At 46.3% G+C, this 72,089-nt stretch overlaps 1 pseudogene; it reads left to right on the top strand.

Moving 5' to 3' along the window:
- Nucleotides 1-13,600: 13,600 nt before the first annotated feature.
- Nucleotides 13,601-19,253, top strand: LOC144134130 (BPTI/Kunitz domain-containing protein-like; annotated as a pseudogene).
- The last annotated feature ends 52,836 nt before the right edge of the window (nucleotides 19,254-72,089 follow it).

The raw sequence follows: 72,089 nt of genomic DNA, 5'->3' as shown, positions 1-72,089 counted from the left end.
TCTTTATCTGCAATACTATATGTTTGTTCTCTTGAATGAACACCAGTGTCGCATAAAGTATGCATGTACCTGCTCATTGCTTGATTTGTGTTTGTTCTTGTGACATTGGGAGGCGCCGTACGTCTCTATAGAAGTGTTTAGTTGTTGATTTATTGCACGTGGCAGCAGGCGCCATCGGCGAACCACCTAGTGTGTCAGTCGGGTGTTTGGGCTTGGTTTCTCATTTCTTTTCTACACATGCGCATCACTGAAATTGAGCTCATCGCCACCGGAATTACTACTCGCCGGTAACAAAAGTCGTATCACTCTTCATGATGGCGGTTAATTTTGGTAGTTGTTTCTTCCTTCTACTACTTGATCAGTCCCATTTATCTGCTTCGGCGAATAAACCTCTCAACTTCGCCGGAAAAATAACTTAAAAACTGTTCTAATCAAATGATTTTATTACAGAAAGAAAAAAGGTGCAGTGAAAATCAAATGACGAGTGCACGCCTACCCAAAGCTCGCGGCTGTTCTAAAAATTCTCTCCAAGGGACAATCATTACGGCAATGCTTCCCCATTCCCAAAGGCCATGTTTTCCCGGTTTCAAGGAATACTTATGGCAGGGTGAGATGGGATGCCGAAGCGTCTGCACCTCGGTCTGCAGCGCTAACGAACAATTATGGCATGTACGCGTGGAAATTGCCAGAGGCGGCTCCGTGTCTGTTACAGAAAGGAGCGGTCAAACTCAGTGGCACAAGAAACGCTCAAGTGGCTTGCAGAAGACGTCTGGAGCCCCGAGCACTAAATTATCAACAAAACAAACTCTAAGAAGACACACGGTGCAACCCAACGACACAACAACAAAGTCAAAACAAGAAATGTATGAACCGATGCACACTTTACGCGAAGGCAGAGTTGATTTAAAGAAAAAAAATACAGTAAGATAGGCGCAGAACGCACGGGCCGCCTCGCGAAAGGTGCCCATTCCTCTCATTGAAACAACAAGAAAAGCTCTTCCAGTATAGCACGGCGCCTCGACAGCACGGCTTGGATAGGAACTGTACAAAACACGAGCAAGAAAAAAAAGCGTACAAGCATTTCCACATGACGAGCCTAGAGTAGGCAAGCTTGTTGAAATTTACAGTAAGGAGAATAAAGAAAATGTCACGCCATTTTTTCATATATTCATTGCGGTTAACGTTGCACCAACTGTATACACGAGGGGATTTATAAGAGTGGGTAAACGGCACTTGATTTATTTGCATGCGTGGTAATATCACCCGGAGAGACTCAGCAGTGTAGATGCGTGTGGTGCGCTCCCTACCGCTGTCGAACTGCACAACCATATGTACAGTTATGAGAAGACGTATGAGCCCCGTTAAAACGCCTCGTGTTGCAAATCTTGCCGATGTGCATGGGAGCGCCACCTGAAGATGCCCGCCTGCTGTCGTGACCGGCCGAGTGCGCCCGTCTACCTATGTTTCCTTTTTCACCAGCAGTCTTAGCTTGACGACAGATACAGCCAATTATATGCATTGTAGACATCTACACTGAAGCCTGTGGTTGTGATCTGTGAATTGTCTTTTCCAAATTTGCCGTGAATAGCGCAGGAGAGGACAAAATCAAACCATGTTCTTCTGTATTTGTGCTGATAATAACGAACTGTGAAACTCTTTGAGAACACCTTGTGAGATATCTTACCTCCCCTGTTTTTAGGTGCCGTAGGAGGAGGATAAGGTTAACTAGAAGTATATAGGAGAGCCCTTCGTCCTACAGTGGACCAGTTACCCTGAGGTTGCTGATTACGACGAGCAAGCTATTATATTACTACTAGAACGTGTTCCACGGTGCCTACAAAAAGAGCATTAGCCATCTTGTGGGGCATAGTGGTGTAGCATATGCAGTGCAGCCACATTTATTGCTGCTGATACCATTCCATGGTCGAAGGCAGTTTGCAGAAGCATCGAGGGGCTGAATATCATGGCCGCAGTTTAAGCCGTGCTCCTAACCTCTTCTGTTATGCTGGTGCTCGCAAATCTGCTTCATCATGCGAGCAGGAGCGGTTCATCTACAACCTCAAATCTTTTCGCAAAACTCCTGATATGTCTTAAGTATTTTGGGGTAATAATAGAGAGGTCTTGGTGAGCTTTGAAAGATACATAGATGCCTGAAAAAAGTTGTTTTGGCAAATTATCAAAAGTATTAGTCTTGGTTTCTTGCGAGTGGTGTATCCAGCAAAATGGGCGAGACAACGCATTTAAGAAACCTGCTACGCCTGATATCATGATGAACAAGCTGTGGCTTGCACGATGACAACAAATATGTTGCATTGATTACATGTTCCTAAGATTTGGTGGGAAAGAATTTTGAGCAATCTAGTATACTTTTTAAGCCTCTTTTATTGGCTTGTTGCATTTTCATAGCTTATCAAACAGACACCGATTAAAAAAAAAGTTTTCAAACTTTTTCCTTTTGGTTTCAGAAACCTTTACGTTGCCGCATAGGTGACTGAACAAGCACGATAAGTATGTTAATTATATCTTTTATTGCAATGCACTCCTTATCTCGGCTTAAGGTCATCTTTCCAAATTCGTAAGCATATTAAAAGCGGACATCCTTTTACACATTCCGTAATTTATATCAGTTTTTAAAATTCCTTTTTGCTTTATTGAGTGAACCGCTTTGCGTAATATCTTCTGAAGCCTCCAATATAAAAAATATTAATATACCTTATTTACTCGCATAGCGTACGCATTGTTTCATAAAAAATTGTGAGAAGGTAGGGTTGCATTAATCACGCGCAACAAAATATTACGGGAAACATTTAAGCTAGACTATCAGAGGGAAATACTCTGCTTTAATAAGTACATGCTCCATCCTGTACGACGTAGTTTCAAAATAAAGCAAAATACGGTCTTCAGTACTCTTACTGCGCTCGAGAGCATACATTATACTTTGGTATTAAATCATTGCGTGCTGTATAATCGCATAGCGGATCCTGGTGCTGTGTATAAAGCACACCTAGACAACTAGAGGTCAATTTAGTACAACGCCGATCATTCAGAGCGAAGACCAGCCCCAGCACGTTGCTATGGCTGCAATTTATGTTATCGCAGATCAAAGAGAAAAACATCTTGCTTCCTCCAGTTGTGTCTATTGGCCCTCATTCTTCGCACATTTTTGGCCATTCTTGCCGCACGTTGAGATATTGTAGTCACGACATTGGACAAACGGCTTTCTATATTTTTTGCGCTGCAGTTCTGGCTGTCACAAAAGGGCGCATGATAGCATGACTGTCATCAGAGGGTTTGATGTTTAGCATGGCAAATAAATACTTCTGCATTAACAGTGAGGTCTTAAGGTTAATATATCGTGCTCATGAACTTGGTCGTCGAAAATTTGCTTGGCAGAACAAAAAAACATGCTGAGGGGCCATCTATAGACGCAACATTGCATGCTGAATAAGCTAGAGGATAAAAACAAATGAAGTCAGTGCTCCGGAAGCACCTTTAGTCATTAAAGATTACAGCGATGAAGCATACTGATGCTGCTGGAAGATAGCTACAATTGCTTACTTAGAATAAACGCTTTTCTGTGCGAGCAATGAAACAAAAATGCCGTCAATGCAGACTCTGGTCGTTCTTTTTGCTAAAAAGGCATTTAAAATCTGGAATGAAAGACTCGCTGCAATAACAATATTCTCCTCAGACTTGCTTATACAATCCAAGGCTTTAGCAGCATATATTTGAGCCATGTGTTTATTTTGCAGCGTCATACAGTTGCAGTGACAAAATATTCACTCCTGCAAGAACCCATTCACGTACCATATTGAGAAAATATTTTTACGCTGGACAGAAGTATATAAGCACAGTGGCGCGACTGACACACGAAGGGTTTTGGTGACAGCGCAAGACCATGATCTGAAATCGTGAACAACACGCCTGTGACGCTACAACGGCTGCATCCTTTAAATTAACATTATAACCGCCGTCTATATATATGCTCTACAGCAGGACAGCTGGGAGCGTTTTGCTGCGCAGGAACAATAAACATTTGCCGCTAGTGTAATCAAAAGTGCGCCTCATCCCAGCACTTGCACCAAACGTTTTTGAGCCAGTGGAACGAAGAAAGTACACGAAGGGAAGGGGAAGCGGGTGGTGGGGGGGGGGGGGGGGGGGCGGGGCTCGTAGAATAGCGATGCGAAGCGTTCTGATATCACGTAATCATCTTAACGTAAACGGACCATGCGCTCGCGCTCAGTTCTGGGCCGTCAATCAACATAAACAGTTCGATCGACTACAGCTTCGACGGGGTACATGATAAGATACAGAGTGTGCGATACTGCCAAAAGCACGAACGAGCAGTGTGTCGTCGTGCACGCAAAGCAGATGAAGTCAAACACATGCCATTGTCAAAGAGAATGCGTTGTTATGAGAAAGGGCGCCCTGAGGCGCGAGTGAAACGACCAAGGAGCGCGAAAGGCACTCACGACAAAGGTCAATCTTAGGAACAATACCTCCTGGCTATAATACCTTCGATGATGGCGGAAAGAGGCTGAAGCTGAAGCCGGTACATTAAATTGTGTGTGAATCACAGCACAGAAAATATGCCGTGAAGCTGGAGGTCGCTCAAGGAATCATTGCAGAGGCATGGGGCGGGAACGCGAGCACTTCAAGAGAAAAACCGTCATGGCCGCCGTGGAGTTGGCCAGCCGCGCGAGGGCACCCGGCAGAGAGAAGGGCGACATGGGCCACTGAAGAATCCGCGGTGAAAATTCTTCGGAGAGAGTTGCTCGATGAAACCGCTTAGGGTAACTATGGTTTCCCGTATGTCGAAGTCTGGAGCAACAAAAGCGCGCAATGCCTGGCATACGCCGGTATGGACCACCTGCGCGTCAAGACGACATCCAACGGCCATAGTCCGCAACGCGCGCATTATACACCTTGTTGAACGAACAAACGCGAAAGTCGAGACCTGAGGAAGAACCATGGTTATGTCAACTTTGGAATACAGCATACAGTCTTCCAGAGGGAAAGGAAAAAATTAGCCCTGCTTTACTGGCTTATCGTCGCGAACATTAATTTTAACAGCGCATCTACCTGCCGTTCCGTAACCGCAAGAATAATCTCCATACACTTCTCTAAGCCAGCAGATCAATTGGCTGAGCGGTTATGTATTTTTGACACACTCCCTCCTTTTTCTGACCACTAAGGAATATTTTTTTCTCGAACGATATTGCTAGGATAATTTTTCGCAACTTTTTAAACACTCGTGATCAGCTTTTGTATTGCAAACAGCTTCGGTATCTCTTGCGGGGGCTTTTGGCTACGCCTGACGACGCCGTGCCAGTTCGCACGCCAACTCTAGCCGGCGCTCCCGACGTGAGGCTTCTTCTTCTGGAGAGCGCGCGACTTTGCTCATTTTGCAAACATTTGAGAAACCACCGCTAGGCGCATTCGCTTACATATGCGCACTATTCTGAACCATCTGTTGACCTCGTTAATGAAGGAACTCAGGGATCCCTTAACGAATAATGGCGTAATTGGACGCTGCCCTGCACATGGAAACACGCACACATCTCTTTTCCTAAACGCTACAATGCACCAGTCCCCCAAAAACCTTCGCTCGAGCTCCCTGACCAGTTGCCTGGGAAGCTATTTGAACATTTCATCCCTGATGATTCCTATTGAACAACCAATTCGGCTTTCCTCCCACTCTCTCAGCGCAAGTCATACTACTATCCATTAAAGGAGCCTTATTCTACAACACGAAGCACACGGCCACCTTATGTGGAATTGTCGCCATGGACATTCAAAAAAGCTTAACACAATATTAGCCGCGACCATATTTATTGCATCATGTCCACCACGTGCTGTGGGTCGCGCATATCGCACTACATGCAACCTTTGTTAACGCAACGAACAGCCCAGATCCAACTCGGCGCTAAATCATCACCTCCATTCTCCCTTCTCAATAGGGGCACTCCAAGAAGGGTCGTTCTTTCCCCTCCTATTTAATGTAGCCCTAGCCCCACTGGCGAAACAACTCACTAACATGCCTTCTAGACGCAGCAACATACGCCGACATCAACTTATGGACGACTGAAGGTGCCATAACAAAGCGGAAGACACTTTGTAATTGTCAATTAATATCATCATCTTGAGCCTGACCAACATGGGTCTTAAATGCTGCCTCTTAAAATCGAAACTCTACAATCAGACCTCTTCCCTGGTATCCACACACACACAACCAAACTTTGCAATTGGCAATTAATATCGTCGCTTCCAACCTTCCTAATATGAACCACATGTGTTCGCAGTTAAAATCCGAACTGCTCGTAATCACACCACATCCCCGCGATCCACACAAACGATAACCACATACAACTGGTCAATCGACTCAAGGTGCTTGATCTATATAACGGGACACACTGGATACAACTTTCACTCTACATCTCCTAGACAAGCAAACAAAACAAATGGAGGGCGTTATCCGTAGATTGGCCACACGCATCATAGTCTGTCGGAGAGGGGAACCCTTAATGTGACATACGCCCTCATCTCCAGCTGCTTTACTTATAACCTTCATTATCACTTGCTTACCAAACCTCAACAAGACAAAGCTGATGTTCTTACTAGAAAAGCGACGATCTGAGCGCTCCACGTACCACAATCTGTTGGCACAAAGCACTTACACGCAACGCGCATTTAGAATACAATTTCGGATTTCCTTTAAGTCCAATGAAGAAAACAGATACTTTGAATAACCCGCAAGAAACCGGCCAACACCTCCTGTGGCATCTCCACCTGGCCTCCACCACCTAGCCACGTTCTCCCGACTATCATATCATCCCACCTGACATCCAAGGCAAAGTGGGCATCAAGCCTCCACCCAGAAATATCAACCCTGAGCTATAGAGGGGCAGATGCCAGGCTCGAGCTGAATGTTGCACCAGTCACTACACAGGCAGACCCGACATCCTCTTCGTGGACGGGGATAAACACCTTCTACCAGGGTATTATACCACTTTCGCTGCCTACAAGGATGACACCATCGGCACCGCAGCCACGCTCCACACGAACAACCGTACGGTGTCTTAGGGTCTTGTCATCGCCTTGGCGCTAATACATGCTACACAAGATCCCAACACCACGGAAATCTGCAGCGACTCCCAAGCCGCGTGCAACCATTATCAGCACAGCATTATCGCATGAGGACACTCGTTTACTCAAGGGGTAAACCTCACGTGGGTTCCTAGGCATGCCTCGATTTCTGTAACCAGTGCTTTCATGCGCTGTATCGAAAACTATCATCCCTCCGTGTCTTGAAATACCGGATACCCAAACCAACGTAGGAATCCTCGTGTGCTCTGCTCACATATCATCATATGATCACTCTTTACAAAAACAACCGCTGCTCTTTCATACCACTTCACCGCACACTATATTGAAAATAGAGTGCGGTCTGGAGGCAACTGCAAACTGCTACATCACACCATACCTCCTTCTTCGCTATCACCCTACCTTTACCCTCCCGCTGCAATGAACATGTGGGGTGGCTAAAGTCAACTCATACAGAGCCTGTGGGAATGCCCCGTTTCATGATAGTTCGTCCCATACTCAAGCCATCCCCTCTTCATATGAGCGCTCTCTGCGAACTGCTCAACCAGCGGGCCAAACGTGACCTGGTGACGGAGCTACCCATGAGCATCAGGCCCGTGAGTCTTGGATAAGTAGTAGCCCACCTTTGAGGAACTTCTGTCCTTTTTGTAAATGAAGGTGCTTCTCCTCTTCCTCTTTCTTTACCCACGGTAGAAGCAGGAAGGAAGAACTGGACGCGTCCCCTCTGAAGAAGTAGTGTGCAACTGCGAGGCGCTCCAAAGAATATTCTTAGTGAGCAATTCTCTAGGGACTGTTTTCTTGTTTTCCAACAGGATATTTAAATAAGATGTTAAAGTTTAGCTTATTTTCGATCAAAGTTAAACAAACCTAACATCTATGCGTTAGGAACAGAATTCGCTATAAAGAACTACTACCTTCTCTGAGAGGTCACTAGACGTCGCTGTTCTGTACTCTACGCGATGCATTACAGCACTCCGTTGCAAACGCTATATGAACGCGTGCAATCTGTGGCCCACTGGCAACATGTTTGCTCTTTGGGGGCTTGACAAGTTGTTTAGTGCCGGGCACCGAGCGGTGCGCGCTAGAGACAGTGCCTATCTTCGGAGAGAAAAGTAAAAAAAGACTCCGGCTCGTCAGATAACTCACCGCACAGCAGTGAAATTACAGTTACGTTGCATATAGCCGTCTTCCGTACGTCAAAACCTGCTTGGAGCCTCCGCGTTGACGAAGATGGCAAAATGGCGTTCAAAAGAAAATTAAAGTGGAGCCGCTGCTGCAGCCCACGCAGTGGCGTCGGATTATAAAGGCACGTGACCTTAGGCAGCTACCGAGTTTAACGCAGGGATATAAAATTTCAGAGAGGTGGGGAGGAGGAGGTGTGTATGAGCACCAGCACAACATGCTTGGCTGTGCACACACTCCTGATCCACCTCCTTTCGTTTGCAGAGATCTTGAATGTGGCAAATATAGACCTTATGTTTTTCTGCACCAAAATCTCAAGCAAAATAGTACAAGCATATTTTCACATCCATAATCAACCATCGCGCCTTGTACTTACTCCAAGCGTCGCACAAAATATGGCTGATAATTACCAGTTGTTTTTATAAGTCTTAATCATCAATATCAGAGGAAATATTGCATTTTAAAATTTAAGCCTGATAGTCTTATGTTGTAAGGCAACAACTTATTTAAAAAATTGAAGGTGCTACGGCCTGAGGTATTTTGGTTCTGTGGGTATCCCTGAACCGAAGCAAAATTAGACATGTACGCTAATGATGCTTGTCTTTGGATTCATTTGCTACGTTTCAGAAATGCTGTCCAAAAAAACTTAACAATCTCATTACCATTCGCTCAAAACAAAAATGACATACCCTTGCATGTTTCCTGTAGAATTCGAATGTCAACTGATGATTGTATCATTTATCGCACTGTAGGGCGGTTTACTGGCACGTTGAAAGCGCCGGCAACGAAGACCCTAGCGCCAGTAACATAAGAACAAGAGAGGTGAGAGACCGGGAGACAAGCGGCAGCACTCCAGCACGTGCATCCGACGGGCGGCTCAAGCGCTTCGTCGCCGTTGGCGTCGGTGCTGGATCATCTTCTTCATTCCAACTGCCGCGGTGGCAAGAGGGAGCCATCCTGGCGGCTCACGGCGAGGAGACGACGAGGGAGCTGTATTAGGGCTTCATGCGGTTGACGTGACCGACTTCGCTGCCACGGCCGCGATGGGCCAAAGAAGGTGTCACCGGTCCGATTATTTAGTTTACAGGTGACGTACGCTCTAAGATGCGCTAAGGGCTCAGGTGCTTGGTCGGAAGTTTGGATGTAGCCGGAACACAGAGCCGGACCAATGAGCCAGTGAAGAAGTGAACAGCCGACATGTCTTGATCGGACTCATGTTTGCGGAGGCCTTGACGCTCTGCGGTGAAGAAGCAAGCCAACTGCTGAGACTGCTCAGCATGGCGGGTAATGACAAAAAGGCACCTCCGCCAAATGGAGGGCGGTTTATTGGCACGTTCAAAGCGCCGGCAACGAAGACCCTAGCGCCAGTAATCTAAGAACCAGCGTGGCGAGAGACCGGGACACAAGCGGCAGGTATCCAGTAAGAGCATTCGACGGGAGGCACAAGCACTTCGTCGTCGTTGGTGTCGGTGCTGAATCATTTGCTTCATTCAAGCACCATTAATAATTGTCATGATCAGCACGCTCCTCGGAAAGGAATCTACAGCATACCAAATTGGTACGATGATTAACTCATGTCCCTTATTCCCACCAAATGTAAACTCATATGACTCACATTTCGTCAAAATGGGTATATCTTGCGTGATTCCATTTCTAACGCACCTTTTGGGCTAAAACAATAAAAAAAGATCTAGAAGTACCCCTGTCGTCCAACTTTTCATGGCACCCTCATATCCCCAACATGATTTCAGCATCGAACGAAGCACTTGGTTCTCTTAACCGCGACCTCCGTCTTGCCCCGTCGCATACAAAATTGATCGCGTATAAATCACTTGTAAGACACAAATTGGAATATCCATCGTCTATCTGGAGCCCCCATCAAGCGTATCTACTGACTGCATTAGAAGGTGTTCAAAATCGTGCTGCCCGATTCTTTTATTCCGCATATTCCTGCGACATGGTTGATTTATTTTTCAAAGGAGTAGCTGGACTGCCACCCCTCTCTACGTCGCCGCATTAGAAGCCTCACCCTTTATCACAAGTTTTTCCAGTATGTGACACCCGCAGTACATTTATCTCTCCGCACTAGTCATCCATTTCAAGTCGTGCGCCCACCATCGCATAATACGTTTACAGCTTTTTTTTTCTTTTTTCGGCAGCTAAAGACTGGAACAGCCTACCCTATGACGTCGTCGCCATCGCTTCGTCGTCTGCTTTTAAGGATTGTTTAACTGACCACCTTGAATGCTAAATAATTATCGCCATATATTTTTCCTTTATAGCTTAAGCTACACTAGCTACAATGTCCAGCATTCGCCGCGAGCATGGGAGGCCGATAGTGCGCATGCGCAAAACCAGAGAGGAATAGCAGGTGCGTGGCGCATGATGTCAGACTTCGCCGCCACCGCCGCGCGAGGAGCCGCGCCGGCCCGACTACGCCGCCCGCGCCGCTAGTGAATGCGCATGCGCGTCAACTTGGGAAGGGCAACTGGTGCGCGGCGAATGACGTCAGAGCTCGGCCGCCGCCGCGTTTTCAGTCGTGTGGATAAACCGCGTACGTGCGGCTATGCGTATAAAAGCTGAGGTGATACAACTCGGAGGGGTGATTTCAATAGAGAGCATGGCTCTCTTTTAGTCGATAGATGAAGAGAAGTTTGCTCTTAATTTTGCTAGCGATCCTCGCATTCAGACTACACAGATAGGAACAACCATTGACCTTGTGTATCTGAGAGAAACCGGCCTGTCTAAATAGTGTGTAGGCAGCTTTGATACAACTGCGTGTTACTTTACCGATCATCATGATCGGGCAGCGTTAATTTCTGTCAAAATAACTGAATAAATCAACAGTGTGCTTCACCGAATTCTTCTTTAATGCTTAACATTATTGTCACAACATCAAGCTGGACAACATGCCTAACCAGGGGGGAACGGCAGCCCTCGCTACGTATATCTTGGCATAGCTGAGCTCAGCCACTCCCAATTTATTCAACTAATCGCCCCCTTTATGTAACGCCCCCTTTGAATGGGGGCGTGCAACAAATAAATCTGTAACATCTGTAAATCTGTAACAATAAACTGTAACATTCCTCTAACGTTCCGGTGATACCTTGGCCGGCTGAGGAATGCAACTTAAGAGAGAACTGCAATAGTGGTGTGTTCTGGATACATTGCGCAAAGATGGATGTTGAAGACGAGATGCAAAGCACAGATTTAGAGAGTGGAAGTAATACGCGTTCGATTCCGGCGACAGCATAGTGCTCTCGCGTAGTGGCCAGCGAAGCTCATCTGTTCTCGCCGCCGCGGGTTCGAATCGCAGTCGTGGCCATATTTAGTTAGACAATAGGTTATTTCGATATTGCAAGCCTCAAAAAGGGGAGCGCGTGTTGATTTTGAAGTACAACCGGTCTTGGACGCACAAAACAAATTTCTGGAGAACAAAGGGCTTTTCTTAAGCGCCTGTCTGAACCCGGCTCGAAGAGCGGGCACGAGCCGCCCGAAAACAATATGAAATGACAACGCGCCGTCTCTCAACGATATTTTGCAACATTTGAATACTGCAAAAGCTTTTTGTGATTCAGTATACTGATGCAGCAGCCATGCACGGCCTAAGTGAGTGAAACACGAGTTCGGATTCTCGAAGTGTTTTAACCAAGCCACCTCTCCTGCATTGGCTGCTTCAGCGGGATGTCCCGTGCTTCGAGTAGACCACAGTAAGTAAACGCAGAAGCTCCCCTGTGTCAGTTAACGGTACGTTAAAATCTGACTGCAGTTTCTGTGCCAGTTCTTGTGAACCCAGTAATGTCGAATTAATCTCCTGATAATCACTAGTAGAACTTCCACCGCGCAAGGCTGAAGGTAAGGCAGAAGAGGCGTCTTTGCTGTTTCCTGTCAGCAGGGTTGGCAAGAAACAGCAATGCGCGGTAAATTTTCTTGAACGATGGGACTCAAATCCTCACAGAACAAAATCTGACTAGAATACACCAATGCGACCCACATCATCGGCATACCATGGATGCCAACTCACTCATGTACAAAATATCCATAATTCAGGTAGATTTAATACAGAATGTCAAACCCAAATGATATAATTTTTTTCTTTTAAACTTCTACCTTTCTCAATGGCAGAAACCTCAATGGCCCCTTAGTAATGACTAGAAATATAACACTGTTTTTTCCTGCTATTCGTCACACTATTTAATCGAACTTCAATCGATATAGCCAGTCGCAAGGATATTGTCCCTCGTCAATAACTGTGTAAAAATTATGGCTCATGCTTGTATTTTCCAGCAGACTTGAATAGGCCATGTTGTTACAGGTTCTCCTTAAAGAACGCGTAGATTCATGGCATTTGAAACAAGATGTTCACAATTTATAAGCGAAAGGAACGATCCGTAGTATAGGCTGTTTTCACGCAGGGGAATGCGACAAAGCTTACTGTCACCTGGCACTAAAAATAAATAAAAATGTTATAATATTAGGTGCAGTTAGCAGCCAAAATATTTAGAAGCTTTGATGCGGTGGTATATATTTAGCAAATGCGCCATATTAGTATGCAAACCGCATTTAAAACTGCCTATTACGCTTTAGGAAAACCCACAGGCGTTGACAGAGAAAACTTAGTTTTGAAGCTAGGAACAGTATTTTACGCTGGCACTGAAAAAATTGTGCGTGTAGATAATCCGCTGCTTCAAAAATAGAGAAGTCAGGGTTCACTAGTGGGACGAGCTCCGAGAGCACGAACAGTGCTCGAGAAGTCAGGTGTTATTGACAGACTGCGTGTCATAATTAAAGCCACGGCTCATCGAAGAAGACTAAATTTAATGACCCGTATGCCCATTGCACCTGGCCTGTTAAGCGAGACTAATATTCCTATCGCTTACTCTTTTCCTGCATGGTCTTGAAACTTCGCGGACTGCAAATGAAATTTAGGGTTATAAAAAAACGAGCGTATAGTCGGTTATATATGAAGGATTTCAAGAATCTAGAGAGCAGCGGTGTGAGCAGCCGAAGGACGTTTTGTTCAGGGACCTTGCGTAGAAAGCGTGTATGGTGGTCATCTAAGCTGTGTTTTCTTTTCTTTCAGAGAAAATACATTTGCAATATGCCAATAAGAAGTGTACACTCTTTTTCTCTGATGCTTTTGGCATCCGTACTGATCTGCCATGGCGACCGTAAGTATATTTTGATACCTTTCCGCTTCTAACAAGTACAAGGCGAAACATGCATAAGTTTAGTGTAAATTAACAGAGATACAAACACACCACGGCTCTGTCAAATATCCGCCAAACGATTCAACGCAGTTTCGCTCAGCGGTATGCCTTCGGCTTTGGTGAGCAGGGATTTTGCTTTCAGCACTTCGTCCCAAACTTGAACGCCTTTAGTTATGACGCCTGTAGCAGGAACGGCGAGCTGTAGAAAATCAGAAAGATGGAGGGGAGAAAATGATATGCAGTTGAGCTCTGTGGAAAAGACTCAGGCCATCAAACAGCAAGCTTGCGCCTAGGAAACAAAACATGCTTAACAAAACATGCTCAGAACAGCTTGCAAGTACTAGAAACAATTTTTTTTCCCCTAATGTCTTTCCCTTCAAAACTCTGCGCGATGACCGCGGTAGCTTCTCTATGCGCCTTTTATCAAGTCTTTCCTGTCCTGATTACCACTTCCACGAAACCCAATGTATATTGGCGGCGCGACGTGACTAATAGATAGCTGAAATTCTCGGAGAAGAGGCGCACTTAAAGACTGCGCTAAAATTTTAGGACCACTAAGCCATGAACGCTGTAGGAAGAGCGACCATTTAAAAAGTTGTCATTGCTATCACTTCATTAAATCCTATGTAAAAATATGATAACCACAATGTTTCCTCGCTCGTATATTCCACGACTAAGCTATATCCTCGAAGGCTGCATGAAGGACTTGAATGCTTATTTATTTTCAGTGTATGTGATGTCTTACTATAAAATGCAATCCTCTGCGATTCGATGCACTAATGGTTTGAGCATCCGCAGTGTTTGAGCGCAGCTCATGCATGCGTTGGCAACCAACTGCGCCCGTTTACGCGCCACTTCTGCAATGACACTAGCGTAAGTTCTTTTTCCGCTGTATATTTCCCCAAGAAAGCAGTAGGAAAGATATAGCTTTAGCTGTCGCCTTCATTCCTCTTTCTAACACCGGCAGCTTTATTCACCGGTCGGTTAGCATAAGCGCTGAAGTTTTATTCATTATTGCCCCCGCACATATTCAACCCAACCCGGAAACAAAGTCATAGGCTACATGTTATCGAAAATAGCAACTTCTCTGCTATCAAACATCACCGGCAGATTGGTACTAGTGTTTTACATTACCCGCCTCGATGGCTCAGTGGTAAGGCCGCAAAGCTACTGATCCGGAGAACGAGGGTTCGAACCCGACCGCGGCGGCCAAGTTTCCGTAGAGGCGAAACGCAAATGCCCCCGTGTGCTGTGCGATTTCAGTGCGCGTTAAAGATTCCCAGCTGGTCGAACATATTTCGGGACCCCCAATATGGCTCCTCTTCCTTTCTTCTCTCCATCCCTCCTTTATCCCTTCCCGTGCGGCGGGGTTCAGGTCTCCGCCTAGATGTGAGAGAGATATTGCGCTATTTGCTTTCCTCTAAATCCGAGAGATAATTTGCTTTTTACCATTCTTATACATAAAAGAGGTTTCGGTAATTTAGCGGGCCAATTTGACACAATCTTCCCTGTACAAAAAAAATTAACACAGCGATCCTGCCAGCCTTCAACGCGAGTCTACAGCTAATACATAATGACAAGTTGACGTCCGATATTAGTGTAGTTGTTTCCTATATAAGGCTACTGAAATATGTAACCAACTCACTCGTTATGATGCCAAGTAGAGCAGTTTGATTGCTTAGAAATGTCGGGTGTTCGGAGCTTTTTTTTCCCTATTGTTTCGTGGAAAGAGAGAACTTCTTGGTCGCATCCGGACTAAACAAAAGGGTTAACATTCAAATGACTTTAGATCGCATAAGCTTTTTCACTGCCTTATGACTGCTTTCTCCAAAACAAGATGCTAGGATAATACGTCTCTGAACGGGAAATTATTTGGGTGTAGCATCGCAGTGCGCCAGCGCCGTTTATAGCGATCTCTATTAGCAGCACATTCTGGATAAAAGTTGCGTGGCTCGCTGTTCAGACAGTTGCAGCTCTGCCTCAGTGTGAGCAAGCTGTAGAAGCTACCAGAGGGTGGAAAGAGGCTCACCATCTGCGGTGCTCAGCTGCTGTCGACGCCACTGGCGCCTCCGGTGAGGAGAGCCACTACGGAGAATTACGGAAGACCTTTATGCCTTGCTGCGTAGTGTAAGAAATGCAGTGATATTTCTCCCTCTGTCTGTTCTAGCAGCACGTGGCATAAATATTAGCCGAATTGGTACAATTTGATAGGCCCGTGAGTGTTTTGTCTGTTCTTACAGCAACTTCCAGACCACGATAATTTGGGAGAGTTGTGCTCCTTGTGCGAATTTGTTTCAGTCCGCATTTCTTGATGGGCACTAAACCATCACTTACGCATGGACGACGCTTGGCAGAAGGAGCACCGTTTATACATCTTTATTAAACGCAGAGTGACGAAATACTTGACGCGGACACCATGCATCGATTCACGAATCTCCGCTGATGTTACCAACAAAACTCCGCGATCAGTAAAGCAAAATGCAGTCTCCGCGTTAGTGGTAACTTTCCCCTACCTCCAGAGCTTCCATCACGCACCCGCTTCCCGGCTTCGGTTTTTTGTAGTGATAGCCAGCCCCTTCGCGTCAGCCCCTTCGCGAGGTCAGCGTGGCTGAACGCTGAGCCATGGCACCACCACTCCGCCACCTTTGCGCATGCGCGGAGTGACGTCATAACCAGCAGCTGGTATCCGCGCCGCGCGCATCGCCGCTGCGCCGATAGCGGAGCAGACGCCGCCCGCCTCGTCAGTTGTGCGCATGCGCAGTGACGTCATTAGCTAGCATTTCGAGTCTTCAGTGTGGCGGCGCCGCGGCCACCGCTGCAGCTGGCGGCGGCGCGGCGCGCCGGAGAAACCGAGTGGGAGGGAGCGTGAATCCACGTCCAGGGACCAAGATGTAGAAGAAACGGTCAGCGAAACGCAGCGGCGAAAGACTGACTTTGCAATTCGACTGAGCGAGTTCCACTCGGCCAGATGTAGCTATCGCGTCACTCCAGGTTTAACCAGAGCTAAACCACGGCCATTTTAAAGCGCAATTCACTCGTGACACCCGATCAACGAAAGTTGCAGATGCAGCTGTCACGGTACATAACTAATTCTTGCGAATCGCGTGCTACCCGTCTCCAAAATGTGGAATATGAGAGTACATCGCTTCTCTGCTATTCTTCTGCATGATCATTTATGAAAGTATTGGGCTGCTGGACAGCCGCTGTCATACCGCAACATACCCTTCCTGAATGAAAAGAAATATCATCAGATAAAATAAAGTCTCCTAGCCGCCTAAATTGTTCTGTGTCGTTTCAAAACATTTTTAAAGAATGAAATGCGAGAAAAAATTGTCAGGCACTTCGTTTTGCATTGAAGATTGCTTAACAATTTTTTTGTTTTTCGGATTCTTTCAAAGCCCAGTGGCAACTGCTCGCTGATAAGTGGTACATCAAGAGGGTCACGTGTAAGCAACCACTCATGGAGCCAGTCGGAGATTGCGCCGTAAATATACTCAAGTACTTTTTCAACCAGACATCCCAAATGTGTGAACGCTTTTTATGGAATGGCTGCTTGAGCGATGGTGTCTTTGAAACCCGCTACGACTGCGTGCGGTACTGCCACAGGAGTAAGTGCTTTGCTTTTCGCATATTGGGTTTTTGTAGCTGCTTATGTGGCCAGTATGATGGTCTCTATAAACCTTTCTACCATAGCACAGAATACCAATCCATAAGAAGGATCTATCACATGGGCTCAGGACTGCTCCGTCGTGGTTTGCAGCGTAAACATCCTTATCAAGAAGTGAGATATTTTTATGAAAGGTGGCTATGTAGATTACGCCAGTCCGAATTTTCTGAGAGTGTACTCAACCTTAACAATGAAAGTGAGCAACTTTTGGATTATAGCCGGCAACGAAAGTTTATTGTCATTCATACTAGATCACATTGACAGGGCACTCTTAGTTCCACAATATCCTATTCAAAAAGTTTAGTTTATTGTGAGGAAGTCGACTATTCCCCACGAAGCTTTGTCGCTACTCAATATAATTCATTCCAAGGAAGAGATTGTTGTACCTACCAGCATACCTGTTGTCATTAAATGTGCTCACATTCTGCCTGCTTTATTCAGAAGGTCATTTTATTATTTTCTCGCTTAATTACTACAAAGACATTTTGAAAAGACCTGGCTCTGAAAGCGAATAATGTTATTTCCTTTTTCACGTTATATCTTCATCGACCCATGCGAAAACGCAAAATTATCGGTGCCGTAAAAAATGTGGAGAAAATAAATCAATGAGGTCATGGTGAAAAATCAAAAGGTTTGAACTCCAGTCATTAAACACTTTAAAAAGCTTTGCTGTGGTGAACTTCCGAGTTTAAAGTGAAAACTTGCATTGTTAGCAACTGAAATGCAAACCTTTCGCAAAAGAGCACGCTCATAAAGTTTGTTATTGTGTTACGCAAAATGAAAACCGTCAAGCTCATGTACTCGCCTTTGATGTCCTGTGCAGGATAGCCTGCCTTAGATGCGGTGCACGTTATACTGAAAGGATGCGAGAACACCGTAGAGAGCGCGGAATGACTTATCTCAGTTATACTGCATCTTAATGCAAGTTAATTTTGCGTTTTAGACAACTCGGGTAGGTTAATGGCTACGTTCACCTCAGGAAATTTTTCCAAGCGGCAGCGATTACAGGAAGATATAGAATCACGCCAGCCTCGACCTAAAACCTGGTGTAAAAATTGCACGTCACTGTTTCTTCACTGCTGGCAAGAACACTACAGCTCTTTTCATTTTAAAGTGCAGTGAATGATATTGCGATATGTTTAAAGATTTACATTGCACTTATACTTCTGGCCCAGGCCATGAGTACCAAATTAGACGTTTTTTAGAGAAGAAAGTACATATAATGCTGTTTGCCGCTCTTCTCTACTGGACCTCCAAAGTTAATAAAGCAGCTCTAAATTAGAATGAAAAATAAAACAAACATAAAATGTCCCGAGGAAGACAGAGTGGGTTATGGACCAAAGACCAGTTACTGATATCCAAGAGGATATTCCAAAAGAAGACATACGCAGCAGGTTAGTGAATAATCAGAATGCGAAATGATATTAGAATATTTGTGGTAATAATATGCATTCGCCACTTCTAACCTAGGGTTGCGTTATAGGGGATGAAAGAGAGATGCCTTTACCCTGCACTGGGCGCAGGTTAATGTGACAGTGATGCTCAAGGTGATAACAGTTAAGGTTGTAGAAATTCGAACTCTGGGGTCTACAAGTAGCGAGTACCAGTTCGTCTCGGGCATTTGATTATAAACCCATATCCCTGCGTCCAAATACCAGGATGGATATTTAGCTTCTCGCTCGCAAAGAGTAACCTTACCCTTATCAAAATAAAACAATCATGCTGTCTTTGGCAAAAGAAATATTAGACTGCAGTTTGAGTTGAGAGCTCCTTGAAATACCTTTTCTAACAATACATATTTCTGGCATTGCTTCACTCAGATGAACGTGCAGGAGTATGCGCCCAGCGCCGCCCTGACAACTGTGCTGAACTAAAAGCCAAAGGCAAAAGATTGCCCCCATCCAGTATGGATGCATGGTAATACGACTTGCAGAGGAGAAGATGCACCAAGTTTCAGTTTTGTGGACCATCAGTGCCGATCATGTCTAATTACTTTACGACATTGACGGTGTGCATGATGGAATGCAGGTGCGTATTTTATGTCACGCTCACCGACTAGAACATGTCATTAACGTGAGGTAAACTCGATGTTGCTTCTGAAAACTATCAGGCACGACTGTAATGGCAAATAATTCCTCATGGTTATGTTGTCCGTTAGGTTCAGGAGCTTTGCAGATGGCATACTTTTTGAATTTGTAACCATCCCGTCAGCGCCAGCAGGCAGTTTGGATTAGTAAAAACAATTAGACAGAAGGCCCTACAGTTTAGACCGTTGCTTGGAGTGGGCTGAGAAAAATCGCCGATAACGTTAAATAAATGTAAAGAAAATATAGGGAACAAAAAAACATAAATTTTGCAGAATATAAGCTCCACTACTACTTTCTTTTGCTAGTATGTGTATATTGCGGGAAAGTATATACACCTCATTCGGTCAAAAAGCAGCCGGCGTAGTAGTAGTCGGCCCCGCGTGTCGGAAATAATCGGAGGCTGGTTAAAAGAAATAGTATCTTAGTAATTTTTGGTCCCAGTGATTGGTGATTGGTTGGCGTGTGATAGGCGGTGACAAGTTAAGGAAATTATTATTAAGTGAATAAATAAAAAATTAAGAAATAGAAAGAAGGAATTGAAAGGTATCAGAATGCTGAGAATGAAAAGCCAGTGCTCGATGAAGCTAATTAAGAAATGTAAGAGTGCTTAGTTGAATAATTAAATTATTGACAATATTCAAAGATGAAAAACGCGTTCAAAGGCGTCAAACTGCTCAAAATAGATAGCTGAACCCACTACGCTGTCGCGTCATACCCTTAACGTGGAGCTTAAGTATACTCTTTCCCAAAATGGCGATTATTATATTATTATTAAGTATCCTCTTCAATACTTGTATCTCCTAATTTTTTCCACAGATCGCAGAAGCGTTATGAATGACCTACTTGGGTGGGCTTAAATACCCGGCCCAGACATCAAAGTGAATGTAGGGAGTGTTACCGGGTTACTGGGTTAAAAATTGACTTATAACAACTGGCATTCAAATGGCGCCGTGCTGCCTTTGTCATTTTTTTGGATGGTGAACAATGAGGACGCACTCGGCTCGATGTTTTATAAGCCTAATTTCATCACTTCACGATGCGCGTACTAACACTTTTAGGTACAGTTTCTTTCTGCGTGTAATCAAATGCTCGAATTCTTTACCTGGTTGTACGCGAACTCTTCCCTTAAAACTGATTTAGAGGCTATTGAATAGTATTGCCTTTTCTTGCATATGTTTTTTTCTGTACTCACATTGTCTCTGCTGTTCGCCATTGTTGTTCTCCTTGTTTCTGTGCGTTGTTTTGTTTATACCCACCCCTGCATTAGCCCGATATTGCCGCAGTATGTACAAATAAATAAATAAGTAAATAAAAATAGTCTCCATATCTTAGAGTAACACTTTGCATATCTTGATACAGAGAACTGGAATTAGATCCTGAAGTTGCGTGATATGGCTTGTCCGCATTGTTTTGCAGAGGAGTCCTCACCGTTGTCCACCTGAACAATGAAATAAATATGGTGATAAATTTCTGTATGGAATTTCCTGGAAGCGGGTGAAACAACTGCATCTGGAGACTAATGAAGGCAGATTGACTCAAGAAAAAGTACGGAAAGAAAGCTTGTGAAGGTTTCTTTATGGGTCATTCGATGTATGGATATGCGCTTCTTCAGTAGCTTCTAGAGGTGATGAAAACTATCAGTTCAGTTTCAAAGTGCAGTTGTATTTCATGTTTTGCGCTTCATTCGCGCGATATCTTTATTTGAGTGCATACTGAAAACGTGCTGATGGTGTGAAAATTGCTGAAAAGCAACTACCCGTTATTCTGCTTTGCAAATGCCTTCACTAACGTGAGATAGGAAAAATAGAAAAAAAGGGGCCTTAGGCAATAAATACAGCATTCTAGAGCACATATGTCTTTTTCATGAGAAACGTATGGCGCAAGACAGCGCAAGAAAAGGATGGTCACACAAAGAACAGGCAACTCACAAACATACCTCATAATTCTGGACAAAATAATTTCTGAGCGCGAAACCATTTATGAACGCAACTTTTTCAAACAATCAACATATCTGCAGATCACCCGACGACAGTCTTGATTTTTTTGTATTAGCATTTTTGGCATCGTCAAAAGCGTACCTCATTGGTTTTCTATGGCAGTCAACTGTTTTGTGCGCTGGATAGAAATCCTTTAAACGAGAGATTTGGCTACATATTTGTAGAACAGTCTTTTACAATTTTCCTATTTTTAGAATTTTTTTCCTAGAATGCTGGCCATGATAGTGTATCATATTCGAGTATTAATTTGCTCCTGCCAAAAAACGGAGGTTTGTAGGATTCCTAAACTACGCATTTTTGTTCACAATAGCCGGATGGGTCCGTTCTGGCGATGACATTCATTTAAGCACATGACGATTAGAAACTTGTATACTGAATTTATGCAATACACAACACGTTTAGGATTTTCTGTAAATTTTTCGCATTTTTCATTATTTCGTTTTAGGAGCTTGTTAATGGCTCCTGGCCAAATACATTTCTTTTTACGTATATTAAGCATTTGTTTCTGCCATGGGGCCCAAATGAGCGCCCACATCACAGAAGGTGAGACTTTATTGACATACAACGGCTTTAAAGTAAAGCAACAAAGCAGAACTAATAAAGAAACACCGTTTGAAAAATTTATTGATGACATGCAGCCCTTAGCTTCAGATAGAAGCATGCAAAAAATCTTGAGATTAGTTCGTTGGCAGAAAAGCTTGTCTTTACAATTTGCGCTGATGCGCGGTACCTAAGTAATCCTTGAAATTTACGGCGCATACATGTTTGTATAGACCTGTTAACTGCAGATACCGCAGCAAGATAACCACCTCTACGCATGACCATGGCACTGAGAGTCGTATTCTTATTAGTTGATTTTTTATTCATGGTAAACAACTTTCATAGTGTTAACCTTACTAAATTGCGTAGGCATTAGTGTACTTCGACCGCCATCATTGTCTGTAATAAATATCCTGATTCCCAGAAAGAGACGTAAGAAATTAGAGGAACCAGTAATAATTTTCGAATCTGTAGATATTTTTTTCAGGTGCCATTTCTCCTTTCATACTTTCCTTCAACGAAGTGCCTTGCAAATAATCTTCACACAGCAAGCTCGGTTCAATAAATGCTGCTGTAAAAGATATTTTTAAATGTATTTTCAGCACGTGGTGCTGTCAGTGGAGCACGTCCGGTGTGGATAATGTTCCCAGTGTCTACGGATTTCTCTGTTCCCGCAAAAAAAAAATCCTGATAAAAGCAGTCGAAATGCAGAATACGACTTTTTCGAACAAAAAGCAGTGTTTTTGAGCATTTGTGCCTTTAAGCTCAGAATCACAGAAATGTCAAATGAACGTCGTCTGAAAACTGCCACTGCCCTGTGGGCATAGAGGGAGTCAGTCACGAAGTGTCCTGAACTACATAGAGCAGAAAACACTTTTCCAGAATGCAATTACAGGCAAGAACCAACCCAGCCCCGGCACAATGTGAGCATTTCTGCCAACCGCAGCCTTACAGTCCCCAGCCATCGCCGCTCAGTTTTGCTGCCACAGTCAGTGCTCACCATCCTTAGGCCCTCGATTGCTATTGTTTAAAACCCGTTCTCCTGCCGTGTTACTTAAGTCTTTGGGCAATCACTTGGCATTGTCGAGTTGCTCGATGCCGCAAAAGGTTACCGCCTTGTCGATATCACGGCTACCTTTCAAATCAGCACATCAGTGACCCGTCTTCTCGATGTTTTATAATGCTTCCTCGATGCTGGCTTGACGCCTCCCCAATGAGCTGACGTTTGCAGCATCCTTCAGCGTTTCCAAGGTTTGCTTAATTATTCTTCCTTTGGATGAGCCACAGTCATTACCGACCATATAGACACTGACACTAGTATACTTTCGGGGCAACACACGAGGAAAGTCTCAGCCGCAGTACCCCGCATCATTGACGAAATGGTGCGCGACTTGCTCCAAAACCATGTGACTCAGCCATCCGGAAGCCCGCGGGCATCTGCGGGCATAGAAAAAGGCAGAGTTTTATCGTAATTAAACAGAGTACAAGTGCAAAAGTATGTGTTTAGCTTGATTGGCTCATGGTTTTCTTTTGCTGGGTCGTCGGCACGTCTGGCGACGGTACTAGCCTCAGGTTCTGCTGATCTGCTCTGTTCGTGCTGCAGATGGAAGTTGATGATGGCGACGATGTGCAATGGACAGCGCGAGAGCGTGTTCCAGTTTAACACTAGCCTTGATCGGGTGCAGCGACAGCATACTGCTCTCGCGCAGTGACCAGAGAAGCAGATCTGTTGGTGTTGTGGGTGGCCGAGATCTTCATGCATGGCGTTCTACCGGAACCGTCAATGAGCGCTGTGACGAATAATAATTATAATAATGATTGGTTTTTTGGGGAACGGAAATGGCGCAGTATCTGTCTCATATATCGGTGGACACCTGAGCCGCGCCAAAAGGGAAGGGATAAAGGAGGGAGTGAAAGAAGAAAGGAAGAAAGAGGTGCCATAGTGGAGGCCTCCAAAATAATTTCGACAACCTGGAGATCTTTAACGTGCACTGACATCGCACAGCACACGGGCGCCTTACCGTTACCGTTTTCGGATTTGCCACAACCCATTTCTATAAAGAAACTCCGCAGCTTAATAGGTCTGTGCCCATACTTCCGACGAGTCGTCCGCAGTTTCACTACTATCGTCGCTTCCATGACCACCCGCCGCGGTGGCTAAGTAGTTAGGGTGCTCGACTACTGATCCGGAGCACCCAGGTTCAAACGCGACCATGACAGCTGCGTTTTTATGGAGGAAAAACGCAAAGGCGCCCGTGTTCTGTGCGATGTCAGTGCACGTTAAAGATCCCCAGGTGGTCGAAATTATACCAGAGCCCTCCACTACGGCACCTCTTCCTTCCTTCTTTCACTCCCTTCTTTATCCCTTCCTTTACGGCGTGGTTCAGATGTCCAATGATATATCAGACAGATACTGTGCCATTTCCTTTCACCCCAAAAAAACCAATTTTTGCATTATCGCTTTCATGACCCGGCTTCACTCCGACCACTATCTTATGGTCTGGTCGCCAACATTTGCGGACGCCCTTACGAGGCTGCGCCAGCTATTGAAAACGGCTGTTGAAAAGCGCATTTAGGCGCTTGTGCTCTAAGAATCAGCCAGACCGGTGTTGGCGGCATCGGCCTCGGTGCGGTTCTTGCTCATCCCGAGCTTATATTTCACGAGTTTATTGTCGGCTAGGTCAGCCACACGCTAACAGAAGCTGTGAAGAAGTTTTCCGTTACTGAGAAAGAATATTTAGCACCCTTTGGCCACCGGAAAATCTCTGCTCTAACTGTACCAGCGCACTTTTTATCACGGCTGATAGCACGCCGTTCGTCCTAAAGTACGCGATGTAACCGGCCGTCCTTCGACCTTTGCTACAGCATTTACAAATTACTGAAGTTTGGAGAACTAAAAATGCTACAAACTAGACACGAGATTCTCGACAGCCTCCCGATGAGTTAACAATGACTTGGCACTCCGCCTTTATTAAAACCATGGCTACTGTTACTTGCGAGAAACTATATAAGCCCAGGCTAACGTGAGCACACGGCTGAGAGGGTTGAACGTGTTGCTAGTGCCGAACAACAGCAGAGAAATCTGTGGCACGTTAACACAAATGCATGAAAATACTCCGAGTCAGCTCGCAGCACGAAGAAGAGAAGCGACAGAACGCTGCAGGAAGTAAGCATCTAAACTGGTTAGGAAAACTGATTGTTCGGCCAAGTGAGGAAAAGCGGTTGATGTCAGTTACTCGAAAGTCTATCCGCCGGAGCGGCCAGTCAGACATTTTAAATTGCACAGCTCAGCAATCAAAAACGGGCGCAGGCAGGGTCCCCAGATGCAGCCAAACAAATTTGCCTGTAGTCGAACGCGGCCACCATTATCTTTTGGAGCATTAGATACAAAAACACTTTGTTTCCGAAGAGGATAAACAAAAAATTTGAAAGCCTTGTTAGGTACACAGCTTTTACGATAAATTACAAAATAAGACTTCCTGTGCACAAATGTTTTGCATACTTCAGCGAGAGATATTTTCGGTCTAGTTGGCTTGATATCTGTAATGACATCAAAGGTTAGGCTCAAAAAAGACGACACGAAGACAGAAGAAACGACAGAACGAGCGCTCATCCTGTCGTCCTGTACTGATCAGATCGACAAATTATGGCACAAGGTAAACGCTCTTGCGAGCCGGAAACAGAAGGCACAATCAATAGATCAAATTTTCAGAAACGGTAGCCTAGTAAAATGGCAGCTCTCTTATGCGTTCAGTTACTATTTCTGATTCGAATTAGAATAAAATTTGAATTCAAATGTAAATCTCAGCAATCTTATTCCATCAAGACGAATAGAAAAAACAATTTGCTTCAACTCATTTGACACTGTCAAATTTCGGTCTGCATAACTGAGCCGTAATAATTCACTCAGCTGCGACGCAGACAGCTAATAGAAGGCGCCTTAGAATGAAATAGCTCCAGTTTTGGTTTCTAATTCCAACTTGCGTTTTGCAAGCTGTGTTCGCTCCATTAAAAACAAAACTGCACGGGCAAGAGTGATTTTTTTAAAAAAAGAGAGCAAACTTTAACCTTCCGGACGTGGACTGGATAACTATGCAACACACATCATCATCTTCAGAAGCTCTTTTTGACTTAATGCTCTCCTTTAATCTCCACCAAATTATCCTAGAACCAACGCGCAAGCAAGGATCAGCAAACAATATACTCGATCTTATACTAATCAGTGATCACTTTCCAGTACACCAAGCGCAGACAGAAATCATCGAAGGCATCTCTGATCACAACATACCATTATGTTTGTTACCTCTAGACTGCTCAATACAAAAACGATCCGATGTAAAGACAGCACTGAACTTCGATAAGGCTAATAATGCCAGCATATTAACCTACCTCGCACATGAATTTGAAGCACTCAGTGAAATGGTCTCCGACACCTCAATCAATATTAACAGGGTTTGGCTTCATTTTAAGACTATGGTTTCACACTGCATAACTAATCATGTTCCACTAAAAACTAAGCGTCCACAAAGAAACAGTCCATGGGTAACAAGGGATGTTATCCACGCTAAACGTCATGTGAAAAGGTTGCGTATTTCTATCAAAAATCATGGTTCATGTCCTTCTCAAACTACAAAACTAGCGTGCGCAATCGCGAAGTTCAGAGAGATAGGCAAACGGGCCAAGAAACACTACTTTAATGTAACACTGCCTAACTTTCTGACAAACAACCCGCATAGATTTTGGAACCATTTCCGTCCAACTAAGAACCCGTTATCCGACTTGTCTCCAGAAGATAGAGCTAACAATGCTAATGCGTACAACACGTTTTTTCACTCAAGTTTCACAAAAGATGACGGTAATCTTCCGGACTTTTACGGCAATCAAACATCACGCATTGACCCTTTAATCATATCAGATGCCGGCATTTTTAATCTATTACTCACGCTTGACCCTAAAAAATCACCCGGACAAGACTATATCCCAAACGATTTCTTGAAACGATACGCAGAATGGTGCAGCAGATACTTGGGTCTAATATTTCGTAAATCTCTCGAGTCATCAACTTTACCGGACGACTGGAAGAAGGTAAAGATTATACCAATACACAAAACAGGAGACACCACATTACCATCGAACTATAGACCAATATCTCTCACCAGCACGGCTTGCAAGATGCTCGAGCATATCATCCTTCAACACCTAACAAACTTCCTTGATACACACAATCTGTTATCTCCAAACCAACATGGATTCCGTCATGGGCTATCAACCGTCACACAGCTTACAGAGGTTGTGCATGACCTTGCATTCGCCATCAATAACTGTAGCCAGACTGACATTATATTATTGGACTTTTCTAAAGCATTCGATCGCGTCTGCCACAACAAATTAATAGCAAAGTTACGGGGTGCCATCGGGGATGGGGAAATCTTAGATTGGATTTCAGATTACTTATCAAACCGGACACAATTCGTACTGTTTCAGAACATGGAATCTGCGACAGTACCCGTCATATCAGGTGTACCTCAAGGATCCGTGTTGGGGCCACTGTTATTTTTAAATTTCATCAACGACATAACCAACAATATTGATTCTAACATCAAACTCTTCGCCGATGACTGCATTATTTATAAAACAATTAACAGCTACGAAGACCACATTTCACTCAGCGATTCATTGAACAAAATAACCGAATGGTGCAAAACATGGCAAATGACGGTAAACACGACTAAATCTGTTTGCATGACGGTAACAAGAAAAAGGCAACCTTATGATTTTCCGTACTTTGTTAATGGCAGAATACTGACGAAAGTTCACCAGCATAAGTACTTAGGCATCACACTAACTTCTGACCTCAGATGGGACGCGCACATTGCTAGCATAACCTTGAAAGCATTACGCAAACTATTTTTTCTTCGAAGATGTCTGCGCCTTGCACCCACATCGACAAAGCTTCTCGCATATACTACTTTCGTTCGACCAGTTTTAGAATACGCTAACACAGTTTGGTTCCCCCATTCAGTGACTAATGTAACAAAACTAGAAAAAGTACAGCGTAAAGCATTGCGGTTTATGCACAACAAATATAAGCGCACAGATTCACCAACTAACCTCGCGGTTATTTCGGGTTTAGAGACGCTATCATCAAGAGCGCAACAAGCACGACTAAAATTTTTATTTCACCTGATGCACAACTACTACAAGATAGACGTAACAAAATACATATCTTTCTCGCAATCACGCCCGTTCAGGCATAAACACGCAGCCGCGATAACAGAATACTCATGCCATAACGACACGTTCATGTATTCGTACTTTCCCCTCGTGATCAGAGAATGGAATCGCCTTGATCCCTCAATCATAACTGCAACCACATTATCTCAGTTCACGTCACGGATAGAATCATTATCAATTAACGAATAAAGCGGTTTCACTGACATACTCAACCGCCTCTCATCACTTCATTAGATTGTTAATTAATTGTGAAGAAAGTCTTATTTTTTCCGCTGCTGTGTTCCCATGTGCTCTAATTGAATTCCTTATGGCAATGCTCTATTCGACCCCTAGACATGTATTTTTCTTTTTCCTTGCTAATGTTTACTTTTTCTTGTATTTTTCTTGTTCCTTTCTGCTCACGTGTGTTTGATTTGTATTCCAAAGTGCACGGCTCAAATTTTTATCATGTTTGTCATTTTTGTTCACCCACCTGCTATGGTCCCTGATGGGACTGGCAGTATTGTAAATAAATAAATAAACTGCACGATAAAAAATAACGTCCGATTTCAATCGTCCTCATTTTTCAAAGGGTCTTAAGAAACATTTCTTAAATCGCATATCGTCCTCCGCTGCTACGGACCCAGCTTCTCGCCCTTCTTCATGAGTTCCATTTTGCGTTCGACTCTCAACGACATTCTTTGGGCATAATTTCGACTGCCACCCAACGCAACGGCACTGGTGCACAAGCACCGCTGCAGCAGCGCCCCTACCGTGTGTCTGCAACCGAGCACCAGACTGTCGAAGAGTAAGGCAAACTAATGTTTAACAAGGCGTCTTCCTGCCCTCACGGGGCCCTTGGGCGTCGCCTGCTGTGCTTGTTGAGAAAAAATTTCCCAATATTTGTGTGGATTACTGCGACCTTAACAAGATTGAGCACAAGGTCGTCTATGATATCCTGCGCATACACGACTTTCTGGACTGTTAGCAGGAGGCTGAACTGTTTTAATCACTTGATTTCCGCTCCGGGCGCAACAGGTCCGCATGGAAGAAGCTGATCGCCCTCACACAGCCTTTGCGACCCCCGACGGATTGTATCAATTTACTGTGAAACATTTCGGCCGCTGTAATGCCCTGAAACCTTCGAAAGCATCATAGATGCCTTTTTGCGTTCACTGAGGTGGAAAATGTAGTTCTGACGCCTATAACACATTGCCATCTTTTACCCTAACAATGGCATCCATCTCATCTGTCTGAAGAATGCCTTGACCTTCCCCTCTCAAATTATAAAAACGCCGGTTTGCTGCAGGTGCACTGACCATTTTAGGCCACACTGTCATTTGTCCCGACCCAGCCAAAATTCATGTCGTAGCTGTCTTTCCCAAAGCTACCTCCGTGAAAAATCAGCGCAGCTTCCTACGTTAGTGCTCGTGCTTTCGCCAGTTTATTCCCAAATTTGCATCCATTGCTGCTCCCTCAAATAACTTACGTCCGGAAGTCCCGATATATCGCTGTGGTTTCCATCATGCGAAGATGGTACCACACCTGTCGCCGCCTTCTCATAGTGCCGCAAATACTGTACCATTTCGGCCCTACCGCTCCTACCGGTGTCCGTATGGACGCTGGTGGTGTTGGCTCGACCAGCGCATATCTCACTTTGATGACGACGTCGTTGTCTGTGCGAGTCCTACACTTACAAAGGCCGAATACAATTACTTTGCAGTTGAAAAAGAGTGTTTGGAAATTTTATGGGTCCTTGTTATATTACGCGCTTACCACTGTGGCCGCCCTTTTTTGTTGTGGCCGACCTCTATGCGATTTGTTTACTTTCCACCTCTAAAGACTCATTTGGCCGCCTTGCTGGCTGTTCGTCTACAGGAATATGTGCGCCGCGTCCTCTGCCGCTTGGCCGCAAGCAAAGCACGAAGACGCATGTAAGGGATCGATGATCCGTGGGGCCACCAGGACCAGTCGCTCGGTATCGGCGTCTCACCGCTGCGGCCTCCCTTCGAACCCCCCCCACCTCAGGGGCGGGCGGCGGTGGAGCTCGCTGAAATGATGCGCACGTGTTAGGGTCAAGCACACCTGACAGCGACGGTCGCGCGCTTAATCCTAGCATTTCGAGCTGTTTCACGCTGGAAGCCCCCTCCTCTTGACAGACACCGGAGGCGACGCGACCTTGCGACAAACATCTCGTAGGTAAATCTTAAAAAATAGTAGTCTTGTCAAGGTGAGGAGCAGTAGAAATGACGATTGGACAGCGGCCGCCAGATTCGAGAAACCCCAACGAACGGGTATCGGCGTGGAATTGAAGCCGCGTATGCTAATCGAGAACGCTAATCCCCTTATGAAAGTCAGGACCGAGCGGGCAGTCGCACACAGCGGAAGCACCCCGCCCGCGTCCGCTGACAGCTCGAATTGCGGAACGGCGCCCGGGTCGACGAGCTTCGACGAAACCAATTGCTAAACACCTAGGAAAGTCGAGACCGAGCGGGCAGGCAAACCTGTGGAACAAGGGTTGTGGCGCCTTCAGAGAAAATGGGTTTTTCTTTTTTCTTGGAAGGAATATGATCTTCATTTCTGGTGTTTTATACTTTAGGGAAAGGGTTATATGCCTTGCGGACATTGGAGGGCCGGCCATACACCTGTTTAACCTATCACGTTTTTAGTTTGACGTGATTGGACGCTACTTAATATCAGCCGGTCCTTTAGGCCTTTGAAACCAAGGCCCGGAGCCCTGGAAAATGGTTTTGGGCTAAGGTCAGATGTAATGCATCTTTTGCTATGCCGAATAGTGGCCTCCCCTTGTTTGAGCTAGTTTCACTGTATCGTTGTTTAACTTTTTGCCGTTTTAAATTGTCTCTTCTGTATCAACTTGCTTGCAGTGTAAATTTTGTATATAAACTTCCATTCAACACGTGCATCCTGGTTCGTCGCAGGACCGTCTCTGACGGGGCACGGCTAGTGCGAAAAGGAGCCTTAGGTAGTCAAATAAAGCAACCATCTCGGGCGGTGGGAACTTCTGGTGAGAAGCTAACGATCCAATTAAGGCCTGCAAAGAGACCCTTACATTTTTACTGGCGCAGTCGAGAGGATCATGTCGCTGTCGGAACACAGCACAGTAGGAAGACTGAAAACAAGGGAGGGGCGACGGGGCCGGAACAGCCAGCCATCGGCAGTTCGGGAAGGCCAGGGGCAGTAGAGCCCAGCAGCGTTCAAGGAAGGACCTGCGGAGAGACGACGGCAAGGACCACGGGAGTGGACCAGTGACGCAGGACCACATCCGGCCAGGAAAGGCAGCGCGTGGTACGGAAACTCGGCTGTTACCGGCGGGTCGAAGCAAGGAGACGGCAACGGGCAGTGGACAAGCGGCGTGCGACAGTTCATCGCAGCGTGCGGTGAAAGTGACGGTGGACGCCGACACCAAGGAGCTGAGAATGCCGACCGACGCATCGAAACCATGCGTTTCCTCAGTCTCATTGTTCACGCCCCTGTTCATGTGTTCCAGCCGGTAGGGCAAACGAGAGGTACGCAAGGCGGGATGGAGGGTTATCTATGCCAATCCACACTCGATGTGGCGAGCATATTGAAACTGGAGAACGCGCGCTTAGCGCACCTTCAGGCTCAGCTGGCAAAGCTGAATGGAAGGAAGCCGCTGTGCGAGGAAAAGCCTGAGGATTTTATGTACGCCACCAAGGTGGTATGTTTCTTTTTCTTTTTCTTTTCTTTCTTTCCTTTTGCGAAACGCTTGGCGTCTTCTCTCCGGGCGCCTTTATCCCTGCCTTCTTCTTTCCTTCCTTACTCTTTTCTTCTTGTTAACACAGGTTTTTCTTTTTTATGCTTTCTTTTCCTTCGGAATTGCTGTGCGCCGCTCTCATTCTGAGAGTTCGCACCGGTCAATTTTCTTTCTTTTCAATTTTCTTTCTTTTCTTTTTCGCCTCCGCCATTCATTGCTTCAAATACTTTAGCGCTGTTTGCCCGCCCACTCTCGTCTCGTCCTATGTTGGTCGTTCATTTGCGTCTGTCGTGCGGGTCGGCTCTTGCGGAATTGTTGTGGAATTTCTCTACATTTTTTGGTGCGTGCCTGCAATGTCCAACATCTTTTTTATATTTTCTCTTTTTTTAACATTTCTTTTTCGTTTTTCCTTCTCTCGTCATGAGTTTTAATTTTCCTTTTTCATTCATACAAGCAAACTTGGATCATTGCAGGCGCGCCACGGAAGTTTTAGTGTCCTTGGTCGAGGAGGGCAATTTCGACTTTGCCCTCGTTTTCGACCCCTACGTGAGAGACTGTAATTCCTTCCATTCCGCAGGAGTGGGCTCTGGTCATCCCACTGCCCCCCGATGCGCCGTCCTCGCTCGACCGCCGCGCGTTGATATATTCCCCATTTTGCCGTTCGGTGCGCAAACCGTTCGGCATCGTTTTTACTGGTCAGCGTTTACGCTCCGCCGCACTCTCCGATGACTCCGGTCTTCGGAGAGATTTCTGCGGCCCTGGCTCTGGCACCTGAAATTCCGGCTGTCGTTGCTGGGGACTTCAATGCAAAGCACGAGGTATGGGTCCGGACCTCTGTGACATATGTGCGTGCGGGCGAACTCTTGTGCTTCGCGTCGGGGGCGGTCCTCCTTGTCCTCAATGATCCCTCCTCACCTCCCACATATTCCAAAAAATATAACGATAGCCGGATTGACGTCACCCTGGCTAGTCCGGTGCTTGCGCTGGCGGGTTTTAGCTGGTCGGTGGCCGGAACCGAGTCGCTATCAGAACACAAACACATTGAGGTTCGCTTTGGCGCTGGCGACGGGCCTCGCGATAGGGTTCCAACCTCTCGCGGGGCGGCCCGCGTCATTGCCGCGATTGGCAAACACCATTTCTTTTCTGCGGTCGTTGGTGGCGACCTCCGTTCCGGTGCCGCACTCGATCTCGTGGTTCAGCGCTTTCACGATGTCTTCGACCGCGAACGCCACCGCTATTCCTCCGCCCGCAGGATGCTTTCTTTGCGACGAGAGCGCGCGTCGTGGTGGACGGACGACCGGGCCCTCGAGCGCAAGCGCGTGCGTGCGCTGAGGAGGCGTTTTCAGCGCACGCGCGACGCTTCGATGCGTGCTAATTACAGGACAGCCTTTAGCGGGGCCCTGGCCAGGTTCAGGAACCGTGTCGCGGCTGCGCGGGAGGCGGCCGTGCGCGGGCTTGCCCGCGAGGCCACTCTTCAAAATCTTTACGGGCGGCCGTTCAGGAGGGCGTTCGGTCGTCAGCGGGGACCGCCTCTACTCCCTCCGGTCTTGCGACCCGACGGAGACATGACGGATTCCGTTCTGGCGACGGCCGCTGTCCTCCTGGAAGCGCAGGTCCCGTGTGACGACATGGAGTCGGACGCGCCCGGGCACGCGGCATTGCGCGCAGTGGCGGCCCGTCATTTTTTTGGGGGGGGTCCCGAAGACGTTCCTGTTACGTTTGGTGAGGTCGAGTTGGCGATCTCCCGCACCAAACTAGGGACCGCCTCGAGCCTTGACGGGATCAGCCCTCGCATGCTGCGTGCACTTTGGTCGGCTTGGTCCGGCTTTTTCATGTTTATTTTTAACACCGTGCTCCGCCTCGGTCACTTCCCCCGAATCTGGCGGCGGGGAAGAATCATCTTCCTTTTGAAGCCCGGTCGTCCGCCCGAGGCCGATAGTAATCAATTCGGTCGTCGGAAAGGTGTTGGAGAGGCTCCTGTACGATCGCCTGTACCATTTTCTGTCCCGTTGTGGACTGCACCACGAAGCTCAATTCGGTTTCACGAGGGGTCGGGGGGCTGTTCAGGCCCTCCACGCTCTAGTTTCCAAATTGCGGCAGCTGCGGGATGCCGGTCTGCACGCGCTGCTTATTTCCATAGATTTCCAGGGGGCATTTGACAGCGTGTGGCATCCCCTGGTCCTGAGTTCGCTTGGTGACTGGGGGTGCCGGAGGAACCTCTGCGCGTTGCTCCGGTCGTGTCTGTCTGACCGAGAGGTGGTTTTCCGCTGTTTCGCGGGAGACGCGGTCGTGCGTCCCACCTTGGGTAGCCCGCAGGGATCCCCACTGTCTCCCCTGCTGTGGAATGTCGTAGTGCGTGGCCTTTTGGCGGTGGGCATGCCGGAAGGTGTGTCACTCCAGGCGTACGCGGATACGTCGTCGTTCTGGTGCCTGGAGCCGGGAGGAAGGAGCTTGTGCGCTTCGAGGACGATGTGCTCGGTCGAGTTGCTGCGTGGGCGAGAGGGGCGAGGATTATCGTCTCACGCGACAAGACGGTGTGCGTGCTCATTTCTCCTCCTCGGTGGGAAATGGGTCGCACAATGCCTGCCGTTCACCTTGACGGTGCCTGCCTGTCTTTCAGGCCTGCCGTCAGGGTGCTCGGCGTCGTCTTTGATCGCACCCTCTCATTCATTCCCCACGCAGAGAGGCTCAAGGAGCGTGCCGAGACGCTGCCTTCCCGCTTGGCGCCTTTCTTCCGCATAAGCGGCACACCGACGCCTGCTCGTCTGAGGGCGCTTTACCGCCAGGTCGTGCTGCCAACGCTCGCCTACGCGTCGCCAGTTTGGTGGACTGGGCGTTCCCATTCCGGCCTATGCTCTCGCTTAGTGTCGGTGCAGCGGTCCCCGCTTTTGGTGCTGGCGGGGGCCTATTCCACAAGGAGCACGCGGGCGTTGCAGATTCTTCTGCACGCCCCACCCTTGGCGATTGACCTTGACAGGTTAAACGCGGAGTTCGACCTCTTCTCCCGTCGGCAGGACGTAGCTTTCGGGACGAGGTCCTTCCGGGCTGTCGAGGTCGAGGAGCCCTTCGACAGTTCCGCGCGGCACTCTTCAGAGGCTGTATCTTTTCCGCACAGTCGTTTGGATGTGGAGGCGGCGGCGGCTGCGGCGTTGTTGCCGGCGCATCACATCTACACCGACGGTGCTTACACCTCCGTCTCTACGGGCGCTGCTTTTGTGGCGTTCGGCTTGCGCGGTCGCCTTCGGGCGGTTGGCCGTCTTCGGGTGGAGGGTGCGACCTCTTCCTACGCTGTGGAGCTGGTCGCTTTTACGGAGGCGGTCACTTTCGCGCGGTTGCTTCCGGGTGCGGCGCTAGTTTGGTTCTATACTGATTGTCAGGCAATATTATCGGCCTTGGCTACGTACGCCACACGCGATTCCAACATTGATAAGCTTAAATCAGACCTTTTGGCCCGACATACTTCTAGACCGTTTAAACTTTTTCACGTGCCGGGACATTCCGGTGTCCTCGGCAATGAAATTGTAGACGTTGTGGCCTCGCGCGCAAGCTTGTCGCCACGGGTGAGGCACGTACTGCGCTCTAGGGCCTCTGTTCGCGTGGCTTTTCGCGAGGTCGTTCGTGCCAGGTGGGCCGTGTGGTGGCGCGATTTTAACGAGGGTACCGGGATTTTTTCTTGGGTGCCCGACGTTTTTTCAATACCTTTATAATTTCCGCCCTCGCGCCCTCTCGTCTCTCTCGTGACCGGGCATGGCCGTTTTGCTGTCTATTTGCATAGATTTAGGATTGCGCCTTCTCCGAGGTGTCCGTGTGGCGCTCCTGAGGGAAGTGCCCTACATTATTTGACGCAGTGCCCTTTAACACACGATGCGGTGGCCAGGTTGCCCGGTCACGGAGAGGAGCCTTCTGCTGCACTTTGCCGCAGATGGCTTGATGATCGCCGTGCATCTGCCATCTTGTGCCAGATTGTGTCCATTATTAGTGCTCAACTTCCTGATTATGTTCGAGGGAGACGATAGTGCACTTTTAGCTTTTTATGTTGCCTTGCCACCGGACGGCCGTTCACGCCACCCCGTGGTTGGCTCGGGGGTTGGAGGAAATTTCTTTCCACGGTGGCCCTCATAACTCGGGCCAAAGTTTCTGTCGAGGGCGCGTCCTCGGGGCGCCCTCTCATCTTAGACCTTTATTTTTTGGGGGCCGTCGTCGGGAGGGGGGTTTTCTGATTTTCCCGATGTGTTTTCCCGGGCGCGTCCATGGGAGCCTCCGCGGGATTTCTTTTCTTTTTCTTTATTTTTTTTCTCGCAGATTATGAGTGGCAGTTTACCAATTTCCCTCAAGAGGAAAGTGTCCAACAGCTTTATCTTACCGGTATTCACCTACGGGGCAGAAACGTGGAGGCTAACGAAAAGAGTTCAGCTTAAGTTAAGGACAACGCAGCGAGCCGTGGAAAGAAAAATGATAGGTGTAACGTTAAGAGACCGGAAGCGGGCAGAGTTGGTGAGGGAACAAACGCGGGTAAATGGCATCCTACTTGAATTAAAGAGAAAGAAACGGGCTTGGGCAGGGCATGTAATGCGAAGGCAAGATAACCGCTGGTCCTTAAGGGTAACGGAGTGGGTTCCAAGAGAAAGTAAGCGTAGCAGGGGGCGGCAGAATGTTAGGTGGGCAGATGAGATTAAGAAGTTTGCAGGCAAAGGGTGGGTGCAGCTGGCAAAGGATAGGGTTAATTGGAGAGACATGGGAGAGGCCTTTGCCCTGCAGTGGGTGTAGTCAGGCTGATGATGATGATGATGACCAAGGTGGTAGTAGCAAAACGCGAGCAGCTAGAGCTCGCGCTCGCTGAGCTCACGAAGAGTAGAAGAGCCAGTGAACTGGCTAGGGTAATATGCTCTGAGTCCCGACAGAAGGGAAGGACACCTCTGCTGGAAAGCAAAAGCTTATGCTTGCCAATCACAGACGAACGAAACAGCAGTGAGGCAGCTGTAAGCAACCAACTGGTATGCGCAAACTATTGTTCGTTAGGAAGGGCTGCCGAAAGCGCAGAAAGTGAAGCAAGGCTCCCGAGGTGCGCGAAAGTATCGCAGTTTTTCCGCCGCTGCAGGAGCCTAGCAGCAAAAATCTGCTGACCAATTCAGATAACATAGAGGCCAGCGGTCAAATTTTGGCAAGCTGAATTACTGAGGTGGTGGCCTCAGGCATGACCAAGGAGCATGGAAAGGATAGCCAGGAAGTGGTAAGCAGTGAGGCGGATTTCCGCGAAACCGGAATCTCAGCTGAAAAGGGGATCCGGACGGCACACCGCGCCGCGGTAGTAGATGCAGCGATCGCGCATTCCGACGATCTAGCTGTTCAGAATCTCTGTACCACAGTTGGGACCTGACACGAGGGCGCAAGCCCAGAAATGTTTGAAGTTAGTCCGACCTTTCAAAAAGTGTGGCCGCGAGAAAAGCTGCGAAAAAGGCAATTTCGTTCCATGAAACGGTCAGTGACGACCGATGATCGATTGGCGAGCTAGTGGCAGAAAGAAACCTAATGTTGCCGCAACGGCACACTGGGCCCAGCATACCGCATGAGGCACCCAGAATCGCTACTGAAGACAGAAACTTTCGATCCTAGGCAGAAGACGGGGGTAGACCAGTTGCTCCTACCAGAGAGAGTGCCACACAGTTGTCGAACGCAGTCGAGGGGTTCCCGACCATGTCCACACGAGGAGCATTGTCGAGGCGCGATGGAGAGAGCGTGCTATCAAAGGCGTCGCATGGTCAGGCAGTCTGACCTACGAAGTACCCGGACATTTTTGATCCCGAGGGCATCAGCTGTAGAATTGTCGCCCTGTTGTGGCTCCAGCCTAATGAGCTCTTTAATCGTTAGACGCTAATCGAGTCGGCTAAGACACGTGGTGGCTCGGCACACATGGGCGGTCAGTGCGACTGAAGAGGCTCACGTTGGCACTAACGGACTTCACATGAGTGCTAGTGAACGGTCCGGTTGCAAGTGTGTGTGTGTGTGTGTGTGTGTGTGTGTGTGTGTGTGTGTGTGTGTGTGTGTGTGTGTGTGTGTGTGTGTGTGTGTGTGTGTGTGTGTGTGTGTGTGTGTGTGTGTGTGTGTGTGTGTGTGTGTGTGTGTGTGTGTGTGTGTGCGTGTGTGTGTGTGTGTGCGTGCTCGCGCGTGCGTGTGTGTGTGTGTGCGTGTGTGTGTGTGTGTGTGTGTGTGTGTGTGCGCGAGCTGGACGAGGCTGTGCGTGCATGTATGAACTAGTCGCGACGTGACAAGTTGGACTTCATTTAAGATCAAGCATGCAAAAACGTGGTTTTGAATGGTTTTAAAGCTCTGGCAGCGCATACCCGTCGCTTCCCAAAAGTGGCATGCCCTCAAAGCAACTCACAGACCCCTGATTCGCTTCTGATCTCCAGCCGGACGGGTGCTACTCCCTCATTTTCTCTCCGCCGCCGCCATTCTTCCCACTTCGCGTTTCCTGATTATCTCCTCTATCGCCTCAGCTACAGCTCAGATGGCCATCAGTGGTTGCTCGGTATACCTAGTCCCTTGCACATTCAAATATGCGCCTATTTCCATGCTGAGCCTCAATCCGGTCACGCGGCAGGTTTCGGCCGCGGCACAGCGCAGCTATTTCGCTCCGCGCACCTCCGCGCTCTCACGCCGGAAATGCCCCGAGTGACGCCAAACCACCTCACCCTCACTCTTGCACAGGTGCTTTTCATGCTTGCTAACTTTCTACTGCAGCTTTCGGTCACTCTGCCGCTGACGTTCGTGACGAATGGAACCCTACGTCTCCGTTAATGGAGCACATGGCAGTGTCACGCAATACCGGATGAACGCAGGGCATAAAAACGCCGGCTCTGATCAAACGAAGGCCTTTTCTGTTTCTCGTTGGCGATTTATGTTGACCTCAAATTGAATATTAGTGCCTGTCCCCTGCGTTCACCGCTGCTCAATTTCATGCAAGATGGTGCAATGCGCCGCAACGGCCACTCCCGTGAGGCACGCTTCTTCACGCCGGAGCTATATGTTATGCAGTGTTGTTCATTTTTATCGTGAAGAATATTAAAAAATTTTCCCGCCTCAACTGCTGGTTCATTCGCGGTAAAATTGCACACAGAGTTTGCATATTAAGGTAACTTTTGTATCGTGGCAAGTTTGACAAGGGTACTTGCTTAGTTGAGCCATGCATGATAAAAAACGTCATCGTCTGCGTCGAGATCGGCGAACCGAAACCCGCAAACGACGTTTTTTCGCTGAAGGGCGGCAGTGGCGCCATCTGCTTTCTTCTGTCAGCCTCCTATGCTTTCGGAGAGTCACGAAAGCCGACTATATGAGCTGAATTGGGTCGAGACACTCTGCAGAAAAAGCGATCAAACATTATTCTTTGAAAGGTAAAGCCTCGTTAAATGAATATTTTTTTGAGTTCTGTTGGCCGAAAATGTTGCACGCGCTTTGTTTGAAACAGATGAAACGCCGAAACTGTGTAAACAAAGGCACCGCGGTCTTTGGCATCCTCGCCTCGGCGCTTTCTCATGACGCTATCCACTTAAGAAAATAGATCGCGCCACTGCTGCCCTTCAGCTAAAAAACGGCGCTTGCTGGTTTTGGTTCGCAGATCTTGAAGCATTATGGTTTTGCACCATGCAAAACTAAGCACCGCAACTAAGTAAGTACCGGTCTCAAACATGGTGCGATACAATGTTACCATATTACGCAAGCTATGTGTGCAGTTCCACCGCAAACGAGCTAGCGGGTGAGGCGGGAAAAGTTTTGGAAATCGTCACGATGAAAATGCACAATACTGTACAGGCTGTGGGGGTTTTCTCCGGGCCCTGCTTCTCTGCCGAAATTGTTTTTCTGGCATTCATTGTTTCCGGTGTGTCGGTTTATAATCATTAGAACGAATCATCTGAAAGCTGCTCTAAATGGCTACTACGATATGCAGTCGGCTATGAATTTCCTTTACAGGCGTACTATAACAAATAGAATATTGGGAGCAAGCGCGGTTGAAGTTAGACCTTGGTCACTCTTGCATCCGCCAATTCCACCACACGCATTTCCTGGGCGTCATTATTGACTCCCGTCTACAGTGGCAAAAAGCTGTCGACGCGACTATTTCATCTCTATCTTCGCGTCTGTATGTGATCCGTAGAATTGCAACTGAGCAATGAGGAAACCATCCTTTTTCTATTGTCAAACTTTATGAGGCGCTGGTGGTCAGTTGCATACTGTATCAATTACCTTTAATTTACACCTCGGCATCACAGCTTGAACGCCTTAAATATTTCCACAGAAGTGGCCTAAGAAAATCTATTGGAATTCCTGAGGCGGCTGCGAACAAGGCAGTACTTCATGAGTCTATTGAAACCTCTTAGCCTTGTCGCTTCTCCGAGACTACTAATGCACCCCGGGCGCCTAGCAGAGACGGTAGCTGGGCGATCTCGTCTCCAGCGGCTCTACAAGAGATATGAGTCGAATGCCTACTTGGCACTTAATACTCTTAGTTCTTTAGGCCTTAATGTCCGAAGGCAAAGGAAAGTGTCGAAACCCCCCTGGTCATGTCGGACCCTTGACTGTAAGGTCACAATTCCCCATATGAGCGCAAAGCGCAGCTCTTCTTTGGCAACAACTCGTTCGCTCGTATTTGAACGTTAAGAAACAGAGTATGTCCGCCATCTTCAAATTTTGATGGTGATTCTGTGGACAAGGTCAAACAAGCTAGCGCAGCGGCTTTTTACATTCCTTCTTTGGACTGTAAGTGGTCCGTACGCTTTAATGATGTCGTATCCTCCACAACGGCCGAAAGTGTTGCTATTGTGCCGGCTTTACGAAAGTTAGGGTGTTGTCCAGCTCGACCTGTTGTCATCCTAACTGATTCATGATCTGCCCTTCAGAGGTGAGAGCGCGCATTCCGTGCTTATGCTTTGTCTATAAGCTCTCTACGCTTGGTGCAGAATCTGCCTAGCAGAGGCTGCTTTAATCCATATTTCCAATGGGTGCCCTCTCACACAGGAGTCAGATGGAATAAGGTTGAAGACGGTCTCGACCTTAAAGCTCCGTCAAGGAATCCTTCAAGAAAGTACCTCAAGATGGAAAAAGGCTCTACAAGAAAACGGTTCTCGATCATTTCAGTACTCTGTGGAGTGTGCCCCACAAGCCAAGTGTGACCAAGGAACTGAGAAGATCTCAGGCGACTCTACTACATCGAATTTGCACGGCCTCTGCTCGCATTCCAGCCTTGATGCATGACAGGCATGACTTCGTCTCCGCTATGTTCTTTATGTGGTGTGTGCCGGGGTATCGAACATTACATTATGTACTGCCCAGAGTACAACGCGGAAAGGTATGTGATGTTCTCGTCCTTCAAGAAGACAGGAGCTCTTCACAGCACAGTTTAGACATTGCCTACCCGAGTGGAAACAAGACTTGAAGAAGGGAGGCTGCACGCCTTCTTTTATTATTTGTGCTGGACACTAACCTTGTTTCTAAATGGTGACAGCAGGAACGGACTATGGCCTGCTGCGATTGAATGTGTGCCTAGATGGTGTCTTCTGAAGTGGGCTATGTTATACTGTGAGCGAATGTATGTATGAATTGTAGCGCTGCGATGAACTGTATTCTACTGTGACAGAATATGTGCATAGATAGTTACTTCTTGGGTGGACTGTGGTGTGGACTGCGGGGAGTGAATGTGTGCATATGAGGTGACTGCGGGTGTGGATAATGTTTTAAGTGACTGTGCGCATAGCGGGGTAGGTCGGACAGGTTTTAGGACATTATCAATATAGAATTGACGCTACGGTGGAGCAATTGCCGGCAGAATCAGCAAGGCTAATCCCACCAGTAGCGTTCAGCACCTCAACTCAACTCACCTTAACCACTGCGCCATCGCAACCAGCCGGTTCTTGAACAGCGCGTTCTCGAATGCGCATTTGATAATTAGGAATTATCCAAAAGCCACAATGAGCATCGGTTTCGGCATCAACGAGCAGGGCACCATGTCACACGCTACAACGGCGGATACTATGCAGTCCTCAAAGTAATTCTCAAGTTTGCGAAAACCGCTCAAAATGGCATTCAGCGAAACCTACTGCCTATTGATTGTTTAACAAACAGGTTGTCCACACATCTCGAGCGGAAACGACGTGGCGCATCTTGTTTTCCTTCATCGGCTTTGCTGCGTAGTAATTGGCTGGGTAGGCGATCACGTTGCCTAAACACGCTCGAACAGGACATTCATGAGTTGATGAAAACATGACAGAAGAAAAAGAACGAGGCAATTTGTCAGACACGAAAATATCGGAAGGCGTTCCGAAAGTTAATTTCATTGATTTGCGTTGTTAACAAAATGGACAAATTCAAACTTCCTCACTGTTTATTCCGTTCTCTGAAAGTGAAATCTCGGGCTGCTTCTGCTTACACGGATACCCTCGAGGAGCAGTGTTATTGGCAACTTTAGTTGGCGTAGGCGTCCAAAACACCTTCTAGCACTGCACTAATCATTAACATCGTTTGATGGGCATGCTGATGCCCCTCGCTGTTCGTTTTGAAACTAAGTCTTGCTGGCCCAAGTTTACGTATCCATCGGCCAAAGTTTTTTTTTTGTCTTATTCTTAAACGTGATATCTTATATTATTCCATTCAGAATTCTTTCTGACGAAAGAAATTCCTCAGAAAAATTTTTCCGGGCGAATATTTCTGTTCGTGGTTAAAGATTACTCCTTCCCAAGGCCAGTGAACCTACTCAGGCGTAAAGACGTCTCAGCGCCCCGTTTCGATACTCGAATGGTCTGCTCCTACAAAAGGGTTAAAAAATCCGCGCTGGACCCCAATACGGTCACCGCACTCATTGCAGTTTCTTCGCCATGCAAGGAAACGCAGCTCTTTGTCAATCCTCAGAAAAGGCGATTTCTCTGGCCCAGAATTCGTCACTGCAGCTCACGGCGTCCACCTAACTAGTCAATCAACGGACTGAGAACCGCTGAAACTAGGAGCAGGAGGACAAGCGGGAACGTCCCGGCGATTAGGATGCCAGCCAATTATCTACAATTGTCCAGAAAGGTACGCTCTAATCAGCCTAGGCAAAGCTCAGTGAAGTATAAAAAAGATGTGTAAGGACATTTCACAAAAGGGGTCTTGAGCCTCGTGACGTCTGTTTCCCGTCTGACTAAACGTTATGCAAAAAATGGAGGTGCACGACATGATTAACCAAGGCGGTAAAGACCCTATAGGGGCGGTTTCACGGCACTGCCTGTATTTTCCTTCATTTTAAAAAGTTAAATTGGAGTGTGCGTGTGTAAATTAGAAACATGCCAAATAGTGCCTATTTCTTAATGAAGGGCGATAACAATTCAAATTTCTCCTGGAAATCAAAATTCTCCTTGGCGCTTGTGTTGTCGTGTTCAGCACTATTCTAATTTTGTATTTTGCTCTATCTAAAATATCTCTCCCTGAGTTATGTGCAGAATCTAAGTCGAAGACGTCCTCGCATCTTTAGTTCAAGGCGTGGGGCCGGTTTTTCTTTGAAGTAATTTCAAATTTATTTCATTTTATTCTCTGCTATTGGTCGCAGCTCCTGTGTGAGATACTCCTCTATCAGCGGTTTGTTTCACGCCACCAATTTGCTAGAAAATTGCGGGTCATGTTATGACGAGGAGCAACGAGCCAGCGCATTCGCTTTCTGTCGAAGGTTTAGTCATTTCGAGCTCTGCATGAAGTGAAAGGCTGGCCACCCACTCACAACCGGCATGGAGGAGGCTTAGTATATTTCAGGCAGCTCGGAGCGTGAATCCTCTTTGCGCATTTTGAGTGCCTTTCTGTCTACTGCAGCTGTACCCTTGTTCGCCACACTTCGCTCTGCTGGCCGGGCCCCTTATTTATTTCGAAACCATTACACGGCTCATCTGCAGCGACCCCCGGCGTGGTCGTTATTCACCGCATAAGTCGTTCCAAACATAAAAGACGACGTTACCGTGGTATGTAAAAAAAAACAATTCTTCTCAAGCTGCGGGGAATTGATCCGAGGAATTTGAATGAAGGAGGTTTCATTTCGGCGTCGGCAGTCGCATTTTACTGGAATGCGCATTGATTCAAGCCCGTGGAGTCTGATTTGTTAGTGCACTCTAAGCAACCTCAGGTGTCCCATAATATACTGAGATCTGCTCTGCGGACTCGCTCATTGCCTAATTTGAATTTGGACTTTAAACAACTTCAGCAGATAGACAGGTATTGTAACCACCTACGTTCGCAAGAATAGTGGAACCAATGAAGTTTCAAGGGACTTATCAATTTTAACACAACGAATTTATCTTTCCAATTTTGCTAAAATCATTAATTTGCTAACTTTCGTTTGTACCTTTATTGCGCCAAAAATGAACTCCCAACACTGATTTAGTAATTTCTTCCAAGTGGTCATTTTTTTTGCCACAATAAAGAATTTTTATTCACATTACCCTCCATTTCCATGTTGAGAGACTCGAACTTGCTGACCCAGATGCAGGACAGCGCTGTAGAAGGCTGAAGCCCTCGTATTGGTTTCCGCCTTTATTCTTCCTGGCAATGTGAAGACTGTCTGAGGGATGGTGTTCTCCAAGTGCCTCTGTATTGAAAGGTACTTAACGGAGCGCGGTAAAACACCGCATTCTGTTCCAAACACAGACTTGTGGAAGCTAACTAATATTCACCAGTGCATCAAGTCCTAATAAGCTGAGATATATTATACAGAGTCATTTCTACTAAAGATCCACTACATTGAAAGATATATCAAATATTGAGACAAGAGTGATTATAAGCACCTGTGCTTGAAATCCTGTGGCGCTAAATCATAGGACGAGAATCATAAGTAACCACGGACCACGAGATTGTAACAGATGGTAACAAGTTAATTACCACGTTTCACATTTTTGCTTTATTCTTTATTCGTTGCGATTCTCACTGATTTTAGTTCAAGTCTTTCAAGAGACATGCTACGCTCAATAAATGCTTAAACGTCGGCAAAAGACTTCTTTTAAAGCATAAAACGATCTACGAGGCTGTATACTTATCAGGTGCAATATTACTTTTAACATAACATCTCCAAGAAGACTGAATAGGTTTTGCAATAGGAAAAATGAAACGGCTTGGAAAATCTAGTTACGCCAGCCCTGTGACAAGTTCTGAAAAACAGCTTTCAAATTTTTCCTCCTTTCCCTATCGTTTATTTTCCTTAATAAAGAAAAACGTATGCAGCACCAATGATGTGCTTTGTCCCTCGGAATAGCCACGGCTGCATCCTTCGGCGGGGGATGAAATGACCAACGGCGATCGGGCATTTATTGTGCCACTTTCTTCTACAGGAAGAGAGTCATATGTATCCACTTGTAGTCCGCGCGTTAAATTAGTTAAAGAAATAAACGTTTCACCTTGAGCTCGCAGATTCTCATAAAATATGGGTCGTCGCAGGATAGCCCAAGATATTACGTTTGCCACTGCATAAGGAAAAATTGGGTGAAAAAATGTCGCTTTCATGTAAGTGGCGCCCTTCCATCAGTTATGAAAATAAATGCGTGTCGCTCTAAAATGTGTGCACGTTTCAGCGAGCCATGAAACTGGAGAAACAAACGCGTGAGACGAAACAAAGGTTTTTATTATATTTAACGATAGGTATATTTTCAATCCTCTGCCTGCTTTTTGTTATCCCTATAGACTGTACTTACTTGAAATAAGGAGCCGACATGCTTCTCCTTAGTGATTAGCATGATATAAATGCAGCCTGTTTCATATGGTGCTGATGTCCATGCAAGTTTCCATTCTCCACTGAAGCTAATGAGGTGGAACTTCCCTTTTTGAGAATCAACGTTACATCCGATTTGTTTGAATGGGTGGGGGGGGGGGGGAGGTGACGTGGAAATAGTGCCGGAGGCTCCCCATTATTTCGACAAAGAAAATAGTGGATGGTCCATTAGAATTCGCCGCTGCTGTTAATATTTTTTGCAGATTGATCACCCCAAAAATGTAATGCAGTAAAGACAAAAAGAGGCCATTAAACTTTAACTCTAACGTGAAGCGAAACGCGAACTTTAGACGAGGCGAAAAATACTTGATATTAACTCATAGAAAGGAAAGCAGAGAAAAAAGAGGCAGTGCTCACCTGTACGGGTTTTTTCATCCGCTTATAAGAAACCTGATGCACTAGATGTCTGTGGCCGCCAGAACGAAGATTCCAGCTAGCAGCAGACATTATTACGTCGTGGCTGCCTATCGACTAAGCAACGTATCTGATGCGCGCTGATTCGTCGTTGCATCTGCTGCTTTGCTGGCACTCATTGCAAGTTCTACGCAAGTTCCATGCAAGCAGCAAAAACTGCGTAGAGTGAACCCGAGAGCCTCCAGGTACGAAACTGGCAAACACATCCCTTTAGAATCGTGCTACACAGAACCAAACTGTAAAATAAATTTTTCGGGATTCTTTCTGAACTGAGCCATGTCTACAGTAGGGAACCGCAGTTTTCGCACTGTCAGAAGGGCTGCGGCCTAAAAAGCTGCAGAGAAGAAACCAACGCTGCATAGCAACGCTAAAATTATGCTTATTGCGCAGAAGGTGGACACTTCAAGCTGATAAGTCCTAATGTAAGCACACTGCAAATTGTATGGGAGTGAGAGTAGTGAATGATCGTTTGGAATCAGTCGCCGATATCTGATACGAGATACTGAGTCTTCAGAAGGTGCACGTCTGCTGCCCAGGGTACTGAGCTTCCAACTGCAGCAACGTTGATAAACAGCGCTAGCTTCGGGAGATTTTAGAAGTAGCCCTTTTTCTGTGCAGGCAGAGTTGAATCGCGGCTTCATTGGCACGGAGTTGATTTTAGTTGTGTACAGTTACCACGCAATGACAACATCTTGTTGGTTAGTACCATACAGATCAATATTCGCTGCAGCAGCAGCCAAATACAAGTGTTGTTTCGGAGGTCTATTTTAAAGCTCTTGCCCTAAAAAGTGCTGTGACAAACGCACACTAACCTAACCGTTGCAATTTTGGTACGTCTCCGATGGAGGATATCTGTCGCTTCCACTCACGTTTTTCACTTCACAAACGACATCGGAAAGCTTCTCAAATGTGTGTCCTCGTGTGACTTGGGTAATATGAGAAGACAAATTTGAGGAATATGTCTAACGCTGCAGTGAAGCAGCGATCACAGCTGTTTAAATTGGTTGCAGTGCCAGGGTAGGAGGGCGAGCTACACGAACTGTTGTCTCTTCGCCCATACTACTAAACGATCTGATGACGTCACAAATACATAAAACGTTGTCTTCAAGCTGTTATTTGGGAAAAGTGCCCGAAACTACAACTCAAAAACTAGTCGGCAGATCAATGGGGCTGCCATAATGGGGAAATAAAAATTGCCTCGATAGGGTTTCCTTCGAAGACGATAAAATAGAAAAAATTCAAATTGTGAGGTTCAGTCTTTTCTCTGAGTATTGACGGAAGACAACTACGTTCAGACACCACATTTGGCGCTTCACAAACTGTAGGGTGTTATTCTTTGAAGGATATGCTGAACGGGACGCCTACAAACTATGCAGAATTTTGCGCATGGGCTTGTGGCACTCGCTGCTGCTTTTTTAGCGCAGATATAAGATGGCTTGTCACGTTATTGCGGCATAACAGTGACAGAATGATATTGAAATCTTGTCGTACTCTATCCTATAGCGGATCAGTTTCATAAGGGTGACACAGATCAGGGTATTTTGGAGAGCAGCACTACCAGTGCGCGTTATGTGCAGCATTCACAGGGGATGTTAAAGCTATTGCTTGCAAGATTTCGGCAGAAGACATCAAAACGCCCACGCAAACTGCAGACGAGGGTCCGAGAAAGTGGTTAAACGAAGGTCTACTGAAAGTTTCTATATGACGAGTTTTATAATTTCGTACATCATCTTCATCGTCATTTATTATCCCTTAAAGGGCCCTAAGCTGGGTGTTTAGGGGGGGGGGAGGGAAGAAGATCGATAACGTACATATCAATGGCAAGTAATAGAAAAACGTCAACAGACACTACAATACAATAATAAACTACATATATATCAATGGTAAGTAACAGAAAAACGATAACAGCCACTACAATACAAATATTAATAGGAATACAAAGATACCATATTTTGTTATGAAGCAAATTTCAACAACTCCTAAAACAGATTATAGGCAGGATAAATGCAATATTACCAAAAATGCAGCAAGGACAACAATCACATAAACTCGAAAAATACGCGAAAAGGAAATCCTTGTAGTCATTTGTTCTGATGGACAGCTAGTTGGGTCCTGAATTTAAGTCCGTCACGGTGGGAGGCTATTGATTAGGGTAATTCATTCCATGCTGCAATTGTGCTGGTTAAAAAGAACGTGTTGAAAGCGTTATTGTAACTTTGAAGACTCTTTACACTCACTGAATTAAAATAGCGGCGAAAAGTTCGTAGTGGCGGCTGAAGGGAGAGTTCGATCGATGAGGAAAATGATAGTATAGTTTATGAAACAGACAAAGTAGTGCAATTATTCTACGAGTTTCCAATGGCTGAATTTTTTAATGTAATAAGTATGCAGCATATGGAGTCGGTATGGACAATATAAAAACACGTATTTAAAATTACGAACTCCATATGACGTCGCGTCTAATGTATGGAAAATATACAAATTTTCTGCATGCTCATGGACTCCGAACAGAAAAGATACGAACTTCCGTATATTTTCCATATCTTATCGACTTCATATTCCAATAATTCCATACTAGCGGCTCTTATGGAACGTTTCAGAAGTCTCTGAAAGTCACCGGTTTTCCGTGTCACGAGAGTCAGAGCGGCACAGTTGGAGTGATAATGCGATAATAACGCTAATTAACTGCTAAGCGAAAAACAGGAGAAAAGAAATGGCGATTGCCGCTCTTAAACAACTCCGCCTCCTGAGAAAAAGATTGAGCGTATGACGGCTACTTGTCTTCCGAAAAAATCACAAGCTTTGAAATTTATGGAAGTCTGCAGGCAATCACCAGCTGTTTTTTTTTTCTTTGAGTCGCTGCCTCGAGAAATACCTCGCTGTATGCAGCGTCCGTTTCCTGCTCGCCATTGAACCGAAAAATCGATCAAAAACTCAGCGTGGCATTATCGTTATGGTTTCGCATCGGTGCTGAAAACATATTTCTACCAAAAAATATAAACAGTATAAAGAGAAACATCTATACGGAATAGCTTTAATAAACTGCGCAGGTGTTTGAGAGCACGCTCTGGTGTCTACGGAAAAAAATATTGTGCTGTGACTATCAACCATGTTTGAGTGTTGTTCTTTCCTTCATTGAACGCTGTCCCTCGATCTAATTTCTTCGGTCTCTAAGTGGGTAATGGTCTTGCATCTGTAATCTGTTTCACTAGGCTATTTGCGAAGGAAGACAACAATCGCCGAACGAATGAGTCGAGGAGAATGTTTCCTATTTTCGTTAGTTTTTGGTCTTTTTCACTGAAATTTAGATGTGCAAATATTAATTTCTTGAAACTAATAGATCTCTACATTTAGCGACCTATTTTGCGTTGATTTTGTTATACTAGCTGCCATTTAGACGTGACTCCGTGACTCTTCCACTTCTCAGCGGTTCGTCACAGTGACACCGATTGGACTGCACCCTAGCGGTTGTGTTGAGGCGAGGAGAAATCAAGCATAGATGTGAAGTGCTATTTAAAGCTTTATTTAAAGCTCTGCCTGGAGGAGGAAGCTAAACATTCTTTCATCTCTGGGTGGTCAAATACATTGCGTTCGTCTTTTTGGCTGTGCCATGTACCCGGTGTGGTCATCTAGGAATGCCCTTGGTCTGCTGCGGCCTTCTTTTTGTTTCATCTTGATTTTTCGTTTCAGACAGTGGTGGAGACCATCCTAACAAAGCTTTCGCTCGTATAGCAAGGTTCAGGCCTTCTTGCACTGCAGCTATTTTTCTTAATGCGTTCACATTGAAAACCCCTTTTCGAAAAAATCACTATTCCTATGTCTATGTTGGCTGGTGGCAAAGTAGAAAGAAGAAATTCTTCTTTGGGAGGAAGAGGGAATATTGGAGAGGGAAGAAGACAAGATCGAGTGAGGCGTGGGTGGCGTGCGACAAATTGAAGAGAGGGAACTCTCCCTCGCGATTTTCAGTGGACAGAAGAGAGAGGGAAATTGGATGAGGGAAGAAACACAGAGATTGAGAGGCGACGGGTGGCGGGAGTAGCTGAGTGGAAATAGGGTACCGCCTGTCACAAGGTGGCTGCTGTGTTCGATCCGGCGACTGGCGTAGGGGTACGGCGTGTCGCAATGTGATTGCTAGACTCGATTACACCACCCGTTCGCACACTCTGAGAGGGTCAGTTGGAGCGCCTCTTCCGTCCAGGAGAAACACTGATGCTAAAGCATACTCTGCTGCATGCAACAAAGTGATCGTGTACGCTTTCTTTGGGGTGGCAGATAGCGGGGTGCCTTAATAGAAGTGTGACCCGCCAGTGCAGCCTTCCATGCTCTTCTCTAGGGCAAACCAGAGCCACACCCAGGCGTCCTGTGCGACACACCCTGTGTGCCAGGCGCTAGGGCGGCTTCACATGGACCATTTCTACTTTGGCGAAGGAATCCTTAATGCTGTCGCATTAAAGCTAATCTTGTACATTGCTGTATTAATTCCCGAAACGAGACATGGGTCATGAGGGATTCCGTAGTCAATGGAGCTGGAAATTATTCCAAGTGAGTTCTTTAACGACCGGACACATCTCACAGCATGTGCGCGTTTTTTGTATTTTGTCTTAATTTAAATATGATCCTCTACGGTAGGATAACATCGTTACGTAGTTGTGACGGCAGTGCAGGCAGTGAGGGAGACATCGAAAGAAGATTTCCAAAAGAAACTGTTTATTGACCAGGCCTGCTCCCACAACAAACAGAATCACTCGCGGCTGCGAAAGCAGCGAGCGTGTTCGGCGGTAGTCGAATTCAATGCTTGCCGCTCTCGGCCGGGCTCAATTTAAAGCTAATAACGAACTTTCGAAATGCGGCGTGCAAGGTTGCCACAACAGTGGAGCAATGTAGAATATGCTCTGCCGGAATGCGATCAATCTAGAATAATCAACTCACTTCTTACATCAGAAGTAAACCAATAAATCCTTGTGCCCGCAGCTTTTAAGAATGAACAAAACAAACACTACTAAGATTCGCGTCGTTACTCCCCTCTCAAACGAGCATCGACCCGATGCCTTAAAACGAATGAGGTAACTAGAAGCAAAAACAGTCTGCGCACAATAAACACCGAGAGAAGAAACCCAGCGTCCGTAGCGCGCATTAAACAGCTTTAGACGTATCCGACTTGCACAACTGGTCGTACGCGGCGTCGGTGGGATGCAGTTATTTCCTCAAGTACGACTTCATAGTCCAGTTCACCTAGCCTACGAAGAACCTTGTATCGGCCGTAAAAGCGGTGAAAATGCGCGTTGGCGAATGGGCCTCCAAATCAAGACTCGGTCTCCTGGCTCGTATTCCGCTTTCCGCCTTTGTAGGCTGCAGCGTCTGTCGTCGGTCCGCTTCTGGTGTATGAACCGTAATCAGGTAAGTCTTCGGGCTTCTCTGCGCTGAAGTTATCCGGCCACGTCGACGTTATCTTCTTCGATAACATTTGGTATCACGGCATTTGGCGTGGTCCTGGGTTCCCTGCCATGTACTAGCTTTAATGGCATCATCTGGGTGGTCTGCTGAACAGTGTTTTTTTAGGCAAAGACTATGGAGGGCAATATGATTCCCACGCCTTCTGTTCCACTCCGACATACACGCCGATCATGTTTTGCGATGCTCTTGTTCAGGCGCTCTGTCAGTCCGTTCGCGGATGCTTGGCATCTCCAGGAGCTCGTGACAGGCAGTCTGCGTTAGAGTGCTCGCGTCTGTACTTGTAAATGACAGTGACGCCAAACTCCTGGAGGCGCAGAATCATCGACCAAGGCGACCGAAAGGTCCTTCACACTGGCAACCCAACATACAGCGTGGTGATCGCTGACCAACTTGAACGGTCAGTCCTAAAAGTGGACGCGGAATTTCGGCGTTGTCCAGAATATGGCAGTACACTCGTGCTGAGATGTCGAACAGTTAGCATGGAACGGCATGGAGCGGCCAGCGTATGCGATTGCCTTCTCCATTCTGTCGATTTTCTGAACGTGGACCCCGCATATTCCCACACAGACTACATCTGTAAGAATTTCAGTCTCGGTGTTTTCATTACCGTGCGCGAGGGTCCGTTGAGACTGCGAACGACGCTGAAGTTTCTTGAAGGCTTCAGGTTGCGGCACTTCTCATTTAAATGGCACGTCTGCCTTTTTAAATTGCGTCAGAGACACAGCGATGCGCGAAAACATCTTGTCAAGCCGTCGATAATAACCTCACAGTCCGAGAAATCTGCGCATCTCTTTCTTATCGACCGGCGATAGAAACTACCTTCGAGCTTTTCTTTTCAAATCTGGGCGTACCCTCTCCTTGCTAGCGATGTGTTCTAGAAAGAGCGGCTCTCCATAGGCAAAGTTGCACTTCTCTGGTTTCAAGCTCAGACAAGACGACTTTATTGCCTCTAGTAGATTTTTTTTTTCAAAGGAGACAAAATGACACTGCCTCGCTGTATTTTACACTCTCTGAAAATGAATTCACAGGCTCCTACTGACATCGCACAGCACACGGGCGCCATAGCGTTTTTCCTCCATAAAAACGCAGCCGACCGCGGCGGCTGCGTTTTTATGGAGGAAAAACGCTATGGCGCCCGTGTGCTGTGCGATGTCAGTGCACGTTAAAGATCCCCAGGTGGTCGAAATTATTCCGGAGCCCTCCACTACGGACCTATTTGTTCCTCTTTTCTTTCGCTCCCTCCTTTATCCCTTCCCTTTCGGCGCGGTTCAGGTGTCCAACGATATATAAGACAGATACTGCGCCATTTCCTTTCCACTAAAAAAAAAAACCAATTATTAAAAACTCCTTGTGCTTTCACAGATGACCTCGTGAAGCGGTGACATGGGTGATTTCAGTCTGCGCAGAAGACAAGAAAGCCATCAAGCACTGCATTATCCATTAACTCCCTTTCGTTCGCCATGCTAATGCTCCCCCCTCCCCCTATTTGTTTTGAAACTCTGAAAAGCTGGCCAATGTTTCCGTACCGTATGAATTGACAAAGCTTTGTTTTTCATTTCTTGATACCAGTCACCCACGCCCGGCATGAAGGATGCGAAAAAAAAAGAAAGGAGTGTTAGGACATTTCACAAACGGTGACCTGAGTTTATGACTTTTGCTGCCGGCGAGATTTAACATCGTGCATGAAGTGGAGGCACCGAATATAAAAAAAGTCAAGCGAGACCCTAAAAAGAAGCCTTAGGGTGGGACATCACCGAAATGCGGCGGCTGCGGCAGCAGCGGTGATATTCACTGCATAAGCAAAACGATGAAATGCCCACGTATGTTGTGCCGTGGAGGCGTTTTATTGGTATCACTCGTGATATGTCAATAATACGCGCACCAGTTATTCGCGCTCAGAGTCTCAAGAAAATAAGTGGAGTAACGCTTCGCAAAGTTTCTTGCGGACTAACTTGATTGAAGCGATTGAGAGCCAATTTGACGCTGGACAATGGACTTCTTCAGGAAAGTTCGGAACGTCTTAAGTCTCAGCCGGCCTCCACGGCCCCATTGACAAGAAGCATGAGACGGTTGTGAAGAACTCGCCCCCTTTATCACCGCATTCCGTGCCCGCCCGTGAAGAACAGTCCCCCTCCTCGCAACCATCGCTTTTATTCAGGCGCACGTCAAGCTCGGAGCCAACGTCCTCTGCCTGTCTGGTGGTACCATCAGTGGTTCCGGCACCACGCCTCAAACTGCACGTCGCCCATTCCGTGGTTGGGAAAAGCCCACCGGGATCACTGCCGTAGGTGCGTGGCATCGCTTGTTGTCCCGGCCGCCTTGTTATGGCTGCCGATAATGTCTAATGCACCCGGCTGCTCATAGACACTGGTACTGAGATCAGCTTGCTTCCCCTGACTAAGGCTGACCGCCAATAGGAAACGGAGCAATCGCTCCGTGGTGCAAACGCCTCGTCTATAGCCACACACGGACTTCGCCCCCTCAGCCTCGTCTTTAGAATTCGCCGCATTTTTTTATCGGTATTTGTGATCGATGACAATGTCCACCAGATCGTCTGCTCGAATTTGCTCTCTTACATCGACTGTTACGTCAGCGTGCGGTGTCCACGCCTGAAAGGCGGTCTGACTCGTCTCTCCATCTCTGGAGTCCTGCCCGAACTTGCCCTCATCGGAATCTCTGTGGTGATACCTTCCTCTACGTAAGAGACTATCTACCCTGGCGAACTTTCTGGAGTTAACCGAGCCATGCAACCTCATTCAGCCTCCTAAGCATACGGTGAAACGCCACATCATCACCCGCGGCCGACAAACAGCCGTGTCGTGTCAAGAGAATGGCGTGAATCAGAATCTGACAAGGACAATCCAATTGATCGATGAGCGGCCAAAAATGGCCGTCTTTATTTCCCACTTTATACACCGGCATGCGTTGATAAGCTTCCGGCGTTCGCCGCCTTATCGCGGTTGCGCATGCCTGGGTGCGCGCAAGTCAGAATAACATTCCATCCACCCCCTTTTTCACAAAATGATTGCAAAAAAGCACTAAAAAGAACAGCAGTTGAAAAACTACCGACGAAAAACAATGCAAACCATACACCCATATGCCAAGAGAGTACAGCGCAGCTACATTTCCATGCTCTATATATAACCCTGCACGTGCATAGAAGCTGATTTCGTCACGGGTTAAGCTATGCCATAACTTTCCCGCTTCTTTACTTGTCGGAGATAACGGGTGACATAATCCCCAGACGTTCTACTATTGTCTGTTGCAGTTGGAGCAGCACTAGAAGGAGAGGGTGAAGGAGTGGGGTGTTAATGTTGTGTCCCGGAAGTATCCGCTGACACTCCGCATACTCCTTGGGTGTTCTACAGCTTTCAGTGTTCCTGGAAGCTCAGGAATTTTAACCGAGGGGTGGTAGCTCTCCTCTTGCTTCGATCTATACAGGATCATTGCACGCCGGTTCCTCTTTACTCCCAGTCCCGCGTCTGTCCTGACGACGTGGGACCGCGGCTGAGAAGCCAGTCTTAAAACAGTTGCACTAACCCGACTATCGTCGACCCACGCCCGTTTTGCGGCTTGCAACTGTTTAAGCTGTGTGAAAAACAGCGAAAAGCAATGGACGGCTAGTAGCTGGCAGGTCCGAAACAAACCTTAAAAGTCGTGGAGGAGCACGAGGTGGCTGACCCTGGGTTAAGTTTTCCTGTCTCCGGCAGTCGGAGCCCGTTGGGTTTGTGGGTGCTCGAGCATCCCGTGAGCGGGGCCGCACCTATGAGCAATCTTGACGCCCTCCTTGTCCTGTTCAGGCAGGCCAGTAATGAAGTCGAGAAAAATGAAGGATCAAAGCAAAAATTGGCTGTCCTCATTCCCATCCCAATTCCCAGCACCCATTTATGCAACCGCTTCCGCTACGTCCCAGGGGAGATCAGGGGAGCCACCCCGGGCTCGCTACCCCGGCTGTTGGTCGCTATGTAGCTTTTTACCTCCCCTCCCTCATTTTTTCCCATTATCCCCAACTACGGGTGATAAAATTATATCATTGCCGTCGGGCATTTCCATTTATTTTCAGATTGGATTGAGGCTCTTGTACGTCAGTAGTGCAGGCAGGGGCTAGATATTTTTTATTCTTCTTATAATGCACCAGCCTAACAAATGCCTAGCCGTGTGATGGCTGTCGAAGTTGCGCGGCTGCTTTTCTCTGCTTCGTCTCTCCTGACAAAGACTTATTAGTTTCTCGATATTGAAGGTTTCAGCCAGCTGTGTGCAGTGGTGATGTTGAGCGCGGTCGTCTGTTGATTAGTAATTCGGCAGGGCTTTTGCCCAAGGGACCTGGTGTGTTCCTTTTTGGCAACAGTGCCAAGTATGGATCTGCAGACTTTTATAGTATTCTTTTGATGTTTGGAAATGTGCGCTCCGCTGAACTATTGCACTGCGGATACCCGGTGCTTGACGTAGCATGTTTGAGCACGTACGGTTATGCAAATGTCTTGAATTCTTGTGACGAGAACTGGTTACCAATATCAGTCACCAACGTTTCCGGTATGACATGCCTGACAAAGCTTTTCAGCTGTATTATAACAGCAGTAGACTGGGACTACTGTTACCAAGCAACCTCCGGAACGCACAAAAAGTCCACAACAGCAAGATAATGCCTCTGGTAGAAATAAAACTGGTCCGCTCCTGGTTTCTGCCAAAAAAAAAAAGAATGCGACTTCAACGGCATCATTGGGTCTGCCCTTTGTACTCTCAGTTTTGCGCAATCTAAGCAGTTGTCTAGCTCCGAAAAAAATCTGAACTAATCCCTGGCCACCAGGAAGATTCGCCAGCTCGAGCGCGACACCTTACGATCCCTTAATGGCCTTCTTGCGACGCTTCCGGGACATCAGCTCTCAAGCCCTGAGGGATGAGCAGGCGGTGATCATACATAAGCACGCCGTCATATACTATAAGACATGCTGGGTGCGACAAAAAGGCCTCCACCCGTTGTTGATATTTGAGAAACGCGGCCAACTATTCTGGCAGTAGAACAATAGCTTCAGGCCACCCGTTATTTATGTGGGCTGATGACGTAACTTAGCTAATGGAGCCTTGGACAAATCTAGCCTTTGAACCACTAAGCACTCCTTCAAAGGGAGTTTCTGGCTCGAAATGTAGTGCCAAAACGCCGACCTCCAAACGGAGTATTGTTTGGCGAGTTGGTTCATGATTCAATGGAGGAAGTACACATAAAAACTAAAAGAACACTATATGGTGTTCTTTGAGTTTTTTTATGTGTACTTCCTGTATTTATTGTGCTCTCGCATGATATACACTCAGTTGTAAGTTCGGTGCTGTCTGTGTTGCATCTGTATATCTTGTGCCGTTTTTCGCGCCATTTTCAGTCTTGAGCCGACCTCAAGGCTGGAAGTTTGCTCAAGCGGACCACACCGAAGTGTCCGTTGGCTTTACAGCTGTTAGACTGCATCATCGGAGCAGAATACTCGAACCTAGGATAGTAAGAGTGTCCACGAAAGCGTCATCGCTGCACGTCCGCCTGAATCTTCTGCACCGGGTGTCCCGCAGACTGGCGAACGTCGCTGTTGCGGTAAGTCGAGGCACCCGGCGTCGGCTTTCGATCTACAGTCCAGAGTTCACACTTCGCCTCGGTGGGGGTAGTTCTCGCCGTTGTCGCTGAACCGTCTCCTTGAGGTGAGCCTTTGCAAACTCTGTTTCCAAGATGAGGCTGAAATCCATCTGGAGAGACTCTGAGAGTGCAGCGTCTGCAAGTCCAACGATAAACCCGTTCCGTACCAGATGAGTCCGGATGGTGCCAAAATCGCAGTGGTCAGCCAGGACATGTAGAGTGGTTACGAACTGGTCGATTGACTCCCCGGGCTCCCGTTGCTTGAGGTTGAGACATGCGCTTTCTCACAGAACGTTGTTTGTTACCAAGAATTGAGCAGAGAACGTTTGTATTCAGTCTCGTAGCTTTTCGATTCTTCTTCTGAGAGACGAAAATACGAGCATGCTGTGATATTCTTTCAACGTTGACCGCCTTATCACGGTTGCGCATGACCGTGTGCCCGCAAGACAGAACGAGACTGCAAACCGGTAGACCACACCGCTTGTTTGCGGGCCATCTGGCTATCGCCTAACAGGAGTTCGGCCACATCGAGCAGCTCGGTATCATATCCCGTCGTCAAGCTCGTGGGCTTCTCTGCTTCATCTAGTGCCCAAGCGAGGCCCAAGCAAATGGAGGGCATGCGGGGATTGCCGAACGTTGAACGCCAGGACTCTCCACGACAACTATCCGCTGCTTGGCTGCAAGGACTTTAAATTGCGCCCAAACGACTGCACCACATTTTGCGAAATGGACGTGGTTAAATAGTTCCACTAGATACTCTTCCAGTACGCCCATACACCTAAGAAAAACATCACGACGCCTTGAGTTGTTTTTTTTTGAGTAAGTGTGGATGCCTTTTTGCCTCTGTAACACTGCTCATACATTCCAGAGGCTAATCGGTGAGGTAATGCAAGGCCTTCCTATCGTGCTGCTAACATCGGCAATGTACTCATCGCCAGCCTTACGCCTGATGGCCACGAGCGCCATTCACGTGGGTTAATCAAGCAGTATGGCCTGGTATTGGGCACCGCGAAGTGTTTCTTCGGCGCATGTGAGCTCATTGTTTTGAGCAATCAAATTTTCTCGGCTTGGTACCCGTCCTCTTTTGTCCAACGTGCACACAATCCAAGGTTCCCCAGTCTATTGCACTGCGCCAATTACGCCAATTCATGGGGTTAGTAAATTTTTCCCCGCACGTTGTATCGCACTACAGGGCGCTACTCCGTTTGCTAACCTGGCTCCTTCGGTCGACCGTTGGCCCGTATTCTGCCATTTTCTGGTCATTTGAAGCTCAGGCCGCCTTCACTTTCGCCAAAGAAGCTGAAGCAAACGCCCTGCTTCTCGTCTATCCGCGCAGCAACGCTAATACTTGCTGAAGGATGATACCTACGGCGCTGGCGTCTCATAGAGACGTATTAACTCCGAGTGGTGGCCTTTGTCCTTTTCTTCTCGGAAGCTACGTCCTGCTGAAACCCACTACAATGTCTTCCCCTACGAGCTACAAACCATGTATGCTGCCATACAGCGCTTAACAGATTTTCTTGAAAGATGCCAGTTTGGCTTCCTGACAGATCACAAGCCATTGGGTGCGAATTGCGGACCAACTCATTGAAGTACGCGTCCTGCGAACTCCGCTATCTTGCTTATTTTCCGAATTTATTACCAAGATCTGTCAAGTGAAGGATCTCGACCACCCCCGCTCTGGCTGACTGTGGCTTGCGATCCATCAGTGCTCGCCTGAGCCCATATGGTGCGATCTGGCAGCATAACTTCCCCGCCTTTTTGTTCCGCTTTCACTACATCGCGAGATTTATCACTCGCTTTACGACATCTGTCACCAACGCATTGTGGCTTCTCACCACCTCCACCAGAGCTGTCTGGCCCGGTATTAGCGGTCATGTACGCGTGGACTCTCACGTGTTTTCCTTTTCAGGCCTCCTGTCATACCAAGACATCTCCCCAGGCCTGCCTTCCGCCCCGCTGTCGTGTCGACTATGTTCACCTTAACATCGTCGGTCTTGTACCCATGTCCAAAGGTTATTGTTACATTCTCCGCATTGTCGACTGTTTCGCTCACTGGCTGGAGGGGGTTCTCGTTAGTAGAATCACTGCTGAGATTGTTTCGCGCTCCTTCAATTCTGCATCTGTGTCTCGGTTTGGTTGTGACAGGCACCGTGACAGCAGAACGTGAGTGCCACATTGAATCCGCCCTGTCTATTTTCCTTAACCGCATTCTGTGCGCAAAGAATTGTCGCTCAAATGCGTAGCACCTATGCACCAACGGCATGGTGGAACGCCTTCACTGCCAACTGAAAGCTGCCCTACCTACCCGCCTGAATTCCGCAAGGTGGGTTGCCGCCTTGCCATTGTCCTCCTTGCTTTAAGGGCCGTCCTGCGAGCACACCAGTAGTGTTCTGCAGTACAGCTGGTGTGCGGTAGTACCCTGCATCTGCGCGGACACTTCATCACATTAGCGTAGCTACGAGCCCAGCCGCAAGAGTATCTGCAGCGTGTTGTGGACTCTGTAAAAAAACTGCGGCCTATTCCCCTCGCCCTTCCCGCCGCAACGCCATCTTCGCTCACACAGATATCGATAGTTCCACAAATGTGCGCTTGCCGCGATGCTGTCGGGCGACCGCTAACCCCGGCCTACGAAGAATAATTTCGCGGCCTTTTCCGCACACTACAAACTGCCGCCCTTGTTCGGAATGGCCGGGAAGATGCAGTCAGTTTGGACGGCCTTAATCCGGCGTACCTGGTGACCACGACTGAGTGCCTCGCAGTGCTTCCGTACATCGCCAGCCCCCCGCCCCCCCCCCCCCTCCGCCGTCCACGGCTCCCCTTTCTCCTCCTCCTACGCGGCCTTGGTTTCAATTCTAGGCGGGAGTCCCGTGGAGCCCTCTTTTGGCTGCAAATAGAGAACGGCCAACGCACGTCCGCACGAAGAAGAAAATAAAGGCGGCGCCTGGCTTTAGCACCAGAAGCGACAGCTCGCAGTTCTGTTATGACTTATAAAGGCCAGGGTTTTTCAAATGGGTAGTCAACATGACAGGAGTAGCAAAAACATGCCTGTCTAATGCACTCAGTAAGTCATGCACCTTCCTAAGAACAAGTTTCAGTAATCCGGTTGAACGCCTTCGGGACGGGTTACCCGAGGTAGCTCGTAGTAGCAGAAACAGAAAGCATGCGCAGTAAAAAAAAACACAAAGTTTGTAGATAAATAAGAAGGTCCTAACAAAATTGCATTGGTCAAATTAGTCTTAGAGCTCCTGTAATCTATCGCGTCCCTCACCTCATTTTGTTAGAAACTTCGCGTTTCTAGCGGTACCAACATATTTCAGCCAGTTTGAGTGATCCGTTGCTCAATACCGTGAATTTTCACAGCTTAAAGTACCCATGGAATATCCAGTCGTGTAAATCAAGGCTCTTTGAGGTTTCCTTGACGCTTCTACGATGGAGGATCCTTCACCTCAATTTGTACATATGCAGATGCGGGTTTGCTGCGACAAACCTTTGTGTCTCATGTGGGCAAGTTGAAGAAATAGATCATTTTATCCACTCTTGCCGGCGGTTCACGTACAAAGAAAGCAGTGTGTGGAGGTCCCTCTTCAGTGGTTAGGACTCCCTCTGTCTCTTCCAGTTCTTCTCTCGTTCGTTGCGAGCACCAAGGGATTCCCATTAAGCAGTTTTTGTAGCTACCTTCATCATTACATAAGTGGAGCTGATCGATTACCTTCTCAGCTGTGTACAAAATTCTGTCGCCTGTCAAAAAATTCTTTATTCTATTCCTGTTGAATTTTATTTCTTTATTTCATTTAAAATTTTCAATTTTTATCTTGCTTCAGTCTTCTCACGTGTAATTTACTCCGCGCAAATACTTCATTGGCATTCTGCACTGTACCTTGCCAAATCCCCCCGCGTGGGTACTGCCATATAAAACGAGGTGAAGAAGAAGGAATGCCTTATATTCGCAGGCTTCCCCATAGCCTCAAAAACGATTGGCAAGGAAAATTGGAATAAAAACTTCTATATCACCCCAGAAAAATTGCCCCGCATGTGTAAGGACACATGTCCTGACCAGCAGGATAGAAAGACCTGCTCTGTAAGGCATCAGAAGCCCTTTCCAACTTGCACCGATAACGCGCTATACAGGCTGCCGCTTTCATGTGGCAAGCTGTATATCGGGCAGACAGGCCGGTGCCTGAATAAGCAACTAAGCGAGCACCACAGAAATGTGAGAGATAGGGGCCAGGTAATTTCGTTCGGTACTGCCGTGGTCACAAGTGCGCGCCTAAGTTTGAGGAGTGTTCCATGTAAGAGATAATTAGCCATCAAAAAACGAGGGAGACAATTGAAGCTACGGCGATGGAAAAAGAGGTATTGGAAAATTGTGTCAGTGATCCTTCTGTGTCATTATCAAGAAGAGACTTAGCTTTCTTAGGGGCAAGACAGGGGGCGATAATATGAAAGCTTCTAATTGATTGGCGGTTTTTATTGTGCTTTTTGTTCGCATTGCGTCACACATCAAGACCTCCACATAATAATTTTTGTTAGTCATCTATACCTGCACCATACGTGATCTTTATGAGACAGTCAGCGCCAAATAAAGATCTTTCGTGGAAGTATAGAGCTCGTGTTGTGTCCCTCGAATCTGTGCGCTATGGATCCTCATTTTGTTACGGCCTAGACCCGAGTCAGCTATCTCGTTCATTCGCTTCTGAGGCATCAACATGTCTGGAACTTAATTGCTTTTTATTTTTAAATATTTTTCATGTTTCTCTTCCTTTCTAACGAGACACCTACTCTTATTGATATACGGACGTAAGGAAAATCATAAACTAAGTTAAGCTTAGTTCGGCAAGAAGCTGAACGGTTTTGTTTCCTTCTGGTTGCGCACTCGATGCAGTTTGAAAGTCCTCTGTTCAAATTCTACCGTATTTCGGAAGAAATCTTATTTTTCTTCGATAGCACCTTGACGTCATCTGGAATTTTTGGAACCAGATTTGCTCTCAACGACGGCTACGCCTGGTTCCGTTGCAGGTGAGCCACATAATTGTTTCGCATTAGAAAAGTGGCAGGGCCAGCCGAGCCAGTTTCGCCACCGCAATACTGCTGCAGTGGACGCAAAGGTGCACAAGATGAGCGCCGATGATTCCCGCTACAATCTGCCGTGAAAATACGAAGCCTCCTCCAGGCCAGTGGTGAGTGGGTGTCCAGTTTTCCCTTTCAGCAAAGCTTGAAATGTGTAAACTTCCGGCAAAAGCTGAACTCGCTGGCTCGTTTTTCCTCGCCACAACACGACCCGTAAGCTGCCAACCAATTTGCGGCTTTGGAAAAAACAGCCAGTAGGTCACGAATTCACACAGGAGCAGCGACCAATGGCAGCTGAGAAACTGCAATCAATTCGAAATTATTGGCAAAAAAAACACTGCCCCACACCATGAGATGAAGATGCGGTGTCGTCGGCCATTTAGAGATTGCAAAAAACTGAGCGAAGAGACGTTTCTCGATAAAGCAACATACAAATTTATAATAGAGCAGACGCCCATAAAACAAACTTCAAGTGAAATTATGATTTGCAAGGGTAATTCGAGTTCTTTTTTTTCCCCTTGAATGTGAATTAGCCGCTATTAGGCATGTTCTTCTGTTAGAAGCCATATGATTTGCAAGGGTAATTTTAGTTCTTTTTTTTCCCTTGAATGTGAATTAGCCCCTATTAAGCATGTTTTCTGTTAGAAGGCACACTTCTACTTTATTTTTCACTAAGAAGAAATCTATAGGCAATGTCATGCAGAGTTGCTGTTCCATGTTTCAGTCCTTGTTGCTGAGATGCAAATCGACTGGACGAATCAAGCATTTTTTTGAAACACCCATTCGCAAAGAGAGATATTTAGCTGCGGGGAGCCGATTGCTATTTTTTCGAAACTTCTTCATTTGTGCGGAAGACATGCGGCCATAGTACTTACCGGCTTTCTTGTTGGTACAAAAGAGATGCTATCAGTGTTTTTTCTTTTTCTTTGCTTTTCTCTCAGCGATGTACGTTTCGATCAATGGATTTTCCAGTGAATACAACGCTGGAGATAGGTTCACTTGCAGAAAAGACACCAGGGATGTCAGCCCGCTACAGCTCTTTGGCTACTTCGTATCTAAAAGACTATCACATAAGTCGCACTGCTTCCTTCTTGTAGTTTATAGCATTTGCTCTTGGTTATTTTATTATGCGAGGGAAAAAACCGGGAACTGCTGACTGTTTCCAAGACCATTTTCATAAACTAGGCATTAGAATATTTAGATACTAGGTGCCAATAACCAATGACCGGCCCGTTAAAAGTTCTAGTGCGATTTCTTATGGTGTCATCCGAAGTCAGGTCGTTCTTGAGCATTACTTTGTAATTTTGGATCTAAGCTTTTTCTTTTGCATCCTAAGCTCCAAACGGTGATATAAATAAGTTTTAGATATAATTCCGTGGATCGTACGGATTACCACTAAAATTGAGCTATTGGCAGTAATGATTAGAAATGTTACAACACAGAAAGTGCGGATAGAACAAGATGGTAGATTGTTTTGTAGCCCCCGAGTCCTACATACACTCATTCTGTATTTCTGGGGAGATTTCCATTACACTGGCCCATACCATTCATCAGCCGTTATATCTAGCAGTTTAGAAGCCTAACATAAGACGCGCTAAAAGCTGCACTCTCACAGAACTCTGATATCTGCTCCACCACTACCGCTCACCTCGTTTTGGTTAAAGCGGTCCGAAATTTTGACTTCGTTCCTTGAACTTTATACAGCACTATCGTGTATAAGAGTTCTAAGTTTTTGAATACAAGGCAGAAAAGAAGAAGCATAATAGCACTCATGTTATAGCTGCCCGCTGTAAAAACGCCACAAAGAACTTGCGCGAAGAGTGATGATGCGCCAAAACATTTTTCTTGCATTCCTCCTCTTGATTGCCTTTTCAGAGGGTAGAGCCAACCTAGCAACTTCAATGTTCACAGTCATGGCAGCGTCGAATGTGTCTCTCGCGAGGCACCTCCTGATTTACCCTCCATGGGCTGTGCCTGTCATTTATCCTCATGTTTTGGAATTGAATGTTCCGGTAATTTTTGTGGAGCATAGCGTAAAAAAACTGCTTGTTGAATTCAGGGGCTTATCCTATAAAAAAGAATTGCTGCACTGGCAACGTTTAGAAAGGCTCGTCTTCCTTCCGTGGTACGGGAACCTTTCTACGCATTTCAGGTCTATGCTTCGAAGCAGCCTCATTCGCAGGCCCCACACTCTCCTTTTCATATTCTCGATGTCGCATGAGGAGACACTCCAGGAGTTTAAGGGCTATCTTTGTCAAGTAACAAGCGTGACTGCTAGCGGCATCAATGCTCCCTTGGACAGATACAAACATTGCAGAGCAAGGGTTAGCTTCCCGCTATCGAAGCTCTTTCCAGGGCAAAAGCTTGTCAGCGGATTTCCACAAGGACACAGCTATGTCGCTGCAGCTTCCCACATAGATCAAGATGTTGCTAACCAACCGGAGGTCCTCGCCACGCTGGAAGCGTACAGGGCGAAAAACAACTCCATCCGTGTCATTGAAACCAACGTTGAAGTGTGTGTGCTGGCAAAACAATGCGACTTTTCCTTGCGCCCGGAGCCACCGCAATTTGAAACTGAATTATCGCTCTTTATGGAAGCTCAGTATCCTCCAACCCAGATGTGCATCTTCAGCAGGCGCATTACCTCGTATCAGATATCGGTGATTGATTCCTGGCAGTCAGTAATTTATTTCGTCCTCACTGTCGCACTTTCCAGCCTGCTTACACTGGGGCTTCTCTGGCTGCGCTCCCACCTTTTGTACCAATACAAGGATTTTAATGTTGCCATCGTTTCTTTATTTCTGGTCTCCACATTTTTTGGACGGAGTCCTCCTGGCAGTCTGACGAGTGCTCCTCCGTACCGTAGCCCGATGCTTGTCATGTGGATGGTGGGCATGTTTTTCTTAGGCAACTACGTGCAAACTACCATAATTGCGTTAGAAAGCGTTCCGATAAGTAACAGCGGCCCAAAAGACATGACACAGCTAAGAATGAACGTCGAAGAAGGCAGAGTTCAGATTTGTGTGACAAGTCATTGGAAAGGTACGCTTGCCAGCTATTTCGTCGAAAAAAATCCTCTTCCGACGGCTCATTTTTTGATTGAAGCGTTGTTGCGTTGTGCACCAAGTTGCCTCAAATTCCGACAAAGCAGCAGCACATGCTATGAGAAATCATCGCGCGGCAGATACGTTGCTTTGTCCATATGCACCGACGGCGAAATATTGTCGGCAGCAAGATGGAACGTGGTGCCTGGAAAGGACTGTGGTCTCATTCTTCAGATATCCCACATGCACAAGACGAACCCCCACAGGCGAGTACAACTTTTGTCTGGAGGGCCTTATTTTATTTATTTATATATACAGTACATTTTCGCCTCCTAGAAAAGCTAGGTTGCAGTCACGTCAATGCCTTATTAAACTCTCTTCATACTTACCCCGTTAACTTATTTGCGGTTGCGAATCTTCAAGAAATATAGAGCCAACGTTGAAAGATATGTGCAATCAAATGAAACCCTAAGGAGGTGGAAGCCAGCCGTACACATTCCTCGCTCGCCGTCCGAGTCACAAAATTAGGAAGCTAATTCTCTCATTACTCACTTGAACCTGGCTACCATTAGCTCAGCATGCGAACTCTCAAGGAGGTCACCTCCATGCGAACCAGTCGGAAAAGGATAACATGCTCATAACCGAAGAGCAGCATGTCGATAGTTCTGTTGACAGGAATACAGGCGACGTATATCACAACCTGCCTACAAAAACGAAACTACAATGTAACATACCTATGACGAATGTGATGGTCCGCGGATTCCGTTCTTATATCGGAGGTTCGTAGTAAGGGTTCTTTTCCTGTTACCGCGAAAAGAATAAAGTCGGTCAGCGTAAGTCCGTTATTAGCATCCGCTTATAGATTTGCACCCTATAGCAGAGCTTTCGAAGCCCTCCAGTGTAGTAACGTGCTCCTCGCTGATAGAGTTCTTACCCAGCAGCTGTTAGGTAATCAGCATATAACTAATTGCAGTTTAAGCTTCGACGAAACTCGTGGTCTGCCTCCCGGTACTCGTCTTCAGCCATTTCTGACAGGGGGAGAGTGTTCGTACTTCGCATTCTATTATTTTCGTCACTCCATAACTATCCGATGACGGAACCATCTTCCGTCTCAAGGAAGTTATACTATGCGGCATCAGGTAGCGCGGGTTGGGCGTCGACGACGCGTTGCCGCCGCTCCACCTGCATTCATTAACTTCTATGGAACGTGGGAGGAAGGTCTCGAACACCGAACATGAGCCCGTCTCCTTGAAAGCACTTCTTGAAGAACTCCTCAGTCAGTTCCATTCACGAGAACTAATTCCATTACGGTGACCAGAGAGATACGAACCCGGACGTCGGTACTTTGCCGCTCGATTGCTGTCCGTACGCGTCGCTAACGCGGCGCAAATAAGACAACTTGAGCACTTGAATTATGTCAATGTGAAGTTGCTGGTTTGGATCGTCGCTTTCGGCGGCAGGAGAGCGTGCTCAGCATCAGCATTGTCTGGGAAAGCAGCAAGTCTTGTGCGGCGCGATTGCAGAGCAGAAACAAGTCTTTCCTATTTTCGCTAACCACTAGGCGGACAAGTCGCCTGCCATACCTAAGCGCCCAAATATTTATGCATACTGGCACAGCCGTCTGACAACCTAGTTGCGGCACAAAGTTATTCAGGTCAGTTCACACTGGCAGGCCGCGTAGGTCGCGCGTCAGGTTGAAATCGATTTGTTACGCTGGCTCCTTGCTTTCTTAGTGCTTCGGAAACCGTAAATAATTACCTGAAATCGGACGCGCGACGTTTGCGACTCGCCAGTGTGAATCTGCCTTTATGCCGTGGTCACAGCTGTAGCGTGGGAGAACTATTCAAAGCAATGCGCCTCTCGAGTCTTCCAAATCAGAAATGGCGACCGCGCTTCCCTTCCGTTCACGCTTGTGTGCAGAGAAACGCCGGTAACGCGAAGATTACTGCACTTTCAAGCAGCGATAGGATCGCCTTTCAACACACTGCGTTTTCGATGACGCCATCTGACAAATTTTTTTCGTCCGCATGTGATTAGATTGATTTCTTTTATTTAAAAAGAATACCTTCATCGACAGAAGGCGTTATGATACGGGGGTTTAGGGCATGCGGGTCACGCAACGGGAAAAATTTCGCCAATATGCATTTGAATACACCAGTGAACAAAAACCAACATTAAAATCAAAAATACTTGAATACATACAGAGAGTGCAATAACAATGTAGAACAATAAAAGGTAATACATAGGAGCAGCTCACACAGTAGTATAGGCTAAAATCCAATAATAAACAAAAACACTGGGAAAAACTCGATGAATAAGAGTCTCAATAGAATTTACAATACTAGGCGAATCTATCACTTCCTTCGGGAGCTGTCTCAAGTCATTAGGCGTGTTAGGAAAAAATGAATATTTAAACGCATTAATACGGCACTCGTAAGGTATAATTTTGTTAGCATCATCCCGCCTGGCGGAGACACAAGGTGGCACTTTTATGTGCGCTGTTTTATCTATACCAGTTGTGTTCCTCTATATATTGTTAAGGAATTAGTCTTAATATTTTTTATCCGTGACGGGACTGTTTTCCAACCCAATTCTTCACATATTTCAGATCCCCTAACTGTAAAATTACAATTTCCTGTTACAAATCGTGCTGCTTGTTTCTGGATGCGATAAAATTTAGCTATGAGGTTTTTTGTGTATTGATCCCAGGTTACGGATGCATATTCTGAAATAGGGCTAATGCTACTGAAATACATGTTTGCTTTCATTGATGACAAAGAGTGCTTATAATTCCGCTAGAAAAACTGGATGAGACGCTCAGCTTTCGCTGTCACTAAGTCAAAGTGAGTGGACCAGTCAGGCGTTTCAGTAAACGTGACTCCGAGGTACTTAACATGCCCTGTGGATTGAATTTCAATATAATTTATGTAATTCGCACTGGGAAATTTTTCTTTTTCTTCGTAAACTGCACATGATAACATTTACTGGTATTAAGTGTAATCTGGCACCGGTCGCAGCAGAAGCTACTTTATCTAGATCGCCCTGCGAAGCAGATACATCGGCAAGGCATTTCACGGAGCGATACATGACACAGTCGTCGGCAAAAAGTCTAAAGTTAGGAATAAGTTCTTCGACTATATAGTTAATATTAACCAGAAACAAACGCGGTTACAGTGCAGAGCGTTGAGGTACTGCCGATAGCACGTGCATTGGAGCTGATGCAACCCCGTTCCGAATAACCTGCTGTTTTCGCATTTCGAAATAATTCCTTAACCAGCCAAGAATATTTTCAAGAATGCCTAAGGATGATCATTTTTAAAAAATCAGATCTTGCGGCACGACTTCAAGTGCTTTCTCAAACTCTTTGAAAAGTACATAAATATCTTCTTGATGGTTCAACCTGCCTGCAATGCCATGTGCAAATTCCGTTAGTTGTGTTACGCACGTGAAAGCGGAGGGAGAACATTGCTCAGCTGCGGTCAAAAGGTATTTTCTTGAAAATGCTTCATTCGATTAGAGTAGAGGACATTGTCTAGCGTCTTACAGCAGATGAACGTTAAAGATGCAGGTCTGTAGTTGCTTAAATGTGTACGATCGCTCTCCTTAAATATCGGCGTCACGTTGGCTGTCTTTCAATCTAGGGCTCTCCTAAACTTCTAGGGATTTGTTCAATAATAACACTAATAAAGCAGCTACCTGCCTTGCACACCGTTTCGAAATGTAATTGTAAATTTTGTTGAGACCATCAGCTGAATTCGGATTCGAACTGAAAAAAAAACCTTGCACTCCGGTGTTATTCATGGCGATGGTTTTCATTTTCGGAAAATCTACCAGTGGCTCCGAAATAGCAACACTAAAAAGATTTGTGACCACTTAATTAAAATTCTTTTTGAAAAATTCGGTTTTACTTTTATCTCTTATTAGGTTCACATCATTTGCGATGGCTGGGATGCCAATCCTGTCCTTCTTATTGCTTTTAATATACCGCCAGACAAATTTGGGATTGGTTTTCATTTTATCGGCCAAGGCTGATAGACATGCAAATATTCTTCGCAACTTTTAATTCGTTCTTAAATATTCCGCCATTTTCCTTGCCTTTGTGTACAAGTTAGGGTTATTGTCTTTAGGTATAATTTATAAATCCGGCATTTTCGCTGGATTGATGTACGTAAAGCCTTATTGATAAAAGATTTATCTTTGTGCCGCCTAGCCGAAGCCGCTTTAAAAGGAAAAAATACAAGGCCAATGACAACAGCTTATCCCTCAATATTGCCCACACACTGTCGATGCTGCTGAATAAGATATATTGCTCAAATACACGAAGGAACCTTTCAACTCGTTAGAGATACCGTCATAATCACACTTTCATAAAAAATAATTTTCGCGGCCGCTTTTTGGTAAATTTTATTTTCTTGCAGGGAATGGTGCCTGCAACTTTTTCATGATCACTAATCTCTCGCACTGGTGCAATTGATTCTATTATATTTATTCTCGTTCTTTGCTTTCTTTGGCGGTGGTAATATTTCCATATAAAAATCAAAGACGGAGAGGAAGGTGGTGTTATAAGGCTGGCTTAGACGTGCCCGCAGCTCTCCACCCGTGCAACAAAAAGTATTTTTTTATACAGGCGCCGAGTTTACCGCGCCTCTTTGTTCGCTGTAACCGACTTGTGCGGTCCAAAGTTATTCATTATATCAGAGATGCAATGCTAGTGCCGCTGTAGAGATTTTGACTCTAGCCCCTGCCTAGTTTGTAATAAGCAAGCGCATGCAAAAAGTCTAGATTTATAAGTCTCTTCTCACGAGTTCTTTTTCTGTCATTCAATCGTCTACCCAAAATGTTCACTCATCTCACAGGGAAACTTTCTTTATAAATGCGATAGTATTTTCGTGAACGGATCGCAAAAAAGTTTGCGGTCTCTGTCTGCATTTCCTGACTCATAGAGAAAGGTCACGTAACATTTCGAGTTCTTCATAACCAGCCCACAGTGGTAGATAGGAGCCTCCCACTGGATGTGAGCAAACTTCACCGATGCAGGTGGGAGTTAAAAAAAATCATTGGCCGAGAGAAATCACGTGACCTTGCGTCGTCTTTCAAAGCCGGCCATGACTGCAAATAGGAACCTGCCCACCGCAGTTGTGAGTGACCGCCTGCCTTGGCATGTGCCGATGTAGTAATATTAATAATTAAAACAAATTTCGCTTCATCACCTTTTCGATCCGCATGAGCTTTGTAGGAGCTCGGGAAGTGCCCCATGGTACTCATACGCCCGGCCGGTGTCTGTGTATGGAACAGGCACCACCTGGCTAGTGACGCATTGTTTAACCGCAGCACAAGAATTTGGATTTGTCGAAATTGATTATTGTAATATGAGTGTTGGGACGTCATCAACCCTACTCGAACCCCAGAGAACAAATCACAGTTCACCAGCAAAATTTTCAAATTTGAACACCTCAAAAATTTTCCAAAATATCGAACAGCCCCAAAAACTTGGAAAGTAGGCCCCCTAAGGAAATGAATTAGGTTGGATTAGTAGGGATTATGGATGTGTTACGATAAATTAGTACGTCAGATTCTTATAACCCCATAGGGTAATCCAATAGCCTTTGCACAAATATTCAAGACGTGATCACTCATGCATGTCATAAGTGCAGTGCGACCTGTGTCAACTGGATTTATGAGCGAATAAATCGTAATAATCTAATAGAATTACTGTAGATGCCACAGCAGGAAACTTATATAGTATAGAATGTTGTTCTTTAAAATTATTTGAGAAGATCCCCAAGATTCTTTACTATTTTTTTTTGATGAAGCGGCGCCTTTACATGAGAGCTACACGTATTCTCTTAGTTTTTATCCTACAGTAGAAAATACAATATGCTAGCACGTGCCTTCGATTACACCTATTTTAAGACGCAACACGACAGAATTAAAAAAAGGCTTTTTGTGCTAGAAGAGTGCATTTCTTGCATAATATTATCAGCCGTGTAGCACATCAGAATATACCTAAGACGCGGTAACTAGTAGGCTGGTCGACTTATATTGAATAATTAACTTTTTAACTGTTACTTTCGGGCTCTTTAATTATTAAGAGGCGTGCGGCACAATATAAGTGATATCCATGTCAATTTTTAGAACATGCAAAACGCGCTTACCCTCGGAGTTGTGGCCCGGCAACTGAAAATAAAAGCGCTTTCGAAAAACTTTCATTCAAAGAAACCTCTCCCCTGCAGTGTAAATCATCGAAATACACAATTCTTATTGGTCCGCTGCGCCGAGGGTAACCGTGTTTAGGAAATTATAAAACTTACATAGATATTACAATGGTGGGCTGCCCGCCTATTAATAATAATGGTGGCTAACAGTCATAGTTAAAAAGTTAAGAATTCTTTATTTGTTAGCCACTCTGCTAGTTAGCACATTTTAGCTTCATCCTAATGTGCTATACCGCTGACAATGCTCTGACGAAAAAGAGCGCTCTTCTAACTCAAAAAGCCTATTCTTTAGAACTGCGTAAAGATGTAGGCGAAAAATCGCTTATATGTTTCACACATGTAATGTGCGGACCTTCGAGCGACAAGAGGCAGGTGCTCCCAATAAAATAGTAAATGAAAATCGCTGTATACACTATGCGACGTGAGATTATTTTTGGAATCCGGCGAAGAGTACCAGTGGGAGTGTATTCCAGCTGCACAGACCAAAGCTGCACAAAAAATGGACGGCCCTCCATGGTCACTTCTGGGTTTGCAAGGACAGAGATGGGCTAACGCGAGTGACACCAGGAAATCCAGTATGCGACAGCTATTAGCCTGTTTCTGATCAAGAGGACTGACGTAAAAGTTTGGACCTCTGTTAGAGCATTTAACTACAACATTAATTTGCTTGATTGTTATACAACTGAGAAGAAAAGAAACGCGAACGGACTCAGGCAGCGATTTCTAGAACTGAATGCTTGCCTCCACAATCCGCATTACCAAGGCGAG

This window comes from Amblyomma americanum, chromosome 5 (assembly GCF_052857255.1).
Source record: "Amblyomma americanum isolate KBUSLIRL-KWMA chromosome 5, ASM5285725v1, whole genome shotgun sequence".
Classification (NCBI taxonomy): domain Eukaryota; kingdom Metazoa; phylum Arthropoda; class Arachnida; order Ixodida; family Ixodidae; genus Amblyomma; species Amblyomma americanum.
Note: the sequence above shows the minus strand (reverse complement) of the source record. Positions and strands in the feature narration are given on the sequence as shown.